We start from the raw sequence: 70,688 nt of genomic DNA on the forward strand, positions 1-70,688 counted from the left end.
TACTAAGATTGCTAGTGCCTTTGATGCCCAGATACCATGCTTGGAGGAAGTCTAAGCATTGCAAAAGGAGAGGAACTGAGCCCAGTTTCAAGGACGAGCTAGAGAACAGAGAGCAACCAGCTTTCTAGGAAAAAGAAAACTCTGATATGCAGTGTTTGTAAATCTCTCTGGTTCAAATCCTCCTAACTCTGAGTGGGATAAAAGTTGTCACACCTATCTTCTGTGTCATGAGCTGGCATGACCTGGCCTCGGTGCATCACAGGGTCTCATCCCTCAGCCTGTCAGAACTCCTACTGAGCCAGCCCAGCACCCCCTCTTCCTGTGCACAAGCATCTGGGCCATGAGGTTTTCAGATCCCAGTAGCACCTCTCCTCCGATGCCTGTGGAGGGAGCCATGTCCCAATCGCAAATGTGTGAATGAAGACCTGATCGTGCTGTTTTAATCCATTAACTTTTGTGTTGTCTTTCATACAGTCCTAGATGAACAGAGGGCATTTCCACAGTATTGGTGAGGAATTGCATATGTACATATTCTGTGTGTGTAAATCTCAACTTCTCTAATATATTGATGAAATAGGAGTGAATTTTCTAGATTTTTTCTCAAAGTGTCACAGAGCCCATTGTGGTGGGGGCGTGGAATTGTGAACTCTATGGAGTGACTGAGAAACCCTCCTCTCCCATTCTTAGATTGAATTTTTCCTGTGTGGAGCAGGGGTAGTGTGGGATCCACGTGGAGTCTCAACCTCTCCCCTCAGTGACAGACTCAGAGGAGGGCATGGGACTCGGGAGTTGGCTGAAACAATGGAGAGAGAAGTAGGGGTTTTCTCCCTGAGATCAGCAACGGAGGCCGTGGGGAGATAACCACAATTCACATGGCTGCCACCTGGGGAGAGAACCCAAGTTAAGATCAAGAGAGAAATGGGGGAATAACAGGAAAAGACAACAAGATCACTTACGCTTTGAGTCCTTCAATGAGAGACTTTATGAAGCCAGAATTCTTTCTTAATTTTCAGGTGTGGCAGTGAAAATGTTAACTCAGCTTGTTGTGGTTTCTTAAACTTGAATGCAAAACTCAACTAATATGCCTGAAAATGATATAGAAACGTTACCTAGCTCAGAGAATCTGAGTTAAAGACGGTACAGTGCATAAGAAGAGGAAATGAGGGCAGATGACAGGTGTCCCGGGTGCAGCCTGGGGAACAGACTCCTGGATGATTCCCATGCACATTTCTGTGGGAGAACAGCCTTACTGGTTCTGATCAGCAGGGACAGAGGACAGCTGTGGGAGAGGCTGGAAGGAGATCCGGTGACTCAGCGACTGGGACCTTCATACTTGAGATTGAGAGATGGAGGAATTCCAAGTAGTGGCAGGACCATGGGGTAGAGGGCTGGAACATAGGTGGGGGTCACTGTCAGCCAGGAGGATACAGCATTGAGAGGTTGGGAGGCTGACTGAGAGGAAATGTTAGAGTGAGCTCTTTCCCTTAGGTTCTTCACGAGTTGTTTGTTTCTTAGTGAAAAAGGAAAAAATTCAGATATTCCTAAAACAGAATGAGTACTTTTCAGATCTCTTTCCTTCTGCGTTTGCTTGTAGCCGAGTTTAGAAAATAAGAAAAGAAATAACAAAAGAAACCTATTTCATTTATTGTACAAAAAAAAATTCACCAAGACGTTTTAGAAATGTGAAGGAAGCGCTTATTGAAGATGGTGAAATAGGATTCAGACTGTTGCAGTAGGGAGAGCCATTGGCATCAACTTCCCTGAAGACAAAGGCAGGAAAGGTTAAACCCTGGGTGAGCTAGAGGAAATGCACTGGAGGTTGGCACCCACTCTGTCCTCCCTGAGTTCTGCATGGGCTTCCCCATCCATGCGGTGTCTCAGTGGGGTGCCAGGAACCCTGAGCTGCCTCAGCACCCTGCAGAAACAAGAAGGCTGCCGTGTTCCTGGTGAATCGCTTTCCCTCCCACATCCCTTATCTCCTCTGAAGCTGTGTTTTCCAGGCAGAATCAGGTTCTCAGAGGTGTTAAGGCAACACAAGAGCATGCGTGTTGCAAAGTGCAGTGGAGCATTTGTGCGTGTGCATTTTGTGGGTGTGAAGATGACTTTATGGGTTTGAAATCCAGGTCTTAGTAGACGTGACTGGAGGGTGCTCCTAATGAGGACATCCCGGTGTGGGCTGCTGCACTTTCTGTACCATTAATCCCACCTTTGCTAACAACCCATTTCCCTCTTAAAGTTGTTTCAGTGGATCTCCTTTAACCTTACATCTTAAAAGGCAAATGTGTGACTTGAACACGTTTGATTAAACTCCAATTCTTTAGCACACACCATGCTGGTTTCTCCTGAGGTGGAATGATTTTGTGACTGCATGAACTTTAAACTGACAATGATTGTTTGCCCAGCACACGGGAGCTCTTTGAGAGTGGATCCTGAGCCAATGAGGCAGAGTGAAAAGACAGAGCAGTGGATGGGAGATTGGTGGTGTGATTTGGGCCTTCATTTCCATTTGAGTCTGAAGCCCAAACTCCTGCTTGAAATTCCTAGAATTTGGAATTTTGTTTTGTTTAAAATCCTAGGATTCTGGTAAGTGCATCCCAAGTATCTTGAGTCACAAAGACACATCAAATGTGAAAGAGATGTAAAGACAGAAATCTTGCGAGAAGGTATTTATTTGGGATGAGAAAAGGAAATTTAGGGCAAGGTAGAGGAGTAACAAGAATTTCTTTTAACTCTCAAAGTAACTTCTGAGCTTGTTTTTCTTGATTCTGCAAGCTCAGCGGCAACAGATCCGATAGAGTCAACCACAAAAGTCGCAGGACCGCAAATGCCGTTATAACAGACGGCAAATTCCTAGTACGCAAATGCACCTCAAGCCTCTCTCTGACTCTGGGGACACAAAGAGAGCATCATAAATGGATCAGAAGGTCTGCAGTGGGTGGTAAAGGGAATTCTGGAGAAGTCACGTGCTAGCTGAGGAATGATGTTGGCTGCATTAGGGCCTCAGTCAATAGGAATAAATACACAGAGCAGTGCCGGCCATGCAGTGTCTGAGACTTATTCTCATTTGCTCTCATTTTTGTGCCTCTGCCCCATCACACACACACACCTGAACACACTCTTAGGCTTGGCTCTGCTTTTCAAAAAGTATTCTATAGATACAGTAAAATGTTCTCCTTATAGTGAAGTCTACTTGTATGATTCCAGAAAGAACTAGTCAGACTGTCTATTTATATCTTAAACCTACTGAATTTCCCAGACATATCTTCATTTCAAGTTTTATTATTTAATTTTATTGATTTTCTAAAGTGAAAGGATCATTAAGGAAGTAAAGGAATAAAAGGATTGTTACTCTCCAGGCAGAGCTGCCTCAAGTCTTTAAAGACAGAAAACCTGTTAGATTTCTTTGGCTCTCTATTCAATTTATAGATGAGAAAACCAAGGCCCAGAGATGCTAAATGAAGCCACCTAAGTGACATGGACCATTGAGTCTCGATTCCCGACTCTGTCTCCCATCCATCCCTCTAGACCCTGCAGCTCTGCGTGCCGGCCTGTCTCACCTGAAAGCGGAAGAGCGGCGTTTTCAGGCCATGTAAAGGAATGAGCCATTCCCTGATCATCTGCTCCAGGCTGCTGCTGGGCGGCAGCTTCATCAGCTCTTGCCTGACGTGCCTCTGCCTGAGCATGCAGGGCCACCAGGAGAAGCATGGCGGTGAGGAGGGCGAAGGTCCTCATGGCTGGAGTGACCTGGAGGAGGAAGAGCAGGAGCGGACAAGTCGGGAGAGAGGAGTTAGCCTGGATTTCTATGTCTGCAGAGAGAAGGCTCAGAGACAGGAAATCTTGAACCTTCTCAGAGAGAGGAGGTGTGCATTTCACTGGAGATTGTGTGGGATCCCATTGGTCTCAATGTCCATGTTTTCTTCCTTTGCTCTCCCAGCTTTCACTCTAGTTTGAATCTCTATGTTTAGTGTCTGTGCTGATGGAGAGGATGGTGAAGATGAGGAACCTGGCATCTTTTTCCTGTTTCTCACTTCATTACATATTTACTTTTTACTGTTCTACCAAAGGATAACAGCAGTGCTTTGTTCAGTAAGTTCAGGCTACAAATGTCTCCTTTCCTTCAGATGGCCCCACTACTCTCTATAGGTCTACACTCTGGCAGCAGGCATGAATTCCTATCAAGTGAAGGGTCATTTATTGCAGGCATCAAGGGCATGACCAGTCTCATGAAGGCATGGGGTGAGTAGCCTCCTGTAGGGGCCAGTGTGAAGAGGACAATGACCCTACCATACGATAGGTGAAATGAACACAGTGATATCGAGGTAAAAAGTTCGTCTACACCCAAAAATTTATTTTTCCAGCTCCATTGAGATATGAATAAAAATTGAAAATGATTTATATCTACTGTATACCACCTTAGGATTTGACATTTGTATACGTGTGGTCCTTTATTGTATACTATATACACAAATCAACTCAAAATAGATCGAAGACCCAAACATAGACCTGAAACCATAAAATAATGAGAGGAACATATGAAGATAACACTTTGACATTGATATTGGTAATGATATCTTTGCTATGACATCAAAGACACAGGCAATAAAAGGGAAAATAGTCAAGTGGAGTTGTGTTGACCGCTAAAGCATCTGCACGTCAAAAAACAAAACAACAAACAACTGAATGAAAAAGCAACCCAGAAAATGAAAGACAATGACTGCAAACCCTAAATGCTAGAAAGGGTAAATATCCAAATACATAAGGAAGTCAAAGAACTCAATAGCAAATAACAAATAACCTGATTGAAAAATAGGCTGAGGAGCAGGATGGGCTTTTCTCCACATCAAAGAATGTTTTAAGGAGCTACTGTTGCTCTATTGGACATGTCAAGTAGGACATGTGTATTTAGACAGAAATTCCTTGAGTTTCTCTATTAACTGAGCTGGTAGCCAATGCTCCCAGCAGCCACCAGAGGTTCAGACAGAAAAGCACAGCAGGGAATTCACCCACTAGGTCCCTCTGGGGTGGCCCAGGAGTCACAGGTCAGACTGGGGACACAGCTTCCATGTTGAAACCTCAATGGGAAAGTTTAAGGTTTCTGTTACTTACAGATCCTTGTGCTACGCAGAGTGACCAGAGAGGGCAGACAGCAGTCCTCTGTCCCAGTTCTCCTGTAGCAAGGGCAGTTGTGCACAAACAGGAGAGGACTTCCCTATTTAAGTGTCATTTGGGATCAGGTGTCCTAATATCCTGGGTTACTTTCCGTTGGGTACATTAAATAACTCTTTTGGCAAGGACAGTTGAGAAATTTGGTGGGAAGCCTGGGTTCACACAGGAGTCCAGGGAGGCTCCCCTTATCTTCCTTGGTCAGTTCAGCCCTGGCCAGGCCCAGGCAGCAACCAACGATGGATTCCCCATGACTCCTAAGACAATGGACCCCGAGATGCCTGTGCTGGTGGCTGAGGCTGAGCTCGCTGCATCAAGGGAATATTTAAAGCCCCCAAGAGAGCCTGGCCTGCATCTCACAGGATACGCTCTGTTAGCGAGACAAGGACCTGACCTAATTGACACCCATGCACAGGAAAGGATTAGGAATCTTGCCTGAACCAGCCTCCCCAGTACCTGTGCTCTCACCATAACAAAACATCAAAGCCGATGGCTGGGCTGGGATGTTGCAGACCACCTGGTTGAGACTGAATATCACCTCGGCTTGTGTTTCCAGGCAGGGCAGGTTCTGTTGGGTTCGTTAAGGATGTGCACACAGCATGTGGTTCCCTGGAGCGGACAGTTGCCTCATTGCTTGGGCAATGGACAGTTTAAGGCTAAACGAGTGTCTAGGACCATCGGGTCCAAGGACTCCTGAGTTTGCTGCTTGAGACCTAATGTCTCTTGGAAATCTCTCAGGGAGGCGGCCAAGGTGGCAGCGAGATGGGTGTTAGCTTGCATCACCTGGTGCTGTGTGCTCAAATACCTTGTTCCGTAGCCAATTCTGGGCAGGCTTATGAGTCTCCATACACACAGCATGAGTGGGACGATCACTGAGTGCTTGAGATATGCGGGCTTCAGCTCCTCTGGTCCCTCCTGTGTTGTTTGAGAAGTCCTAGGGAGACTCGTTTACGTTTTAAATATACCACTCATTACCCTCAGTCTCTTTCTCATAGTGAGGTAGGTGGAATAAGGTTTCTGAAAATGAGAAAAGAATCAGTCACTCCTGAGGGAATAAATACCTAAGGTGAGGTTGCTGAACCCAGTGTGCAGGCCGGGAAGCCCCTGTCACCATGGGAGGGTTGTGTACAGCGCCGGTCCAGCAGGCTGGGCACTCATGGCCTCCCCTGAAGCTCTGTGTGAAGGAAGCAGGTATTGGGCTGTGGTGGACTGGGGGCAGTGGAGTGACAGCTGAAGCATCTCCCTCAATCTTAATGAAGGAAGAGGTGTCTCAAGCCTTGTGGGGGTGGTCGCTGTGGCAGAGCAGTGGGGTTGGCTGTCTCTTGAGGAAGCAGTGAGCTCCTGATGTGTGACAGCCCCAGGAACTTCAGCATTGGAGGAAGTCAGCAACAGTCTCATCCCAGCAGAAAAAGAAAGTCGGGCTGTTTGGGGAAACTGAGGCCCAGGTGAAGGTTTTAGGTTCTAGGGCATTAGCAGGTGCCTGTAGGGGCCTAGTGACAAGGTTATAGGGCAAAATATGAAGTGGTGTATATGCACATGAGGAAGATCTCTGAGTTCTGGTAATGCCTTCATGTCCTTTAGAAGTGAAACCTGGACTTGCTTCCTCTACACAGAACACACTCCAGTCCATAGGCATTTCCCCAGCACTGCATGAGGGTTATCACTGAAGAGTTGGTTAGATTTGGGCATGGGGTTGTTACACACAGGTCCCCCAAGTTCATAGTTTTTGCATAGCTTCTAGGGCAGCCTTAAAATTTGACTGAGACTCTATAAGTTCCTTGCACCATAAAGTAATGGGATTACACTGAAGGCAAATGGTGATCTCAGCAAAATTCCACTCAATGATGTCAACCTTGGGGTACCCAGCAAAGCACAAGGTAAAGGAAGCTGAAAGGCAAGGGTTTGGTTACTGGACATGAGTCAGTGGCGTGTCTTGGGGATAGCGAGATCCGTACCTGCAGCAGTAAGGAGAGGCTGTTTGGTGGTGACTTCATGGTCGAAGTGATTTTCCTCTACAAGGGACTTAAAGAGATAAGTAAGCAAAAAAGAAATAACCCCTTTAAAATGTATGCCTGGGCATGAACAGATATGTCTCAAAAAAAGACTACAAAAGGCCAAAAAAAAAAAAAAAAAAAGGAAAATATGCTTTACATTACTGATCATTAGAGAAATGCAATTTAAAATCTCAAAGAGATACTAACTCACACTAGTCAGAATGGCTGTAATTAAAATTCAAATAAATAACAGATATTGGCAGGACTGCATAGAGAAGAGAAGGCTTATACACTATTGGGGGAGTGATAAGGATTTCAGGCACAGTGGCAAGCAGTTTAGAAATTTGCCAAATAACTTAACAGAGAACTCTCATTCCACTGAACAATCCCACTGCTGGGTATATATCCAAAGGAAAACAAATCATTCTGCCTAAAAGACACACGCACCCGTATGTTCATGCGAGCATCATTCATGATAACAAAGGCATGGAATCAACCTACATGCCCATCCGTGGTGGATTGGATGAAGAAAATGTGGCACATATACATCATGGAATGCTACAGTCATAAGAGAGAATGAAATTGTGTTGTTTGCAGAAAGATGGATGCAGCTGGAAGCCATTATCCTTAGTGAATTAACGCAGGAGCAGGAAACCAGATATAGCATGATCTCACTTATAAGTGGGAGCAACACAGCGGGTACTCATGGACTCATACACATAAACGTGGGAAGAATAGGCAGCAGGGACTGGGAGAGGGAACAGGGATGGAGGAGGGCAAATGTTGCAGGCCTGTCTATTGTGTAGTATGCTTTCTATCTGGGTGATTGGATAAATTGTACCCAAACCCTCAACATTGCCCTATAGATCCACCCTGCATATAGCAAACCTGAACATGGACCCAGGAATCTAAAATGTAAGTTGAAAAATAACAAGATTCATTGACGTGTCTGGTTCCAGTGAAGCTGATATCTCCCTGGATGGTCTCTTGGGCAGGGGCACTGTTGTCTGAGGTAGTGGCCATGCTGGTGTTGGTGGCCTTCCCAAGTGGTCACACAAGAAGTGATGTGGGTTCTGGGAGTTCCGTTTACTGCTGCTGTTGCACAACCTGACAGCTCTTGTGTGTCTGGTTCAGCAGCAGCCGTACCAGCAGCACCCAGAGTGATTTCAGGAGTTCAGGGAGCACAGAATGTGCTGCAAGTGGCTCTGAGTCAGTGGTGGCTCCAAGTCAGTGGTGGCTCCTGGTTCTGCCTTCTTCACCCCTAACCTGGTGTCCTGATGTCCTTCCCTCCCAGGCTTGGCTGCAGTGGTGAGCACTCCCAGCTAGTGCGTGGTACTCCTTTCCCAGCCTGTGTTGAGGTTGCACCTGTTCCTTGTCCAGTGGCTTTCAAACTTTCATCCTGAATAACACAGAGATTCTTCTCATGCAGTCCCTTTCACATTTCCTTTTGGAGTGCCCCAGAACCTTCGCAGAACTCTAGAGTTTAAGCAAGCAGGAGTTTTGCCTAAAGTCTTTGCAACACTTTTTCTTCCATGTTTATCCTCAGTCCCCACCCCCAGTCCAATTTTCCTATTCTCTCTACCAGTGTCAACACCCAGTGACAGTAGACATGGCTTAAGCTCTTCTTTCATACACATACAAGAAACATTGAAGTGAGTCTGAACTCTCCATAAGAGCCTTGACATCACTGGATTGGAGGAAATATTCTGGGGAAGCTGTGGGTGAGGGTGCAGGTGCAGACCTGAGAGGAGAGAGGCCTCCGGAGCAGCAAGGATATTCCCACACACGCTGAGGCTGTCTGGTGGCCCCAGCAGATAGTGTGTGTGGACCTTGGGCAGGCCCCTGAGACCTGGTTGTGACCCGGTAGAGAAGGGCAGTCATGGAACACAGCATGTATGTTAGCATGAGGCAGAGCGTTTGCATGGGGATGAGCTCTGAGGAGGACTGGCCACATTGCAGCTCCTCAGAGAGCACCGTCCTGTCCCTCCCCGCATCCGTTTGTCCAGTCTCCTGCAGGGAGGATCATGGTGCAGCCTGTGCCACACAGAGACTCCCGGGCCTGCAGATCCAGCTGAGACAGGCAGGAAATCCAAGCTCCCTGCAATTTATCTGCTTTTTCTAGCTGCCTCTCTCAGGTTTTCTATGTGTCAGGTGTCGTTGTCTGCAGCAATTTTACAATAAACCATGAAGGAATAACTTCCTTGAACTGTTTTAAAAGGTGGCCCTAAATCCCTGACTCTTTTCACATAAGAATGGAGGTGAAATTCTCTCCTGTTGAATCTAGGTCGGGTGACATGTTGACCAGTTGAACACACCTGACTTAGCACCATGCCATTTGTTGGGCTAAAGTCACGAGAAGTTTTTATCTTTCGCTTCCTCTGTATTGGATGGTGCTGCAGCCTGAATGTTTTTGTCCCTCTGAAATTCGTATGTTGAAATCCCTCCCCTGGTGATAGCATGAAAAGGTGGGGCTTTCTGGGGGATGATGAGGTCGGGAGGGTGGAGTCCTCATGAATAGGATCGGTACCCCCGATGAAGAGGTCTCAGAGAGCTCCTTCATTCCTTCCCTCAGGTGAGGAAGTAGTGAGAAGATGCCCTCTATGAACCTAGAAGCTGGTCTTTACCAGACACCAAATCTGTTGGCACCTTGATTTGGACTTCTCACTCTCGAGAACACTGAGAAATGTATTTCTGTTGTTTATAAGTCACTTGGTGTATGATTTTTTTTTTCAACACCCCACATATGCTAAGAATGCTGGTGCCTTTGAAGCCCAGATACAATGCTTGGAGGAAGTCTAAGCACTGCGAAAAAAGAGGAGCTGAACCCAACTGCAAGGATGAGCTAGAGAACACAGAGCAACCAGCTTTGTAGGAAAAACAAACTCTGATATGCAGTGTTTATAAATCTCTGGTTGAAATCCTCCTAGCTCTGAGTGGGATATAAAGTGTCACACCTATCTTTTCTCTCATGAGCTGGCATGACCTGGCCTCGGTGCATCACAGGGTCTCATCGCTCAGCCTGTCAGAACTCCCCCTGAGCCAGTCCAGCACTCCCTCTACCTATGCGCAAGCATCTTGACCCTGAGGTTTTCAGATCCCAGCAGCAACTCTCCTATGATGGCCGAGGAGGGAGCCACGTCACAACAGCAAATGTGTGAATGAAGACCTGATCGTGCTGTTTTAATCCACTACGTTTTCTGGTGTCTTTTCACACAGCCCTAGATGAACAGAGGGCATTTTCACAGTACTGGTGAGGAAGTGGATTTGTACATATTTTGTGTGTTTAAATCTCAGCTTCTCTAAAATCTTGAGGAAATAGGAACAAATTTTCTCAACTTATTCCCAAAGTGTCACAAAGAGTCCATCGTGGTGGGGGCGTGGAATTGTGGACTCTGTGGAGTGACTGAAGAACCCTCCTCTCCCATTCTTAGTGTGAATTTTTACTGTGTGGAGCAGGGGTAGTGTGGGATCCAGGTGGAGTCTCAACCTCTCCCCTCAGTGACAGACTCAGAGGAGGGCATGGGACTTGGGAGTTGGCTGAAACAATGGAGAGAGAAGTAGGGATTTTCTCCCTGAGATCAGCAACGGAGGCCATGGGGAGATAACCACAATTCACATGGCTGTCACCTGGGAGAGTCCAAGTTAAGATCAAAGGGAAAATGGGGGGAATAACAGGTAAAGACAACAAGGTCACTTATGCTTTGAGGCCTTCAATGAGGGACTTCATGAAGCCAGAATTCTTTCTTAATTTTCAGGTGTGGCAGTGAAAATGTTAACTCAGCTTATTGTGGTTTCTTAAACTCGAATGCAAAACTCAACTAATATGCCTGAAAAGGATATAAAAACATTACCTAGCTCAGAGAATCTGAGTTAAAGACAGTACAGTGCATAAGAAGAGGAAATGAGGTCAGATGACAGGTGTCCCGGGTGCAGCCTGGGGAACAGACTCCCGGGTGATTCCCATGCACATTTCTGTGGGAGAACAGCCTTACTGGTTCTGATCAGCAGGGACGGAGGACAGCTATGGGAGAGGCTGGAAGGAGAGCTGGTGAGTCAGCGACTGGGACCTTCATACTTGAGATTGAGAGATGGAGGAATTCCAGGTGGTGGCAGGGCCATGGGGTGGAGGGCTGAAAGAAAGGTGGGGGTCACTGTCAGCCAGGAGGATACAGCATTGAGAGGTTGGGAGGGTGACTGAGAGGAAATGTTAGAGTGAGCTCTTTCCCTTAGGTTCGTCATGAGTTGTTTGTTTCTTAGTGAAAAAGGAAAAAATTCAGGTATTCCTAAAATAGAATGAGTCCTTTTCAGATCTCTTTCCTTCTGGGTTTGCTTGTAAGCCGAGTTTAGAAAATCAGAAAGAAATTACAAAAGAAACCTATTTCATTTGTTGTACAAAAAAAATTCACCAAGACGTTTTAAAATGCGAAGGAGGCGCTTATTGAAGATGGTGAAATAGGATTCAGACTGTTGCAGTAGGGAGAGCCATTGGCATCAACTTCCCTGAAGACAAAGGCAGGAAAGGTTAAACCCTGGGTGAGCTAGAGGAAATGCACTGGAGGTTGGCACCCACTCTGTTCTCCCTGAGTTCTGCATGGGCTTCCCCATCCATGCGGTGTCTCAGTGGGGTGCCAGGAACCCTGAGCTGCCCAGCACCCTGAAGAAACAAGAAGGCTGCCGTGTTCCTGGTGAATCACTTTCCCTCCCTCATCCCTTATCTCCTCTGAAGCTGTGTTTTCCAGGCAGAATCAGGTTCTCAGGTGTTAAGGCAACACAAGAGCATGCGTGTTGCAAAGTGCAGTGGAGCATTTGTGCGTGTGCATTTTGTGAGTGTGAAGATGACTTTATGGGAGTGAAATCCAGGTCTTAGTAGACATGACTGGAGGGTGCTCTTAATCTGGACTTCCTGGTGTGGGCTGCTGCGCTTTCTGTACCATAATCCCACCTTTGCTAACAACCCATTTCCCTCTTAAAGTTGTTTCAGTGGATCTCCTGTAGCCCTATGTCTTAAAAGGTAAATGTGTGACTGGGACGCGTTCGATAAAACTCCAATTGTTCAGTACAGAGCATGTTGGTTTCTCCTGTGGAGGAATGATTTTGTGACTGCATGAACTTTAAACTGACAATGATTGTATGCCCAGCACACGGGAGCTCTTTGAGAGTGGATCCAGAGCCAATGAGGCAGAGTGAAAATACAAAGCAGTGGATGGGGAGATTGATGGTGTGATTTGGGCCTTCATTTCCATTTGAGTCTGAAGCCCAAACTCCTGCTTGAAATTCCTAGAATGTGGAATGTTGTTTTGTTTTAAACCTTAGGATTCTGGAAGGTGCATCCCAAGTATCTTGAGACACAAAGACACATCAAAGGGGTAAGAGATGTAAAGACAGAAATCTTGCGATAAGGTATTTATTTGGGATGAGAAAAGGAAACTGAGGAGAAGGTACAGCAGTAGCAAGAATTTCTTTTAACTCTCAAAGTAACTTCTGAGCATATTTTTCTTGATTCTGGAAGCTCAGCGGCAGCAGATCCGGTGGAGTCAACCACGAAAAGCGCAGGACCCAAGGTGACATTATAACAAACGGCAGAATCCTCGTGTGCAAATGCACCTCAAGCCTTTCGCTGACTCTGGGAACACAGAGAGAGCATCGTAAATGGATCAGAAGGTCAGCAGTGGGTGGCAAAGGGAATCCTGGAGAAGTCATGTGCTAGCTAATGAGTGATGTCGGCTGCATTAGGGCCGGTAGCATGAACAACTTCAGTCATTAAGAATAAATACACAGAGCAGTGCTGGTCACACAGGATTTGAGACTTATTCTCATTTGCTTTCATTGTTGTGCTTCTGCCCCATCAGACACACACCTGAACGCACTCTTAGGCTTGGCTCTACTCTTAGAAACGGTTGTATAGATACAGTCAAATATTATCCATGTAATGAAGATGACTTGTTTGAATCCAGAAAGAACTAGTCAGACTGTTTCTTCATATCTTAAACCTACTGAATTTCACAGACATATGTTGATTTCAAGTCTTATTTTTTAATTTTATTGATTTTCTAAAGTGAAAGGATCGTTAAGGAAGTAAAGGAATAAAAGAATGGTTACTCTCCAGGCAGAGCTGCCTCAAGTCTTTATAGACAGAAACCTGCTAGATTTATTTGGTTCTGTATTCAATTTATAGATGAGAAAACCAAGGCCCAGAGATGCTAAATGAAGCCATCTAGGTGACAAGGACCACTGAGACTCGATTCCCGACTCTGTCTCCCATCCATCCCTCTAGACCCTGCAGCTCTGCATGCCGGCCTGTCTCACCTGAAAGTGGAAGAGCGGCGTTTTCAGGCCATGTAAAGGAATGAGCCATTCCCTGATCATCTGCTCCAGGCTGCTGCTGGGCGGCAGCTTCATCAGCTCTTGCCTGACGTGCCTCTGCCTGAGCGTGCAGGGCCACCAGGAGAAGCATGGCGGTGAGGAGGGCAAAGGTCCTCATGGCTGGAGTGACCTGGAAGAGGCAGAGCAGGAGCGGACAAGTCGGGAGAGAGGAGTTAGCCTGGATTTCTATGTCTGCAGAGAGAAGGCTCAGAGACAGGAAACCTTGAACCTTCTCAGAGAGAGGAGCTGTGCATTTCGTTGGAGATTGTGTGGGATCCCATTGGTCTCAATGTCCATGTTTTCTTCTTTTGGTCTCCCAGCTTTCACTCTAGTTTGAATCTCTATGTTTAGTGTCTGTGCTGGTTTGGAGAGGATGATGATGAGGATTCCTGTTTCTCACTTTACGAAATATTTACTTTTAACTCTTCTAGCAAAGGATAACAGCAGTGATTTTATTCAATGAGGTCAGGCGACAAATGTCTCTTCCTGCAGATGGCCCTACTACTCTCTGTAGGTCTACACTCTGGCAGCAGGTATGATTTCCTATCAAGTAAAGAGTCATTTATTGGAGGCATCAAGGGCTTGACCACACTCCTGAAGGCATGGGGTGAGTAGCCTCCTGTAGGGGCCAGTGTGAAGAGAACAATGACCCTATCATATGATAGGTGAAATGAACACTGACATATCGAGGTAAAAAGTTCATCTACAGCCAAAAATTTGTTTCCAGCTCTATAGAGATGTGAATAAGAATTAAAAATGGTATATATCTACTGTACTGCACCTTAGGATTTGATGTTTGTATACATGTGGTCCTTTATCATATACTATATACACAAATCAACTCAAAATGGATTGAAGACCCAAACATAGACCTGAAACCATAAAACGACGAGAGGAATATATGAAGATGACGCTTTGACATTGATGTTGGTAATGATATCTTTGCTATGACACCAAAGACACAGGCAATAAATGGGAAAAGAGGCAAGTGGGGCTGCACTGACCTCTAAAGCATCTGCACGTCAAAAAACCAACAAACAAATAATCAACTGAGTGAAAAAGCAACCCAGAAAATGAAAGACGATAGTTGCAAATCCTAAGTGGTAGAAGGGGTAAATATCTAAATACATAAGGCAGTCAAACAACTCAATAGTAAATAACAAATAACCTGATTGAAAAACAGGCCGAGGATCTGGATTGGCTTCTCTCCAAACAAAAGGGTGTTTTAAGGAGCTATTGTTGTCTCTGTTGGATGTGTCAAGTAGGACACATGTAATTAGAAGGAAATTCCTTGAGTTTCTCTATTAATTGAGCTGGTAGCCAATGCTCCCAGCAGCCCCCAGAGGTTCAGACAGAAATGCACAGCAGGGGATTCACCCACTAGGTCTCTCTGGGGTGGCCCAGGAGTCACAGGTCAGATTAGGGGCACAGCTTCAATGTTCAAACCTCGACAGGAAAGTTTAAGTTTTGTGTTACTTACAGATCCTCAAGTTAGGCAGAGTGAAGAGAGAGTGCAGACAGCAGTCCTCTGTCCTGGGTCTCCTGTAGCAACAGCAGCCGTGCACAAACAGCAGAGGACTTCCCTATTTAAGAGTTATTTGGGATCAGGTGTCCTAATATCCTGGGTTACTTTCCGTTGGGTATATTAAATAACTCTGGTGAAAAGGGCAGTTGAGAAATTTGGTGGGAAGCTGGGGTTCAGACAGGAGTCCAGGGAGGGTTCCCTCATCTACCTTGGTCAGCCCTGGCCAGGTCCAGGCAGCAACCAATGATGGATTCTCCATGACTCCTAAGACAATGGACCCCGAGGTGCCTGTGCTGGTGGCTGAGACTGAGCTCGCTGCAGCAGGGGATTACTTAAAGCCCCCAGGAAAGCCTGGCCTGCATCTCACAGGATACGCTCTGTTGGGGAGACAAGGATGTGATCGCCATGCACAGAAGAGGATGAGGAATCTTCCCTGAACCAGCCTCCCCAGTACCTGTGCTCTCACCATAACAACACATCAAAGCCGATGGCTGGGCTGGGATGTTGCAGACCACCTGGTTGAGACTGAATACCACCTCGGCTTGTGTTTCCAGGCAGGGCAGGTTCTGTTGGGTTCGTTAAGGATGTGCACACAGTATGTGGTTCCCTGGAGCAGACAGTTGCCTCATTGCTTGGGCAATGGACAGTTTAAGGCTAAACGAATGTCTAGGACCATTGTAGCCGGGGACTCCTGAGTTTGCTGCTTGAGACCTATTGTCTCTTGGAAGTCTCTCAGGCGGCCAAGGTGGCAGTGAGACTGGTGTTAGCTTGGATCACCTGGTGCTGTGTGCTCAAATACCTTGTTCCGTAGCCAATTATGGGCAGGCTTAAGAGCCTCCATACAAACAGTGTGAGTGGGATGATCACTGGTCGCTTGAGATATGCAGGATCGAGCTCCTGTGGTTCTTCCTGTGTTATTTGAGGAGAATTCCTGGGAAGACTAGAGCACATTTTACGATGTACCAGTATCCACTCTCCTCCTCCTTCTCCTAGTGAGGTAGATGGGATAAGGTTTCTGAAAATGAGAAAAGAATGCAGTCACTCCTGAGGCAACAAATACCTATGGTGAGGTTGCTGAACCCAGTGTGCTGGCAGGGCAGCCTCTGCTCCCATGGGAAGGTCGTGCACAGAGCTGGTCCCACAGGCTGGGTGCTCAGGGCCTCCCCTGCAGCTCTGTGTGAAGGCAGCAGGCACTGGGCTGTGGAGGACTGGGGGCAGTGGAGTGAGAGCTGAAGCGTCTCCCTCAACCTTAAGTAAGGAGGAGGCGTCTCAAGCCTTGCTGGGGTGGTCGCTGTGGCAGAGCAGTGGGGTCAGCTGTACCTCTGAGGAACAGTGAGTTCCTGATGAGTGGAGGCCCAGGAACTTCAGCATTGGAGGAAGTGAGCACCAGTCTTATCCCAGCATAAGAAGAAATTTGGGCTATTTGGGGAAACTTAAGGCTTGGTGATGGTTTTAGGTTCCAGGGCATTAGTAGGTGCCTGTAGGGTCACAATGATGAGGTTATGGGGACAAAATATGAAGGGGTGTGTATGAGCGAGAGGAAGATCTCCGGGTTCTGGATATGCCCAGTGTCCTGTGGAAGTGAAACCTGGACCTGCTTCCTGCACACAGAACACACTCCAGTCCATAGGCATTTCCCCAGCACTGCGTGAATGTTATCACTGGAGAGCTGTTAGATTCGGGCATGGGATTCTTACACACAGACCTCCCAAGTCTACAGTTTTTGCCTAGTTTGTAGGGCAACCTTCCAATCTGACTGAGGCTCTATGGGTTCCTTGCACCATAAAGTAATGGGATTGTACTGAAAGCAAATGGTGATCTCAGCAAAATTCCACTGTAATGAGGTCATTTTTGGGGTAATCAGCAAAGCTTGAGTTCAGAGAAACAGCAAGGCAAGGGTTAGGATAATGGACATGAGCCAGCACCGTGTCCTGGATATGGCGAGGTCCATACCTGTAGCAGGAAGGAGAGGCTAGTTGGTGGTGGTCTCCTGGTCAAAGTGATTTTCCTCTATAAGCGACTTAAACAAATAAGTAAGCAAAAGAGAAATGACCCCTTTAAAACATATGGCAGCGAATGAACAGATACTTCTCAAAAAAAGACATACAACAGGCCTAGAAACATGAAAAAATACTCCACCTTAGTGATCATTAGAGAAATGCCAATTAAAACCTCAAAGAGATACCACCTCACCCTAGTCAGAATGGCTGTTATTGAAAAGTTTAAAAATACTCACAATGGCAAGACTGCAGAGAAATAGAATGCTTATACACTATCGTAGGGAATGGTAATGAGTTCAATCATAGTGGAAAGCAGTTGAGAGATTTCTCAAATAACTTAAAATAGAACCACCACTCACCCAAGCAATCCCACTCCTGGGTATATATCCGAAGGAAGCAAATTGTTCTGCAAAAAGACACACGCACTCCTATGTTCATGGCAGCATCATTCATGATAGCAAAAACATGGAGTCAACCTAGATGCTCATCACTGTTGGACTGGATGAAGAAAATGTGGTTCATATACATGATGGGATACCACATTCATAGAAGAGAATGGAGTTATGTCATTTGCAGCAAGATGGATTCAGTGAGAAGGTGCCATCTATGAATCACAAAACGGGTCCTCGCCAGACACCAAATCTGTTGGCACCTTGAGTTGGACTTCTCAGCCTCGAGAACACCAGGAAATACATTTCTGTTGTTTCTAAGTCCCTTGGTATATGGTATATTTTTCCAGCAGTCCACATATGCTAAGATTGCTGGTGCCTCTGAAGCCCGGATCCCATGCTTGGAGGAAGTCTAAGTGTTGCAAATCCTGCTAGGTATGAGTGGGATAAAAAGTGTCACACAAATCTCCTCCTTCATGAACGGGCATGATCTGACCTCAGTGCCTCACGGGGTCTCATCCCTGAGCCCTGTCAGAGCTCCTGCTGAGCCAGCACCCCCTGCCACCTGTGCACAAGTGTCTTGAGCCTGAGGTTTTCAGATCCCAGGAGCACCTCTCGTCTGATGCCTGTGGAGGGAGCCACCCCCTAATTTCAAATGTGTGAGTGAAGACCTGATCATGTTGTTTTAATCCACTAAGTGTTGTGGTGTCTTTTCACACTGCCCTAGATGAACAGAGTGCAGTTTTCACAATATCGGTGAGAAATTGGACGTGTACATTTTTTGGGTGTGTGTAAATCTCAGCTTCTCTAAAACATTGATGAAATAGTACAGAACTTTTTCAATTTATTCCCAAAGTGTCACAAAGAGCCCATTGTGGTGGGGGCATGCAATTGTGGACTCTTTGGAGTGACTGAGGAACCCTGTCTCACCCATTCTTAGTTTGAATTTTTCCTGTGGGGAGCAGGGGTAGGGTGGGGTCCAGGTGGAGTCTCAAGCTCTCCCCTCAGTGACAGACTCAGAGGAGGGCGTGGGACTCCAGAATTGGCTGAAACAACGGAGAGAGAAGTAGGAGTTTTCTCCTGGAGATCAGCTATGAAGACCAGGGGAAAATGACCACAATTCACATTGCTGTCATCTGGGGAGAGACTTCAAGTTAAGATCAAGGGAAAAACATGGGAAAAAAAGGTAAAGACAACAGGGTGACTCATGATTAGAGTCCTTGGATCAGGCATTTTATGAAGCCAGAATTCTTTCTTTTCTTTTCTTTTCCTCTTTCTTTTTTCTTTTGAAACAGAGTCTCACTCTGTCACTCAGGCTGGAGTGCAGCGGCACGATCTCGGCTCACAGAAACCTGCACCTCCCAGGTTCAAGCGATTCTCTTGCTTCAGCCTCCTGAGTAGCTGAGATTACAGGCATGCGCCACCACACCCAGCTAATTTTTCTGTTTTCAGTAGAGACGATTTTCACCACGTTGCACAGTCTGGTCTTGAACTCCTGACCTCATGATCCACCCTCCTTGGCCTCCCAAAGTGTTGGGATTACAGATGTGAGCCACTGTGCCTGGACCAGAATTCTTTCTTAATTTTCAGGTGTGGCAGTCAAAATGTTAACTCAGCTTGCTGTGGTTTCTTAAATTTGAGTGCAAAACTCTGCTAATATGCCTGAAAAAGATTGAAAAAAATTATCCAGATAAGAGAACCTGAGGCAAAATGGTACAGTGCATAAGAACAGAAAATGAGAGCAGACGACAGGTGTCCTGGGTGCAGCCTGGGGAAGAGACTCCTGGGTGATTCCCATACACAGCCTTTGGGGAGAACAGCCTTGCTGATGTTGATCAGCAGGGAAGGAGGGACGGCTACGTGAGAAGCTGGAGGACAGTGGGTGTGTCAGGGTCGGGAACTTCATAGTTGATGTTCAGAGATGGAGGAATTCCAGGTAGTGGCAGGAGTTAGGGAGTGGCCATGGGGTGGAGGGCTGGTACGAGGTGGCAGTCCCTGTCATCCAGGAGGACACAGCTTTGAGATGTTGGGAGGCTGGCTTCCGTGAAAAGTTAGAGTGAGCTCTTTCCCTTAGTCTCTTCATGAGTTATTTGTTTTTTAGTGAAAATGGAAAAAATACAGATATTTGTAAAATGGAGTGAGTACTTTTCAGATCTCTTTCCTTCTGGTTTTGCTTGTAAGCCGAGTTTAGAAAATCAGAAAAGAAACAGCAAAATAAACCTGTTTCATTTGTTGTACAAGAAAAAATTCACCAACTCTTTTCAGAAATGTTAAGGAAGCGCTTATTGATGACTTGAAATGGGAGCCAGAACGCTGCAATAGCAAGAGACGTTGGCCCAAACTTTTCTGAAGCCAGCGCAGGAAGGTTAAGCCCTGGGAGAGCTAGCAGAAATGCATTGGAGGTTGGTATTGGGAGTCTTGCAGTGTGATTGGGCCATCGGAGTTTGCTAGTTTGTGCTTACTGGAGTTAGGCTCCTACCTGCCTACAGAGACAGGGCTGCTGTCCCCTTGAGTAATTACATTTAAAGGCATGAGGCATCTATCTTATTCCTTATTTCTTTGTCCTGCTGCATGAGTGGCTCATTTCAGGTAGAAAAGGTCTTGTATGTCATTAGTAATCCTAGAGTGTACGTGCATCACAGTAAACAGTGTTGTGCCTCGTCTGAGGCCGAGCAAGTGGCCCTGGTTGTTTGGAGACCCTCACACCTCTCCCTGAATTCTCTGTCCTAGAGTTTACAGCTATCATCGCCCACCCTAGACTGCAGGAGCAGAAGCCACATGTGGTGCTTCCAGTGTGCCTTTATCCACACAGAGGAGCAGGGAGGCTCCGTCCTCATCTGGCCCCTTTCCCTTGGATTGATGGATGCTTCTCAGCACATCAGTCTGAATTCTCCTCCAACCTTCTGTCTGGCAACATCCATTCCTCTAAATTCAGTGGAGGTTGACCCTCATCCTGCATAGCTCTTGCTCTGATACCATTGGGTCCACCAAACATTTTACTCTGCTTCTTCTTTTAATCTCTCCATGTTTTGAAAGTATTCATGTTGTACTTGAAGATTCACATGAAATCTTTCTGCCACCTCTAGCCAGAATGGCCTCTTTCTTCTAAAGTCCTAAAGCTTCATGACGCCAAATCGTACCCATGATGATTTTTCATCTTTCAGCCTTGAATGTTTTTATTTATTTTGTTTTTTAAAGGTGTATTGTCATAGGGTCTAGAGACATGGGCTGCTGTACCTCTGTTGAATTTAGCTTTTTCTTATGGAATTTAGTAGTAACAATTCATAAATGATTTTATGTTGTGATGTGCTATTAGATGTAATTAGTTAATATAATCAGAATTAATTTATTAACCCCCTACTTTATGTTGCAGTCATCCATGCACTCTGGTACAACAATAAGCAAAACATGCAGCTTCCCTTCTAGATAAGGAGGCAAATGTTACAGATAGTACGTGAAGTGTACAGGGGGTGAGATGGTTGCAATTCTATAGTTAGCAATGAGGAAAATCCTGGGAATGGAGGTGACTGGGGGAACTTGTTGCAATTTAAAATGGAGAGATCAGAAAAGACCTCAGTGACCAAGTGAAGTTTTAGCTGAGACCTCAGATGCTTGGGAGGAAGCCAGGTGGACCTCTGGCAGGTGCCCCAATATACAGTCATCTTGACCCAGTTCATAGTTCAGAATAATATGTAAAGTTAATTCAGGGACCACATGATTCCAGGTCTGTGGCAGTCACCAGAGCCCAGAGAAGGCTCCTGGGCTTCACAACCTGCTTCCCTATTTGTGTCCTTCATTGTCTAAACAACAAGTCTGGGATCATTACCCACTCTGTCCTCCCTGGGGTCTGCGTGGACTTCCCCATCCATGCAGTGTCTTAGTGGGTACCTGGACCCCTGAGCTGCCTCAGCACACTGCAGCAACAAGAAGGCTTCCATGTTCCTGGTGTAATGCTTTCCCTCCCTCATCCCTTCTCCCCTCTGAAGCTGTATTTTCCAGGCAGAATCAGGTTCTCAGCAGCTTTAGGGCAACACAAGGGAGGGCACATTGCAAAGTGCAGTGGAGCATTTGTGCGTGTACATTTTCTGGGTGTGAAGAACACTTTATGGGTGTGAAATTCTGGTGTTAGTAGACCTGGCTGGACGATGCTCTTAATGAGGACATCCTGGTGTGGGCTGCTGTGCTTTCTGTTCCATGCATTCTGCCTTTGCTAACAACCCACTTCTCTTCTAATGAAAGTTGTTTCAGTGGATCTCCTGTAGCCCAATGTCTTAAAATGCAAATGTGTGACCTGGACACATTCAATAGAACTCTAGTTCTTTAGCACAGAGGATGCTGGTTTCTTCAGAGGAGTGATTTTGTGACTCCATGAACTTTAAGCCCAGCACATGGGAGTTCTTTGAGAGTGGATCCAGAGAAAATGAGGCAGAGTGAAAGGTAGAGCAGTGGATGGGGAGATTGATGGTGTGATTTGGGCCTTCATTTCCGTTTGAGTCTGAAGCCCCGACTCCTGCTTGAAATTCCTAGAATTTGGAATTTTGTTTTGTTTAAAACTTATGATTCTGGTAGATGCATCCCAAGTGTCTTGAGATGCAAAGACACATCAAAGATGAAAGAGATGTAAAGACAGAAATCTTGCGAGAAGGTATTTATTTGGGATGAGAAAAGGAAATTGAGGACAAGGTACAGGAGTAACAGGAATTTCTTTCAACTCTCAAAGTAACTTCTGAGCGTATTTTTCTTGATTCTGGAAGCTCAGCGGCAGCAGATCCGGCAGAGTCAACCACGAAAAGCGCAGGACCCCAAACGCCTTTATAACAGTTGGCAAACTCCTCGTCTGCAAAGGCACCTCAAGCCTCTCGCTGACTCTGGAGACACAGAGAAAGCATCATAAATGGATCAGAAGGTCTGCAGTGAGTGACAAAGGGAATCCTGGAGAAGTCATGTGCTAGCTAATGAGGGATGTCAGCTGCATTCGGGCCGGTAGCATGAACAACCTCAGTCAGTAGGAATAAATACACAGAGCAGTGCTGGTCACACAGGATTTGAGACTTATTCTCATTTGCTCTCATTTTTGTGCCTGTGCCCCATCAAACACAAACACCTGAATGCACTCTTAGGCTTGTCTCTACTCTTAGAAACGGTTGTATAGATACAGTCAAATATTCTCCGTGTAATGAAGATGACTTGTTTGAATCCAGAAAGAACTAGTCAGACTGTCTCTTCATGTCTTAAACCTACTGAATTTCACAGACATATCTTGATTTCAAGTTTTATTTTTTAATTTTATTGATTCTCTAAAGTGAAAGGATCATTAAGGAAGTAAGGGAATAAAAGAATGGTTACTCTCCAGGCAGAGCTGCCTCAAATCTTTATAGACAGAAAACCTGTTAGACTTCTTTGGCTCTCTATTCAATTTATAGATGAGAAAACCAAGGCCCAGAGATGCTAAATGAAGCCATCTAGGTGACATGGACCACTGAGACTCGATTCCCGACTCTGTCTCCCATCCATCCCTCTAGACCCTGCAGCTCTGCATGCCGGCCTGTCTCACCTGAAAGCGGAAGAGCGGCGTTTTCAGGCCGTGTAAAGGAATGAGCCATTCCCTGATCATCTGCTCCAGGCTGCTGCTGGGCGGCAGCTTCATCAGCTCTTGCCTGACGTGCCTCTGCCTGAGCGTGCAGGGCCACCAGGAGAAGCATGGCGGTGAGGAAGGCGAAGGTCCTCATGGCTGGAGTGACCTGGAGGAGGAAGAGCAGGAGCAGACAAGTCGGGAGAGAGGAGTTAGCCTGGATTTCTATGTCTGCAGAGAGAAGGCTCAGAGACAGGAAACCTTGAACCTTCTCAGAGAGAGGAGGTGTGCATTTCATTGGAGATTATATGGGATCCCATTGGTCTCAATGTCCATGTTTTCTTCTTTTGCTCTCCCAGCTTTCACTCTAGTTTGAATCTCTATGTTTAGTGTCTGTGCTGATGGAGAGGATGGTGAAGATGAGGAACCTGGCATCTTTCTCCTGTTTCTTACTTCATTACATATTTACTTTTTACTGTTCTACCAAAGGATAACAGCAGTGCTTTGTTCAGTAAGTTCAGGATACAAATGTCTCCTTTCCTTCAGATGGCCCCACGACTCTCTATGGGTCTACACTCTGGCAGCAGGCATGAATTTCCTGTCAAGTGAAGAGTGATTTGTTGCAGGCATCATAGGCATGATCACTCTCATGAAGGCATGAGGTGTGTAGCCTCCTGTAGGGCCAATGTGAAGAGGACAATGACCCTATCATGTGATAGGTGAAATGAACACAGTGATATCAAGGTCAAAATTTCATCTACACTGAAAAATTCATTTCCAGCTCTATAGAGATATGAATAAGAATGAAAAATGGTATATATCTACTGTACTCCACCTTAGGATTTGATGTTTGTATACATGTGGTCTTTTATCATATACTATATACACAAACCAACTCAAAATGGATTGAAGACTCAAACATAGTCCTGAAACCGTAAAACGACGAGAGGAACATATGAAGATAATGCTTTGACATTGATGTTGGTAATGATATCTTTGCTATGACACCAAAGACACAGGCAATAAACGGGAAAAGAGACAAGTGGGGCTGCACTGACCTCTAAAGCAAATGCACGTCAAAAAACCAAACCAACAAATAAATAATCAACTGAGTGAAAAAGCAACTCAGAAAAAGAAAGACAATAGTTGCAAACCCTAAGTGGTAGAAAGGGTGAACATGTAAATGCATAAGGCAATCAAACAACTCAGTAGCAAATAAGAAATAACCTGATTGAAAAATAGGCCGAGGAGCAGGATCGGCTTCTCTCCAAATAAAAGGGTGTTTTAAGGAGCTATTGTTGTCTCTGTTGGACGTGTCAAGTAGGACACGTGTAATTAGAAGGAAATTTCTTGAGTTTCTCTATTAATTGAGCTGGTAGCCAATGCTCCCAGCAGCCCCCAGAGGTTCAGACAGAAATGCACAGCAGGGGATTCACCCACTAGGTCCCTCTGGGGTGGCCCAGGAGTCACAGGTCAGATTGGGTGCACAGCTTCAATGTTCAAACCTCGACAGGAAAGTTTAAGTTTTGTGTTACTTACAGATCCTCAAGTTAGGCAGAGTGAAGAGAGAGGGCAGACAGCAGTCCTCTGTTCCGGGTCTCCTGTAGCAAGAGCAGCCGTGCACAAACAGCAGAGGACTTCCCTATTTAAGAGTTATTTGGGATCAGGTGTCCTAATATCCTGGGTTACTTTCCGTTGGGTATATTAAATAACTCTTTTGGTAAGGGCAGTTGAGAAATTTGGTGGGAAGCTGGGGTTCGGACAGGAGTCTAGGGAGGGTCCCCTCATCTTCCTTGGTCAGCCCTGGCCAGGCCCAGGCAGCAACCAATGATGGATTCTCCATGACTCCTAGGATAATGAACCCCGAGGTGCCTGTGCTGGTGGCTGAGGCTGAGCCCGCTGCAGCAGGGGAATATTTAAAGTCCCCAGCAGAGCCTGACCGGCATCTCACAGGATTCACTTTGTTAGAGAGACAAGAACACAATCACTATTCACAGGAGAGGATGAGGAATCTTGCCCCGAACCAGCCTCCCCAGTACCTGAGTTCTCACCATTACAACACATCAAAGCCGATGGCTGGGCTGGGATGTTGCAGACCACCTGGGGGAGACTGAATCCCACCTTGGCTTTTGTTTCCAGGCAGGGCAGGTTCTGTTGGGTTCGTTAAGGATGTGCACACAGCATGTGGTTCCCTGGAGCAGACAGTTGCCTCATTGCTTAGGCAATGGACAGTTTAAGGCTAAACGAATGTCTTGGACCACTGTAGCCGGGGACTCCTGAGTTTGCTGCTTGAGACCTATTGTCTCTTGGAAGTCTCTCAGTGAGGTGGTCAAGGTGGCAGCGAGATAGGTGTTAGCTTGGATCACCTGGTGCTGTGTGCTCAAATACCTTATTCCATAGCCGATTCTGGGCAGGCTTAAGAGTCTCCATACACACAGTGTGAGTGGGATGATCACTGGTCGCTTGAGACATGCAGGATCGAGCTCCTGTGGTTCTTCCTGTGTTATTTGAGGAGAATTCCTGGGAAGACTAGAGCACATTTTAAAATGTACCATGATCCACCCTTCTCGTCCTTCTCCTAGTGAGGTAGATGGGATAATAAGAAAAGAATGCAGTCACTCCTGAAGCAATAAATACCTACGGTGAGGCTGCTGAACCCAGTGTGCAGGCCGGGCAGCCCCTGCCACCATGGGAAGGTCGTGCACAGCGCTGGTCCCACAGGCTGGGTGCTCAGGGCCTCCCCTGCAGCTCTGTGTGAAGGCAGCAGGCACTGGGCTGTGGAGGACTGGGGGCAGTGGAGTGAGAGCTGAAGCGTCTCCCTCAACCTTAAGTAAGGAGGAGGCGTCTCAAGCCTTGCTGGGGTGGTCGCTGTGGCAGAGCAGTGGGGTCAGCTGTCCCTCTGAGGAACAGTGAGTTCCTGATGAGTGGAGGCCCAGGAATTTCAGCATTGGAGGAAGTCAGCACCAGTCTTATCGCAGCATAAGAAGAAATTTGGGCTATTTGGGGAAACTTAAGGCTTGGTGATGGTTTTAGGTTCCAGGGCATTAGTAGGTGCCTGTAGGGTCACAATGATGAGGTTATGGGGACAAAATATGAAAGGGTGTGTATGAGCGAGAGGAAGATCTCCAGGTTCTGGATATGCCCCGTATCCTACGGAAGTGAAACCTGGACCTGCTTCCTGCACACAGAACACACTCCAGTCCATAGGCATTTCCCCAGCACTGCATGAGTGTTATCACTGGAGAGCTGTTAGATTCGGGCATGGGATTCTGACACACAGGTCTCCCAAGTGTGTAGTTTTTGCAAAGCTTGTAGGGCAGCCTTCCAATCTGACTGAGGCTCTATGGGTTCCTTGCACCATAAGGTAATGGGATTATACTGAAAGCAAATGATGATCTCAGCAAAGTTCTACTGTAATGAGGTCATTTTTGGGGTAATCAGCAAAGCTGGAGTTCAGGGAAACAGCAAGGCAAGGATTAGGGTAATGGACATGAGCCAGCGCCGTGTCCTGGAGATGGCGAGGTCCATACCTGTAGCAGTAAGGAGAGGCTGGTTGGTGGTGATCTCGTGGTCAAAGTGATTTTCCTCTACAAGGGACTTAAACAAATAAGTAAGTAACAAAGAAATGACCCTTTTAAAATGTGTTCCAGGGCCTGAACAGATACTTCTCAAAAATAGACATACAGGAGGCCAAGAAACATGCTATTCATAAATGGAATGAGTACTTTTCAGCTCTTTCCTTCTAGTTTTGCTTGTAAGCCGAGTTTAGAAAATCAGCACAGTAACAGCAAAGGATACCTATTTCATTTATTATACACGTAAAAATTCACCAAGATTTTTGAAAATGTGAAGGAAGCGCTTACTGAAGACTGTTGAAATGTGAGTCAGAACGTTGTAATAGGGAGAGCCGTTGGCCTCAAGTTCCCTGAAGACAAAGCCAGGGAAGGTTGAGCCCTGGGAGAGCTAGCGGAAATGCACTGGAGGTTGGTATTGGGAGTCTTGCAGTGTGATTGGGCCATCTGCATTTGCTAGATTGTGCTTACTGGAGTTAGGCTCCTACCTGCCTACAGAGACAGGGCTGCTGTCCCCTTGAGTAATTGCATTTAAAGGGATGAGGTATCTGTCTTATTCCTTATTTCCTTGTCCTGCCACATGAATGGCTCATTTCAGGTAGAAAAGATCATGTATGTCATTACTAATCCTAGAGTGTACATGCATCGCAGTAAACAGTGTTATGTCTCATCTGAGGCAGAGCAAGTGGCCCTGGTTGTTTGGAGACCCTCACTCCTCTCCCTGAATTCTCTGTCCTAGATTTTGCAGCAGTCATCGTCCACCCTAGACTGCAGGAGCAGAAGGCACATGTGGTGCTCCCAGTGTGCCTTTATCCACACAGAAGAACAGGGAGGCTCCATCCTTGTCTGGCCCTTTCCCTTGGATTGACGGAGGCTTCTCAGCGCATCAGCCTGAATTCTCCTCCAACCTTCTGTCTGGCAACATCCATTCCTCTAAATTCAGTGGAGGTTGACCCTCATCCTGTGTAGCTCTTGCCCTGATACCATTCTGTCCACCAAATATTTTACTCTACCTCTTCTTTTAACCTCTCCACGTTTTAAAAGTATTCATGTTGTACTTGAAGATTCACATGAAATCTTTCTGCCACCTCTAGCCGGAATGGCCTCTTTCTTCTAAAGTCCTAAAGCTTCATGACGCCAAATCGTACCCATGATGATTTTTCATCTTTCAGCCTTGAATATTTTTATTTATTTTGTTTATAAAGGTGTGCTGTCATAGGGTCTAGAAACATGGACTGCTCTACCTGTGTTGAATTTAGTTTTTTCCTACAGAATTTAGTAATAACAATTAATTAATAATTTTGTATTGTGATATGCTATTAGATGCAATTAGTTAATGTAATCAGAATTAATTTATTAACCCCTTACTTTATGTTGCAGTCATCCATGCACTCTGGTAGAGCAATAAGCAAAACGTGCAGCTTCCCTTCTAGATAAGGAGGCAAATGTTACAGATAGTACGTGAAGTGTACAGGGGGTGAGATGGTTGCAATTCTATAGTTAGCAATGAGGAAAATCCTGGGAATGGAGGTGACTGGGGGAACTTGTTGCAATTTAAAATGGAGACATCAGAAAAGACCTCAGTGACCAAATGACGTTTTAGCTGAGACCTCAGATGCTTGGGAGGAAGCCAGGTGAACCTCTGGCAGATGCCCCAAGATGCAGCCATCTTGACCCAGTTCATCGTTCAAAATCATATGGAAAGTTAATTCAAGGATCACATGATTCTAGGTCTGTGGCAGTCATAGGAACCCGAAGAAGTCTCCTGGGGTTCACATCCTGGTTCCCTATTTGTGTCCTTCACCGTCTAAACAAGAAGTCTGGGATCATTACCCACTCTGTCCTCCCTGGCTTCTATGTGGGCTTCCCCATCCATGCAGTGTCTCAGTAGGTACCTGGACCCCTGAGCTTCCTCAGCACCGGGCAGCATCAGGAAGACTACCATGCTCCTGGTGAAATGCTTTCCCTCCCTCCACCCTTACCCCTCTGAAGCTGCATTTTCCAGGCAGAATCAGGTTCTCAGCAGCTTTAGGGCAACACAAGGGAGTGGGTGTTGCAAAGTGCAGTGGTGCATTAGTGCGTGTGTGTTTTCTTTTTCTTTTTTTTTTTTTTTTTTGGAGACAATCTCGCTCTGTCGCCCAGGCTGGAGTGCAGTGGCCAGATCTCAGCTCACTGCAAGCTCTGCCTCCCGGGTTTACACCATTCTCCTGCCTCAGCCTCCCGAGTAGCTGGGACTACAGGCGCCCGCCACCTCGCCCGGCTAGTTTTTTGTATTTTTTAGTAGAGACAGGGTTTCACCGTGTCAGCCAGAATAGTCTCGATCTCCTGACCTCGTGATCCGCCTGTCTCGGCCTCCCAAAGTGCTGGGATTACAGACTTGAGCCACCGCGCCCGGCCAGTGCGTGTGTGTTTTCTAGGTGTGAAGACAATTTTATGAGTGTGAAATCCAGGTCTTAGTAGATGTGGCTGGAGGTTGCTCTTAATGAGGACGTTCCAGTGTGGTCTGCTGTGTTTTCTGTTCCATGCATCACGCCTTTGCCCACAACCCATTTCCCTCTTAATTAAAGTTGTTTCAGTGGATCTCATGTAACCCTATGTCTTAAAAGGAAAATGTACAATCTGACATTGTTCAATGAAACTCCAATTCTTTAGCACAGAGGATGGTAGTTTTCCCAGAGAAGTATGATTTTGTGACTGCTTGAACTTTAAGCTGACACTGATTGTTTGTGCAGCACATGGGAGCTCTTTGAGAGTGGATCCAGAGAAAATGAGGCAGAGTGAAAAGGCAGAGCAGTGGATGGGGAAATCGTTGGTGTCATATGGGCAGAGTGAAAAGGCAGAGCAGTGGATGGGGAAATCGTTGGTGTCATATGGGCCTTCTTTTCAATTTGGATCTGAATCCTAAATTCTTGTTTAAAATTCCTAGAATTTGGAATTTTATATTGTTCAAACATTTGATTTTGCTTTTTGGTACATGTACCCCAAGTATCTTGACGCAGACACATATCACACATTAAAGAGATGTAAACACAGAAATCTTGTTACAAGGCATTTATTTTGGATGAGGAAAGGAAATTGAGCAGAAGGTACAGGAGTTGATAGCAATTCCCTATACCTCTCGAAGCAAATTTTGAGCTCATTTTTCTTTTTTTTTTTTCTGCAAGCTCAGCAGCAGAATGCCCAGACTCTTCCCATGTAGAAGCAGGTTCCATAGCGACGTTCTCCTGCTAAGCACGCTGGTATTCTGCAATAGCAGGCCATGTTTTTCCTTAAGCCTGGGACTGGGAGAGCATGAGAAATTGAATACGGGGTCAGCAGTGGGTAAGAAAGAGAATCTTGGGGAAGTCACATGCTAGCTAATGGGTGATGCTGGCTGCATTGCTGCCATATAGCACGTACAACCTCAGTCAATAGGAATAAATACACAGAGCAGTGCTGGTCACACAGAATTTGAGACTCATTCTCCTTTGCTCTCATTTTTGCATTCCTGCCCCATGACACACACACCTAAACATACCCTCAGGCTTGGCTCCAGTTCTTAAAAGCTCTTCTATAAATAGAGTAAAATGTTCTCTTTATAAATAAGTCTACTTGTTTAGATCCAGAGATAACTAGTCTGTCTCTTCATATCTTAAACCTAGTGAATTTCACAGATATTTCTTGGAATCAAGTCTTCGGAGAAATAAAACTTCTCAGATTTATTTGGCTCTCTGTTCAATTTATAGATGAGAAAATCAAGGCTCAGAGATGCTAAGTGAAGCCACCTCAGTGACATAGACTGCTGAGACCCAACTCTGGAACCTGTCTCCTGTCTTTCCCTCTAGACTCAGCAGCTCTACATGCTGGTCTCTCTCACCTGAATCCTTTGGAGCCAAGCTTTCATCCCAGGCAAGGGAAACAACCACTTCTGGGTTGTCTGTTGGAATCTGCTCCTGGGCTGCAGTAGCCTCGTCAGTTCTTGCCTGGAGTGGCTCAGCCTGGGCCTGCAGGGCCACCAGGAGAATGGCAGCAAGGATGACGAGGGTCCTCATGGCTGGGGTCACCTAGAGGAGGGAGAGCAGGAGCGGATGTGTGGGAGGGAGGAGCCAGCCTGGATTTATAACTCTGCTGGGAGAAGGCTCAGAGACACGAAACCTTCTCGATCTTCAGTAGGAAGAGGTGTGCATTTTGTAAGAGAGGTCCATTGGTCTCAAGGTCGCTCGAATGCTCCTGTTCTCCCAGCTTCATGCTAGTGTAAATCTGTACGTTTAATGTCTGTGCTAGGTTGGAGCTGATAATGACAAGAAAGACCCTGCTGTGTTACTCCTGGGTTCACCTGCTTAAATATTAGTATTTACTTTTCGACATTCCAAAAACAATAGAAATTGCACTTTCATTCAACAGGCTCAGGGAACAAATGCTTCTTATTTTCTGAAGATGTGTCCTGCTGCTCTCTGGAGGTCTAGATTCTGCTGTCCTATATGAGTTTCCAATGGACTAGAGAGTAATTCACTTCAGGATTCAAGTGACTTACCATCCTCATGAAGAGGTTTTTGAGGTTATGGGGTGAGTAGTCTCCTGTAGGAATCAGGGTGCAGAGGACAATGATTTTATCAGGCTAAAGGTGAAATAAGCTCAGTGACATAGAGTTGTTGAAGTAAAAAAAAAAAACTGTTTATTATTTCCAGCTCTATTTAGACTTGAGTGACAATTAACAATTGTATATTTATAGTGTACACTACCTCATGATTTTATATATGTTTGTATTTAAATCTTTATCTCACACTGTATAGAAACATCGATTCAGAATGAACTGAAGACCTAAATGCAACGCCCGAAACCATAAACTACTAGAAGTGCATATAAGGATAAAGCTTTTGACATTGATGTAGGTAATGATTTCTTGGCTATGACACCAAAAGCACAGGCAATAAAAGGGAAAATAGACAATTGTGACTGTATTGAACGCTAAAGCATCTGCACAGCAAAGGAAACAATCAGCTGCGTGAAAAGATAATCCAGAAAATGAGAGAAAATATTTGCAAAACCTACATGGTAGAAGGGGCAAATATCCGAATACATAAGGAAGTCAAACAACTCAATAGCAAAAATCAAACAACCTGATTGAAAAACAGACCAAGGACCTGAATATGCTTTTCTCAAAACAATGTTCCAAAGACCTGCGATTATCTCTACTGGACATGTCAACTAGGACACTTGTGTTTAGAAGGAAACTGCTTGAGTTTCTCTATTAACTTAGCTGAAAGCCATTGTCCCCAGGAGCCACCAGAGATCCAGACAGACGTTCCCAGCAGGGATTTACCTGCTGGGTCCCTCTGGGGTGGCCCCCCAGTCAGAGGTCAGATTGGAGGCATAGCTTCAATGATGAAAACTCAGTGTAAAAGTTTAAGTTTTGTGTTACTTACAGCTCTTCTAGCTAGGCAGGGCGACCAGAGAGGGCAGACAGCAGTCCTCTGTCCCAGGTCTTCTGTAGTAAGGAGCAGCTGTGCACAAGTGGACTTCCCCTATTTAAAGGTCTTTTGGGATGAGGTGTCCTAATTTCCGGGGTTACTTTCTGTTGGGTCCATTCAATAATTGTGGTGTCAAGGACAGTTGAGTAATTTGGTAGGAAGGTGAGGTTAAAGTTGAACTCTACAGAGGAACCCCTTGTCTACCTTGGTCAGCCCTGGCCAAGCCCGGGCAGGAACCAACTCTGGATTCTCCATGGCTCCTAACACAATTGACCCTGTGCTGCATTGGCTGTGGCTGAGGTGAACTACCTGCACCAAGGGAGTACTTAAAGCCTCCGGGACAGCCTGGCTGCGTATCATAGTATACGCCCTACAGAGAGACTAGGATAGGAATGCCACCCACACACAGAAGAGGATTTGGAATCTGTTTCTGAAGCAGTGTCCTGAGGACCTGGGGTCTAACCATAAAAACAAATCAAAGCCGTTTGGCTGAGCTGGGATGTTGGAGAACACCCCGGTGAGACTGAGTGCCACCTGGGCTTCTCTTGCTATGTGGAACAGACTTTTGTGAGTTCTCCTGAGTTATGGATGCACACGCAGCGTGTAGTTCCCCAGAGGGGACAATCACCTCCTTGCTTGGCCAATGAACAGTTTAACGTTAAACAGTTGTCTAAGATCGTCTAAGCCAAGAACTGGTCTGAAGCATTAGCCTTCGGGGTGGGGGTGGCCTTTCCAGATGGCCACCCAAGAAGAGAAGTGGGAGTCTGGGCGTTCATTTTACTGCTGGTGTTGTACAGCTTCTCAGCCCTTGTGGGTCTTCAGAGAAGCATTTAGTAAAGTTGAGTGGTGCTTCCTGGGAGGCATAGGAGGTTTCCATCTGTAACTCGTATACATTGGAGCACAGGTGTATCGCTGAGTCCATGATCATGTCTGGATGCTTTCTGTGAATGCAAGGCTCCAACCCTTCAGGCTGCAGTCTGGGTTTGTGCTGTGGCGTCGTTAGCCCATTTGGATTGAATCCTGTGCATCCAGAGAACCACCTCCTCATCCTTGAAACAGGGTGATCTGAGGTTGTGAGGGCTGCTGGTGTTTAAGCATTGGTGCCGTGGGACCCAATCAATATCTAAGAATTGAGTTGCCCACCTTGGACACAGGTCAGGTTGTATTTGGGGTGCAGCCCCTCTAACAGGACTTACAGGGAATTCCCCAGTTTTCCAGCCTCGGGTACAAATTCTGACTAGGGCTGTCCTGTTCCCAGCAACTCTCTAGGCTGCAAGGCCTGAGTGTAACAGCTACCCCACAAGCCATGTGTACATGAGATACCAAGCAAGGCCAATCATGGAGAACACTGACATCTTGTCACTCAGGGCTTTCTTCCCAGTGCTTCCATGGGTCAGCTCGCACCCACTTTTCCTTGGAGCCTTTCTCCCCCATGGCCACATTTGGTGATGGCACTTCCATATGGTCTTTGCCTGATGTAGTTGTTGTGTGTAGTTTGAAGGCTTCTTCTCCTCATTTGCTGCCTCTGACTGCACCCTCGGTGGGTTCTGGAGCAATAATCCCTACTTCCTCCCAGGAGGAGTAAGTGGGAAATATTAGCTAACCTTTAAAACCGGTAAAAACGGGAGCTTGTGCCAAAAGTTGCTTGTCAAATGGAGAGGTGTGGTCTAGCAAAAGCCTCATGGCCCTGCTGGGTGCCAGTGGGCCTGGGGCGTCAGTCCTCAGAAGATCATAGTTTACTATCCATCCACAATTGATTGTTCAATAAATGTTTGATGTTGAGATGGTGGATGTCCTGTGATGGTGTGGGGAGGTCTCATTATTGGAGAACATGTAAATTATGTTATCTCTAAGGAAAAAGAAGCTAACTCTTCTGTGATCACCAAGGTGGGCACCACAGTGGGTCTAGCCCAATTGTGATGAAGCGATAGTGGCCATGGGGTTGAGAATTAGAAAGGTGATGGCCCTTTGAAGGTCCTTGGTGCCTTGGGTGTCCGTAGCACATGCAGAGACATTAAAAACCATGACTTTAGGAGGCCACCGTGCTGCTTGAGGAAGTTGGTGACTTGGGGATGATGAACTAAATGAGACTCCCTTAACCCACCGCAGTGTTGTGATGCCCTGAGGTGGGAACCTCCATCTGAATCAATGGTAGGTGTGGTTCTAAAGGAGAAAGCGAAGAAATGCCATGAAAGGAGAACACCTGCTCCACCCAAGGCATAAGGAGTTACCTTCCCTGGAAGTCTACATGTGCAGAAGCCCATAGCCAGGACGAGTGTGCTTTGTCCAGAGGCTCTGATAGTTGTGATGGGCGGTAGGGAGGGCCTCCCCGTGAAACTCAGAACCTGGGACCCAGGCATGGGGTTATGGTTTTGACCCGGTAGGAAAGGGTAGTCATAGAACACAGCATGCGTGTTAGCGTGGGGCAGAGCGGGGGCTGCATGGAAGTGAGCTCTGAGGAGGACCCTCCACCTCCTAGCTCCTCAGAGTGCATCGCCCTGTCCCTCCCCTCAGCCATCTGTCCCCCATCCTGCAGGGAGTGTCCTGGTGCTGCCTGTGCCAACAGCCACTCCTGGACCTGCAGATCCAGCTGGGACAGGCAGAAGCTCCGAGTCCCCTGCCTTTTGTCTGCCTTTCCCAGCCGCCTCTCACTAGCTGTCTATGTGTCCAGTGTTGGCGTCTGCAGCAGATGTCTGCAGCAGGTTTATTTTACAATAAACCATAAGGAAATAGCTTCCTTGAGCTGTTTTCAAATATGACCCCTAAATCCTTTTACTCTTTTTTATAGAAAGGAAGGTTTCTGTTCTCTCCTGTCGGGTCTAGGACGGGTGACATTTTGACCGACAGACTACATGCAACTAGATGCCATGCTGTTTTCTGGGATTAGGCCCTAGTGAACTGGTGTCTTTCACTTTCTCTGTGTTGGATGGTGCTGTGGCCTGATACATTTTTCCTCTGAAATTCATATGTTGAAGTCTTAGACCCTAAGATGATAGCATTAAAAGAAGGGGCCTTTTTGGAAGTGGGCAGGTCAGCATGGTGGGGTCCTCATGAATGGAATGAGTGCCCTGTAGAAGAGGTCCCAGAGAGCTCCTTCATTCCTTCCACCAGATGAAGACACAGTGAGAAGATGTATATGAACCAAAAAGCTGGTCCTCACCAGACACTGATTCTATACCACCTTGATTTGGACTTCTCAGCCTACACAGGTGATTCTGAGTGGTGGCAGGAGTTAGGGTGTGGAGGGTTGGAACAAAGAAGATGAAGGGTCACTGTTGTCCAGCAGGACAGAGCGCTGAGAGGTAGTGAGGGTGACCTTCCAGGCAATATTAGAGTAACTTGGTTCATGGCGTTTAAATTATTTTTTTAGCAGACCACGTGTGCTAAGAGGGCTGCTGCCTTTGGAGCCCAGATACCATGCTTGGAGGAAGACTAAGCATTCCACAGGGAGAGGAACTGAGCCCACCTACAAGGATAGGCTACAGAACACAGAGCAACCAGTTTTCTAGGAAAAAAACAAAACTGTGATTTACAATGTTTGTAAATTTCTGTGGTTAAAATGCTCCCAGCTATGGACAGTTTAAGAATTATCACACAAAACTCCTCTCTGATGAGCTGGCCTGATCTGGCCCCAGCACATCACAGGGTCTCATCGTTCAGCTTTCTCAGAGTTCCCAGCTGAGCCAGCACCACCCGCCACCTGTGCATAGTGTCCTGGCCCTGAAATTTTCAGATCTCAGCAGAACCTCTCCTCTTATGCCTGTGGAAAGATCCAAACCCCAATTGCAAATGTGTGAGTGAAGACCTGATCATGATGTTTCAATCCACTACTTTCTTTGGTGTCTTTTCACACAGTCCCAGATGAACAGAAGGCACAGTCATGGTGAGAAGTTGAATGTGTGCATTGTTTTTGCGTGTAAATCTCAGCTTCTCTATAGTATTGATGAGGTAGGACAGAACTCTCTCACCTTATTCCCAAAGTGTCACAAAGAGCCCATCGTCATGGCAGCATGGAACTGTAGAGTCTTAGGAGTGACCAAAGAACACCCTCACTTATTCTTAGTTTAAATTCTTACTGCTGGGAGCAGAGGTGGTGTGGGAGCCAGGTGGACTCTCAACCTGTCCCTGCAGCGATGGACTCAGAGGAGGCCATGGGACCCGGGAAATGGCTGGAACAATAGGGAAAGAAGTAGAGATTTTCTCCTGGAGATTAGCAACAAAGGTCATGGAGAGATGACCACGATTCACATGGATGTCACCTGGGGAGACAGCCCAAAATAAGATCAAGAGAAACAAAGGGGAAAAAAATGGTAAAAACAACAATGTAACTCATGCTTTGAGTTCTTGGATCAAGCAATTCCTAAAGCCAGAATTCCTCCTCAATTCCAAGATATAGGAGCCAAAATATTAACTTAGCTTGTCTTTGGTTTCTGACATTTGAATTCAAGACCCCATTAAGAGATCCGAAAAACATCAAAAATACCGAACGCAGAGAACCTGAGGCAAAGATAGTGCAGTGCACAAGGACAGGAGATGAGAGCAGATGACAAGTGTCCCAGGGGCAGCTGGAGAGCAGATGACAGGTATACTGGGGGCAGCTCGGGCATCAGGCTCCCTGGTGATTCCCATGCACAGCCCTGGGGGAGAAGAACTTGTTGATGTCGATCAGCAGGGAAGGAGGGACGGAATGTGAGAGGCTGGAAGGACAGTGGGTGAGTCAGGGATAGGGAGCTTCACAGTTGATGTTCATAAATGGAGGAATTCCAGGTGGTGTCAGGAGCTGGTGGGTGGCCATGGGTAGAGGGCTGGTGCAAAGGGTGGGGGAGTCACTGTTATCCAGGATCTCAGAGCATTGAGAGGTAGTGAGAGTGACCTTCTGGGAAATATTAGAGTGAAAAATAACTTCTCATAATGTTAAGTTTCTTCGTGAGTTATGGGACTTTTAGCAGCAAAAGAAAAAATATGCCAAAGTTCAGAAAAGGGAACAAGTACTTTTCTCATCTCTTACATTCTTTTTTCATTGTAAACAGAGTTCAGAATATCATATAAACAAGCACAAAATATCAACAGCAACACTAACAAGCCAATATCCTTTGTTTAAAAGAAAAATTGCACCAGATAGTTTTTTGAAATGCCAAGAAATTGGTTATTGAGGAATGTCCCAATAGGTGTTAACTCTTTGCAATAGGGAGAGCAGTTGAACTCAACTCTCTTGAGGTGAAACACAGGAGAGTTTAAGCCCTAGAGTGAGCTGGTGGAAAAGTACTGGAGGTTGCTGGCGGGAAGGTTGAGCAGTGTGATTGGGCCATCTGTGTTTCCCAATTTGTATTTATGGAACTTAGGCTCCTATCCTCCCACAGAGAAAAGGGTACTTTCTTCTCGGAAAATGACATTTCAAAGGGTTAGCTTCATATTTGACTTATTCTTTATTTTCTCCTCCTACCGTATGAGTGGCTTATTTAAGGTAGAAGTATCTCATCAGCATTCCATAAATGTCCTGTGTGTGTGCATTCCATTAATAAGCTTTGGGTTTTATTCGAGGCTAAACAAGTTGCTCCCATTGTTTGGAGACCCTCACACCTCTCCCTGCATTCTCTGTCCTTAGTGTTTGCAGCTGTCATTGCTCACCCTAGACTGCAGTAGCAGAAGCTTCCTGTGGTTCTCCCAGTATGCCTTTATCCACCCCCTTTATCCACACAGAGGAGCAGGGATACTCTGTCCTCATCTGCCCCTTTCCCTTAAATTGATAGATGCCTCTGAGAATATCAGCTCGAATTACTAGTTCATCCTATTCTCTTGCAACATCAATTCCTCCAAATCCAGTAGACTTAGACCCTGACCTGGCATATCTCTGTCCCTGATACCATTCTCTCCAGCAAACAGTCTTCTCTAATCCTCTTTTTAATCTATTCAGTTGTAAACATGTTTATGTTCCAGTTTAAGATACACCATAAAACCTATCCTTGCCGCTCCAAGACAAAAATGATCTCTTCTTTCTAAAGTCCTAATGTTAATAAAGCCACATTTAACCCATGATATTCTCCTATATTTCATTCTTAAATGATTTTAGTTTGTGAAAGGTCTAGTATCACATGAACTGACACATGGAATTTTTTCCTCTGTAGGTTTCAGCTTTTTTTCTATGAAGTTGAGTAATACAAATGGAATTTTGTAGTATTATGTGATATTGGGGATAATTAATAATCAGAATAAATTTATTGATCCCCAGCTAGGTGTTAGGCAGTCATCTGGGCACTGTGGAACAACAATGAGCAAAACATGCAGTTTCCCTTCCAGCATAAAGACAACTGTTACCGAGAGTAAGTGAAATGTATAGGATGTGAAATGGTTTGAAATTCTACAGTTAGAAATAAAGAGAACAAGGAGGATGGAGGTATCCAGGGGAACTTGTTGCAATCTTAAATTGAGAAACCAAGAAAGGTTTCAGTGACCAAAAGATGTTTTAGCTGAGACCCCAGGAGCTGGAGAAATGAGCTGGGCGGACTTCTAGGTGAAGGGCAGGTGCCCCAAAATGAAGTGATCCTGGCCCATTGGACAGTTAGGAATAATTTGCAGAGTTAGTTCAAGGACCTCATGACTCCAACTCCAAGGCAGTTACAGGAACCCAGGAAGGCTGCTTGTTTTTCACCCACTGAATCCTAATATGTGTCCTTCCCTGTCTACACAAGGGGGAAGATTTGTGAGCATTTATTTTATCAGACATGAACCCACTGAGGTCTCCTTGAGGTCTGCAGTAGATCCCCCAGCTGTGCAGTGTCTCAGCGGGGTGCCTGGAACCCTGGGCTCCCTCTTTACACAGGCAGAGCCTCAGTCTGGGGCGGAGATCTGCTCGGGATCTGCATGGTTGGACGTGGACAGTACCTGCCTCCTTCTCCTGGGTGCTGGGCATTTGTGGTTGGTGTTGGTGGTCACAGTTGTGTCTGGACTCATTATATTGTTTTATTCAAGAATGATGAATAATCCACTTGAAACAGTCTTTCTTTCTTTGCAAACTGTGGTCTCTCTGTCACTGTAAGAGTTCTCGGGGTGTTTTACCAGTACCACCCAATAAGAGTAGCCAAGGCTGGAACAGACATATTTTTATTCAAAAAATGTATTGTGGAATCGCAAACTAGCACTACTAAGTTTAAAGTAAAATAAATACTCGGGGCTCACGCTGGAATCCTTTCTGGGGCTCTGGGGCTCACGCTGGAATCCTTTCTGGATTCCATAGGCTATTTGTAGGATATGTTGAACTCGTGTTCAAGGTTCAATGGGTGCCTAGAGAAGGAAAGAGAAGAGAGACAGGAAGGGTCACATCACACCTCAGCAAGATGTCAGCCTGGCCTCAGGGACACCCGGAGTGACCCTGTCCTCTTGGAGGAGAGGAGAAAGGCAGGCTCAGGAAGGTACAGACCCAAGGTGTGCTGGGCCTGGTGGGGAGGCTGCAGTTGGAGGCAGGACCACAGGGGGCGCTGTGGCCTTCCCGGCAAATGCTCTGAGCATCTCAGTGGGCGCTGAGCTCCTGGTTCATTCCCTTTCTCCAGACCTGGTTTCCTACTCACTTGCTGATGTGCAGGACGTTCTGGGTATCAGAACCTCAGTGCCCTGCAGCACCAGCAGGGACGCAGATTACTTGGATAGCTTTTCCCTCACTTCTGTTTTCCTGGTGCCCCTTTAAAACTGTATTTTCGGGTAGAATCAGGTCCTCAGCAGTTTGAAGGGAACCCAAGAGAGTGTTACCAGATGGAAGATCTTGACTGTGGGTTGTCCAGGTTGTTAGTGCATTGAACACATAATTCAACAAAACGTACAAACAAAGCAACAAAAGAAGGAAGCAACGAAAGACAAACCAAAGCAACATGAGAACGCAGTAACGAAAGTACAGATTTATTGACACTCCACAGAGTGGGAGCCGGTTCAAGCAAGTGGCTCAAAAGCCTCCCATTTAGGGTTTTTATTAAGCTAAAAGAATTTGGTGTTCTGCCTAATCTTGCCTGGAACTGGCTGCACCTGGTTTTCTTTTCCTTATCCCTTAACCCTTGATTACCCTACTTCCCTATTCTCCTGTCTCAAGGGTGCATTTTTCAGAATACAGTTGAGGAATCTGCATTTTGTTTGTGTGAAGACAACTTTATGAATATGAAAATCTTGATTTTCCCTGGCATGGGTGGAAAATATTAGTGATGAGTCTGTTGCAGTGAGGTGCTCCTATGCTTTTTGTTGTAGTCATTACAGGTTTTTTTTTTTTGTTGTTGTTGTTGTTTTTGATTGGGTTTCGCTCTTGTCACCCAGGCTGGAGTAAAATGACATGCTCTTGGCTCACAGCAACCTCCATTTCCCAGGTTCAAGTGATTCTCCTGCCTCAGCCTCCCAAGTAGCTGGGAGTACAGGCACGTGTCACCACTCTCGGCTAATTTTTGTGCTTTTAGTAAAGACGATGTTTCACCATGTTGGCCAGGCTGGTCTTGAACTCCTGACCTCAGGTGTCCACCCGCCTCGGCCTCCCAAAGTTCTGGGATTACAGGCATGAGCCACTGCTCCTGGTCTGAAACCATTTCTTTGATGCTGGGATGACAGGTATGAGCCACCACACCCATCCCGTTACAGCTTTCTTAGCTGTCCATTCCAATCTCAATTAAATGTTTTTCAATAGAGCTGTGACAACCCCAGGTCTTCAAAGCCAGAGGTGTAATCTGGGTCTGTTCAATGAAGCTCCAACACTTCAGGAAAGAACATGGTGTTTTTTTTTTTTTCCTAAGAAGTAGCGATGATATGATTTTGTAAACTGGAAGCTGGCAATGATTGTGTTTCCTAACACATGGGAGTTACCTTTGAGTGAATTCAATAGCAATGAGGCAGAGTGAAAAGACTGAGAAGTAGAAGGAGAAATCGGCCACATAATTTGTGCTTGTAAATCAATTTGTGTCTGAAGCCAATGTTTGTCCTTGATGTTCTTAGAATTTGGAGCTGTATTTTGCCTAAGAGCTGAATTTAGGATTCTGGTACTTGCATCCCAAAGAGTCTTGACTAAGAGGTCCATTAAATAGCAAGCAGGTACAAACACGGAGAACTTGCCACAAAGACTTTATTTGGAAAAAGAAAAGAAAATTGAAGACAAGGTAAAGGAGTAATAAATGTTCTCTAGATCTCAAAGCAAACGATGAACACATTTTCCTCTGTGCTCCATGTTCAGAGGCAGCAGAAAAGACAGCAGATCCCACTATTGGTGCAGTCCCATAGCGGTGTTTGGAAAACTGACAGCCTGATATTCTGCAATAGCAGACCAAGCCCCTTGTTGTGCCTGGAGACACAGAGAAAGCATCAGGCATCAGGACTGGGGTCAGAGGTGGTTGATAAGGAGAATCCCTGTGCGGGTAGCTACTGGACTGATTGCATTCACCACGGTGGCCACATCACAGCAGCAGCAAGATCGGCTCAATCAGTAGGAATCAACGTACACAGCAGTGCTGCTCACAGGTAGGATTAGAGGCTTATTCTCATTTGCTCACTATTCTGTGATGCTGCTTCTTCACACACACAGTTGAATACACCCTTAGGTCCGTTCCCATTTGTGAAACTCCTCTAACGAACAAACAGAAATATGTTTCTTTCCAAGTGGGTTCCCATCATTGATGCCAGAGAGACTCCCCAGTATGTTTCCACATAGCATAAGATTACTAAATTTCACTGACTTTTCACAGAATCAAATATCTTTGGAGGATCACTGTCCATTGAATGTCATCTGATTCTGTCTTTACAGTATACACACGAGGAAACTGAGGCCTGGGGAGGTGATCACCTAAGAAAAAGAGCCAGCTGTTGAGTCTGATTCTAGAGGTGCCTGGTTTTTCCTCTCTAGACTCCTAGCTCTGCAATGCTGGTGACTCTCACCTGAAGTTCTAAAACCTGAGCTTGTGTCCCCTGTGAAGTAGATGGCAAAGTCCTGGTCGTCTGTCCCAGGCTGCTCCTGGGCTGTAGTCTAGTCAGCTCTTGCCTGGAGTGGCTCAAGCCAGAGCCTGGAGGGGCACCAGGAGAATGGCAGTGAGGAGGGTGAGGGTCCTCATGGCTGGGGTGACCTGGAGGAGGGAGAGCAGGAGTGGATGTGTGGGGAGTGAGGAGCCAGCCTGGATTTATAGCTCTGCTGGGAGAAGGCCTGAGACAGATGCCGCAGTGAGAGGAGGTGGAGCATATGATTGGGGAAGGGAAGGGCTGCCTTTGCCATCAAGATCCCTTTGATGCCCCTCTGTTCTCCCAGCTTTCATCATACAAGTCTATTTACTGAGTGTCTGTTTGGGTCCAAGCCAAAAGGGATGATTAGGACCGTGATATAATTTCTTGTGTCTCATCTGCTGGAACATTTCCTTCTTAATGTCCAAAAAAGTAAAGAAACGGTGCTCTTATTCAGTAAGTTCAGGCAATAAATGCCTCTTATTTTCTGAACATGAGCCCTGCTATTCTCTGGTGGTCTAGACCCCGAGGCCGGACCTGGACTCCACTGGTGTAGAGAGTAATTTATTGCAGGATTCCGGGACATTTCCACCCTCGTGAAGGAGGTTTTTGAGGTTCTGGAAGGCATAGTCTCCTGCCGCTGCTAGTGTGGAGAGGACAATGTCCTCATCAGGGTGTCAGGGAAATAAGCTCAGTGGGATGCTAGCTAAAGAGTTGGTCTGAATAAGATTAAGAAAGTGTTCTTATTCCCAACTGTATTGAGAGGAGTGACAATTAGAAATTATATCTGTTGAAAGTACACAACCTGATAATTCGATGCATATCTACATTTGTACCCTTATCTCACACCATATGTAAAAATCAACTCTGAATGAATTGAATACCTAAATATAAGTCTTGAAATCATAAAACTTACTAGAAGAAAGCATAGGGATAAAGCTTCCTAACATTGAACTGGGAGATTATTTCTTGGATATTACATTAAAGGCAGAGGTAACAAAAGCAAAAATAAACAAGTTGGAGTTCATTTAACTGTCAAACATCAGCTTGGCAAAGGAAACAATTAACTGAGCAAAAACACAACCTAGCAAGAGAGAGAAAATATTTGTAAACCATACATGTAATAAAGGTAAATATCTAAGTATATAAATAACTTAATAGAAAAAAATAAATATTAATGATAAATGTGACTAAAGAACTAAAAGAAATCATTATTACATAATTAAAGGAAACTGATGACAATATCTTTTCAAAGACAGAATATAATAAAGGTAAGTTACAGAGAAACACATGAAATTCTGGAATTGAGGAGTAGAATAATAGAAATGTAAATGTTATTAACGACTGCTCAATAGTATACTTAAACTGGCAGAACCAAGAATTAGAAAATGTGTACACTGATAGATAAAAGATTACACAGTCCAGAGAACAGAGGAAAAAGATGAAGAAATAAGAATACAGTTAGGGAAATATGAGACACTGTTAGGCCTGAAAACACTCACTGAGGTTACAGGGGAACTCTCTCCATCTGTTAAGGCAGCAGTCCCCAACATTTTTGGCACCAGGGACATCTATGACAAACCTGCAATTAACATCATACTTGATGGTTAAAAAATAAATAAATAAATACATAAATAAAAAATTTTTAAAAAAAGCTTTCCTACTGAGCTCAGAACCCAGCCAAGGATACCTGAAGTCACCACTTCTACTCGACATTGTGCTGGAGGTTCTAGGGAAGTCAGGCAAGAAGAAAAAATTAAATGACATCCAGGGTAGAAAAGAAGAAGTAAAATAATCTCTGTTTGCAAAAACATGATCTTTTATATGTAGAAAATCAAAAACAATTTATTAAAAAACTATTAGAAGTAATAAGGAAGTTTAGCATGGTTGAAAAATAGACCAGTGTACAAAAATCAATTGTATTTTTTCTTTCATAATAAACTTTTCAAAAATGAAACTAAAAACTCCTTTTACAAATAGCATCAAAAGGAAAATAGCTAGTAGTTGAATTAACAAAAATGTGAAAGACTTATACTCCCAAAACCACAAAAAGTTGACAAGTTTTTAAGAATATCTCAATAACTGGAAAGAGATCTTATGCTCATGGATTGTAAGGCTTAATGTGAGATGTCAGTGCTCCCCAAACTGGTCTACAGATACAGCTCAATCTATTTCAGAATCGCTAATAACGTCTTTGTAGAAACTGACTAGGTGATTCTGTAATTTATATGGAATAGCAAGGATCCCAGAATAGCTAAATCGTCTTGAAAAAGAAGAAAAGTTTCCTGTTTTCAAAACATCCTACAAAGAAACAGTAATCATGACAGAGTGGTCCTGCTGTAAATATAGACGTAGATCAGTGGAATAGAATTGAGAGTTCAGAAATAAAAATGTGTCTATGGTTGTTAACTGATTTTCTGCAATGGTGCCCAGACCATTCAATGGAGTAAAGAAAATTCTTTTCAACAAATGGTGGGTAAACTAGATGGCCACATTCATCAGAATGATTGGACCCTACCTCACACTGCATTTAAAAACTAATTCAAAATGGGTTAGAAATCTAAATGTAAAATCTAAAAGCATTAAACTTTTACAAGGCAACGTAGCGACAAGCCTTCATTACCTCTGTTTGGCAATGGATTCTTAGATAGAATATCAAAAGCATGAGCAACCAAAGGAAAACCAGGTAATTGGATATTATCAAAATTAAAATCTTTTGTGTTTCCAGTGACACTATCAAGAAAGTGAAAAGGCAACTCACAGAATGAGAGAAAATACAAATCACGTATCTCGTGGAAGACATGTATCCAGAATATACTCACACCTCTTATGACTAAACACATAAAGCTAAATAAACAATTTTAAAAAGGGGGAAAGGATCCCTTTAGACATTTCCCTAGAGAAGATATATAGATGGTCAATAAGCACATGAAAAAATTCTTGGCATCATTATTAATTAGGGAAATTCAAATCAAAACCACAATGAAATACCACTTCTTATCCACCAGGGTTTTCTAGAATCAAAAAGGCAGATAATAGACAAAAGTTCTCCAGGATGTGGAGAAATTTACTGCTGTTGGGGGTGTAAAATGGGGCAGTCTGTGGGGGAAACAGTTTTAGGGATTCCTTAATAAGTTAAACATAGAATTACCCTGTGAACTAGGAATTCCACTCCTAGGTATGTACCCAAAAGCTATGAAAGCATATGTCCACACAAACGCTCATGGGGAAGTGGAAGAAGCCAGACTCAAAAGACCATGCCTTACATGATTCTGTTTATACGAAATATCCAGAATAGGCAGATCTGTGGGGATAGAAAACAGCTTAGTGGTTGCTCAGAGGTACAGGGATGGGAATAGAGGAAGGGAGGAATGGAAAGCCCTTGGGTTCTTTGTGAAGTGATGAACATTAATTTGACTGTGGTTATTGATGTACATATCTGTGAATACACTAAACACCACTGAATTCTGCACTTTAAATATGTGAATTGTACGACATGTGAATTTTATCTCAATAAAGTAGCTTTAAAAAACAAAATAACACAAAAAATGGTAAAACCAATTTTTTTAAAGTTACCAAATGCTTTTTCTTTTTCTATATTTGGTGCACTAGTACTTTGGTGCCAAATATAAAATTAAATATGCGTGAGATGATGGAAATTGTGTTATATTGCTACACTAAGTGTGGTTTATTATGTGACCTGGATTAGTGTAATCTGAGAGGTATTCGCCCTTAACTTTTTCCAAGCAAACCTTGTTTACTCAAACGTGGAGGCAATTATTACGCTTTTCTTCACTCTCAGCTTTTTTGTAAGATCGTTTGTTCAAAAAGCTCTTTTGGGACAACTAAAATGTTAAATATTTTATGCTATATGATACTATTACTTTTGTTTGTTTCTTCATTGTGTGTCAGAGTTTGCACGGCTGCCAGGCTGGAGTGCCATGGCGTGACCTCCGCTCACGGCAACCTCTGCCTCCCTGCTTCAAGCAATTATCCTGCCTCAGCCTCCCCAAGTAGCTGGGATTACCAGCGTGCATCACCACGCCCTGCTAATTTTTGTATTTTTAGTAGAGATGGAATCTCACCAAGTTGGCCAGGCTGGTCTTGAACTCCTGACCTCAGGTGATCCACCACCCTCCTCAGCCTCCCAAAGTGCTGGGATTCCAAGTGTGAGCCACCGCGTCTGGCCTATCATTTATTTTTATTGTGTATGTTGTTGCAGTTCAACATAATCATCAATTATAAAATGCCTCTCCCATTTCACATTTCATAAGAGTGAAAAGGTTTTTTAAAAAGAGCTTTTCTAGAATAGATGCTGTGACATAATTTTGTTCTCTTTTGAGATTGGAAAAGTAAGGATTTTTAGAAGATTTCTAGGCAGGGCAGAGAACTCAGTTGTGTTTTAATTGGATTTCCGTGGTTGGGACTTTCTCTCAGCATCAAGGTGAAGGTGAGAACAATATAATATTGATGTGGGCTTAGTATTTGGCATTTGCCCAGAGAGATCAGAGAGTAGCGGGAAAGATGAGAGAGTAGGGTCCTCATTCAATAGTGATTAAGTGATGGAACATAGACCAGGGCTGGATGTGAAAGAATTAAAAGAGTTTGGACAACTGATTGGGAAATAGTGGTGTTCCTAGAGAGTGGAGGTGTTGACGACATTGAGTGACAACGTGGGAGTGGCTGAGTCAGAAAGATTGGGGGTTGGGGACGAGGCAGGGTAGGACGCTGGAATCTGCATTTTTAAGATGAGAGTATCTCCAAGTGATAAGAAGATTGATGTTATGGCTGTGGAGAGGGTGAATAAAACAGGGTATGAGGAAGGTTTCTGAAACCAACAGGTCAAGGATCTCTGAGATGTGATGTTGGGAGCCATGGGAGAACAATGCTGTTTCCCACACCACAGCAGGTGTTCTCAAAGCCAGAGCTCTAAACCAGAAGCACCTGCGTCACCTGGGAACATGGTAGCAATAGCAACTCCTGGATCCCACCCCAGACCTGCTGAATCAGGCACTCTGTGGAGTGGGTCCTAGCAATAGTGTTTTACTGAGACCACTGTGGACCTCGGGGAGGTTTACTGCTCATAGACCATCATCGCTCAGGACAGAGACTCTTTCTCCCAGGTCCTTCGAAAAACAATGGACATAAACGCTTTCTGTTAAATCCCATTGCTGAGGTCTGTGCGGAGTGAAAGAATTCTGAAACTTTTCAGCCATTTCCAGAGATGTGCATTGTGTGTGTAATTGCATTTGTTTTGTATTTACTTGACCTTGGCAATCATTTATCCAGTGTGAGGTGGCCTTTTAACCAAGGCCCAGGATTCCAATTAAACCTGCCTCCTTCACCCCAATATTTTTTTTTGAGACAGAGTCTTGCTCTGTCTCTCAGGCTGGAGTGCAGTAGCATGATCTCAGCTCACTGCAACCTCTACCTCCTGGGTTCAAGCGATTCTCCTGCCTCAGCCTCCCAAGTAGCCGGGATTACAGGTGCACGCCACCACACTCGGCTTATTTTTGTATGTTCAGTAGAGACAAAGTTTCACCGTGTTGGCCAGGCTGGTCTCAAATTCCTGACCTCAACTGATCCACCCGCCTCGGCCTCCCAAACTGCTGGGTTTAAAGGTATGAGCCACTGTGCCCAGCAAATTGTGCTTGTTCATTGTGAATTAAAGCTGTCCATACCACTTTCCCCACTTGTTCAAGGGGAAGACAGCAATTCCCCTATCACCTGGCAATCCTACCCAGGAGCTATTACTCAGCCACTCTGATCTATCTAAGAGGATAAGATTCTTCTAAGGATAAGTGGTCTTGATTTCCTGGTGTTGACTTAAAGGGGAATTCTGGAATTGTCTGATCTACCTTTGGGAAATAAGAAGTGGCCCCAGCTTACTCCAGATGGAATAGGAGATATCACAGGTTAGATCACATGGTGGTTGGTAAACATACAGACAGACGGGAAGCAGGGAATCTTCTCAGGATCTGTATCACGACTCCTGAAGTCATCAGAGGCATCAAGCAAATAGATGGCAGACCTGGAATAAAAAGAACATCAGAGGGCTTTGGAGACAATAAGGGAACTTCAGATGGTTTGCTTTCCTCTCTCCCCTCTCCTCCCAGCCCCCGTACTCACATACATACAAACGACCAAGCCCTATTCGGCAAAGCCCATTACTCTTGGGTCCAGCAATCAGTGAACAAATGCAAACACAGGATGGGTATGATTCCCCCTCATTAGCCATCAGGATCCTGCAGCCTCGTGAGAAGTAAGCACCGTCCCCTGTGATGACCGGTGGTCATGAGGACCTTATCTCTGCTCAGCGCCCTTCTCTCGTTCACCCCACCCCACATCGAAGCCAGAGCATTTTCACTGAAGTGCAATCTGTTTGTGCCAAGGGCTGATTCTCCTTTTTCTCCTCAGTAGCTTCAGTATGTTTCCACCTTGAGATGTCCTCAGTCATCAGAGGGCGACCTAGCAGTGCCCACACTGTATTCCCAGGCAAGGAGAACCTGCCCTTACAGAAAGATGGGCCTGTAGCGCTACAGTAGCACGTTAAGGACAGTAGGCGGCGCTCCTGCCCCTTATAAACTTATCCCGAGAGACCTGCATAGGTACACTACTGAATAGCGGTATCCAGCAAATGTTTTTTTTTTTTTTTTTTTTTTTTTTTTTTCATCGTGGTTCTTATTGAGACGGAATCCCGCTCTGTCCCCCAGGCTGGAGTGCAATGGCGCCATCTCGGTTCACTACAACCTCCGCCTCCCAGGTTCAAGCGGTTCTCTTGCCTCAGATTCCCGAGTACCTGGGATTACAGGCACACACCACCATGCTTGGCTATTTTTTTATTTTTAGCAGAGATGGGGTTTCACTATGTTGGCCAGGCTGGTCTTAAACTCCTGACCTCAGGTGATCCGCCCGCCTGGGCCTCCCAGTGTGCTGGGATTACAGGCATAAGCCACCATATCTTTGTTGGACACAGACCCACTCTGTCTTCCCTGGGATCTGTATTGGGTTCCCCAGTCGTGCAGTGTCTCAGTGGGTTGCCTGGACCCTCTGCCTGTCTGAAGCTGCCTCTTCAGACAGGCAGAGCCTCGGTCTGGGGCTGAGACCTGCTTAGAATCTGCATGGGGTGAGCGTGGAGAACACCAGCTCCCTTCTCCTGGGGTCTGGGCATTTGTTGTTGGTGTTGGTGGTCACAGCAGTATCTGGGCCCATTGAATTATTTTGGTCAAGAATTGTAAATAACCCACTTGAAATTCTGTCTCTTTGCAAACAGTGGTCTCTCTGTCACTCCAGGACTTCTTAAGGCATTCTACCAGAGCCCACCTGATAAGAGTAGCCTTGGCTCAAACAGACATATTCTTATTCCAAATATGTGTTTTGGAATCACAAACTGAAACTGCTATATTCCAAGTAAAATAAGGAGCTGGCACTCCCGCTGGATGCCTCCCCAGGGTATTGTGGTCAGGGATTGATAGGCCATTTGCAGGACATATTGGATAAGTGTTCAAGGGCCGGTTGGAATCTGGGAAAGGTAGCAGAGGGGCACAGGAGGAAGAGTCACATTATACCCCAACAAGATGTCAGCAGAGACACTAGGTTTAGGCAGTGACCATGTCCTCTTGGAAAGGAAGAAAAAGACAAACTCAAAAGGACACAGGCCCCAAGAGTGAGATATTAAGATGAGCAGCAGTTGGAGACAGCCTGGCGTGGGAGCCATGACCATCCCGGCACATACTCTGAGGAGCTAAGAGGGTGTTGCTGTTGCTGTTCCTCCTGGAAGATCCTGATAATGAGTCTATCAGAGTGTGATGCTCCTAGGCTCTTTGTTTGACTCATTACAGCTTTCTTAACAACGCATTCCACCTTTCAAAAAAAATTGTTGTTTTTGTTTTTGTTTTTGTTTTTTTGAGACAGGGTCTCAGTCTATTGCCCAGGCTGGAGTGTCTCACTCTGTTGCCCAGGCTGGATTGCAGTGGTGCAATGTCAGCTTGCTGCATCCTCAACATTCCAGGCACAAGCAATGCTTCCACCTCAGCCTCCCTGATAGCTTGGACCACGGGTGTGTACCACCATGCCCAGCTAACTTTTTGTATGTTTTTGTGTAGACGGGGTTTGACCATGTTGCCCAGTCTGGTCTCAAACTCTTGCAACCCATTCTAACCATAATTAAAGTTGTTTCAATAGCACTGATATAACCCTCAAACTTAAAAGGCAGATGTGTGATCCAGGTTGGTTGAATAAAACTCCAACATTTTTGGAAACAGCATGATGGTTTTTCCTTAGAAGGAATGATTTGTTGACTGCATAAACTTTAAGCTGACACTGATGTTTTGCCCAGCACACCGGAGTTCTTTGAGCGTGGATCCAGTGAAAACGAGGCAGAGTGAAAAGACAGAGCAGCGGATGGAGAGATCAGGGGCATCATTTGATCTTTCATACACATCTGTGTCTGAAACTTCCTTGAAGTTCCTAGAATTTGGATCTTTATTTTATTAGATTGGCCGAGCACGGTGGCTCATGCCTGTAATCTGAGCACTTTGGGAGGTTCAGGAGGTCAGGAGATCAAGACCATCCTGGCCAACATGGTGAAACACCATCTCTACTAAAAATACAAAAATTAGCCGGGCATAGTGGCAGGTGCCTGGAATCCCAGCTACTCAGGAGGCTGAGGCAAGAGAATTGCTTGAACCTGGGAGGCAGAGCTTGCAGTGCGCCGAGATCCCGCCATAGCACTCCAGCCTGGGCAACACAGCGAGACTCCAACTCAAAAACAAAACAAAACAAAACAGAACAAAACAAAACACCTGGATATCATGTTACTAAGTATTTATTTGGGATGAGGACAGGAAATTGATGACATGGTGTAGGAATAACAATTCCCTTTAATGCTGAAAGCAAATTAGGAACTTTTTTCTCTAGTCTGCAAGCTTAGTAGCAGCAGATTGGGGAGCGTTCACCATGGATGAAGCAGGTCCCACCAAGATGTTCTCCAAAAAGGCAGTAGAATACTCTGCAATGGGAGATCAAGCCCTTGGTTGAGCCTGGGGAACCAGAGAGAGCATCAGAAGTTGAGTATGGGGTCCGCAGTGGATGGTAAAGGGAATCTTGGAGAAGTCACATGTTGGCTGATGAGTGATGTTGGCTGTATTGCAGCCTGCAGCAGAAATAATCTCAGTCAATAGGAATAAATACACAGAGCAGTGCTGGTCACATCGGACTTGAGACTCATTCTCCTTGGCTTCACTTTTTTGCCCTCCTGCCCCATCACACACACACCTGAACACACTCTTAGGCGCCTCTCCAGGTTCTAAAACCTCCTATATAGACAGGGTGAAATATTTTCTATATACTTAGACTTATTTGTCTGGATCCAGAAGGAGCTAGGTAGCATCCCCCTTATATCTTAAACCTAGTGAATTTCACAGTCATATCTTGGAATCAAGTTTTTGGAGAAAGAAAAATCTCTTAGATTTATTTGGATCTCTATTCCATTTAGAAATGAGAACATCCAGGACCAGAGATGTTAAGTAAAGTCACCTAAGTGACATCTGCCACTGAGACCCAATTCCAGAGCCTGTCTCCCGTCCTTCCCTCTAGTCTGTAGCTCTGCATGCTGGTGTCTCTCACCTGGAACCTGAAGAGAGGAGCCCTCATCTCCTGAAAAGTAAACGAGCACATCCTGTTCGCCTGCTGGAGGCTGCTCCTGGGCTGGTATCTCATCAGCTGTTGCCTGGAGCGGCTCTGCCCAGGTCTGGAGGGCCACCAGGAGAATGGCAGAGAGGAGGGTGAGGGTCCTCATACCTGTGGTCACCTGGAGGAGAGGAGGGAGAGCAGGAGCAAATGTGTGGGGATGGAGGAGCCAGCCTGGATTCATAGCTCTGCTGCAAGAAGACTCAGAGATGGATGCTGCAGTGAGCGGAGGCGGGCATTTCATTGGAGAGCGTGCGGGTATCCATTGGCTTTCACGTCCTTCTGAGGCTCCTCTGCTCTCCCAGCTTTCATTCTAGCATGAATCTCTAGGTTTAGTGTCTGTGCTAGGTTGGAGCTCATGGTGCTGATAAGGACCCTACCATTTTTTCCGTTTTTACCTGCTTAGATATTTATTTTTAATATTGCAAAAAATAATAGAAACAGTGCTTTAATTCTGTAATTTCAGGGAATAAATGCCTCTTATTTTCTAAAAATGAGCCCTCTTCTCTTCAGAGATGCAGCCCTTCATAACAGACCTGACTTCCACTGGAGTAGAGAACTAATTCATTGCAGGATTCAAGGGCATTACCACCCTCATGAAGGGGAGTTTGAGGTTAGGGGATGAGCTGTCTCCTATAGGAGCTGGTAGAGAGGACAGCAACCTCATCAGGCTATAGGTGAAAAAGTTCAGTGAGATGGACATAGAATTGATTGAAAGACAAAAATATGTTTATTATTTTCAGCTCTATTTACATACATGGGTCAATTAAACATTGTATGCGTCTAATGTATACTACCTTAGAATTTGAGATATCTGTATACGTGGTCTTTTTTCCTAAACCACATACAAGAATCAACTTGGATTGAAGACCTAAACATAAAATCTAAAACCATAAACTACTAGAAGAACATATAGGGATAAAGCTTTTTGACATTAATCTGGGCAATTGTCTCTTGACTGTGACATCAAAGGCACAGGCAATAAAATGAAAATACACAAGTGGGGCTGCCTTGAACACTAAAGCACCTGCACAGCAAAGAAAACCATCAACTAAATGAAAAGGCAACCCAGATTATGAGAGAAAATATTTGCAAACCCAACGGGGTAGAAGGTGTAAATATCCAAATACACAAGGAGGTCAAACAACTCAACAGAAAAAACAATTAATCTGATTAATAAATGGGCCAATGAGCTGGCAGGATGCTCAAAAAGGCAATCTCAGTGCTTTCAAAGGCCAAAGCAGAAAGATAGCATCGAAGGAAACCATCAACTAAATGAAAAGGCAACCCAGATTATGAGAGAAAATATTTGCAAACCCTACATAGTAGAAGGGGTAAATATCCAAATACACATGGAGGTCAAACAATTCAATAGCAAAAAAAATTAATCTGATTAATAAACGGGCCAATGAGCTGGCAGGATGCTCACAAAGGCAATCTCAGTGCTTTCAAAGGCCAAAGCAGAAAGATAGGGGTGGCGAGGTCCCTACCCTGTAGCAGTAAGGAGAGGCTGGTTTAGTGGTGACCTCACCATCAAGGTGGGATTCCTTGGAGTCCCCTGGTTCTGCTGAGGCTGTGGTTTTTCTTGACAGCCCCTTGGGTTGGGGCACTATGTTCTGAGGTTGTGACCCTCCATGACCCCCACCCCAAGAGATTTTTCTACGAATTTCTACAAGTGTAGACTTCCAGTGTAGACATGGTTGGAACTGTTCTCTCATACACATGCATTTGAATTTCCAGAGAATATCGAAGTGAGCCTGCACTAGGTTGGAGCTGACTCTCCATAAGAGCGTTGACACCATCAGGCTGGAGTAAATATTCTGGGGAAGCTGTGGGTGGGGGTGCAGGTGTGGGTGTGAGAGGAGAGAGGCCTCTAGGAGCAGCAAGGATATTTTCACACAGCTGAGGCTATCTGGTGGCTCCAGCAGACACAGAGTGTGTGGACCTTGGGCAGGGCCCTGGAACATGGTTTTGACCTGGTAGGGAAGGGCAGTCATGGAACATAGCGTGTGTGTTATCATGGGACAGGGCGGAGGCTGCGTGGGGGTGAACTCTGAGGACCCTCCACTTCCCAGCTGCTCAGAGAGCACTGCCCTGTCCCTCCCCTCAGCCCTTTGTCCACCGTCCTGAAGGGAGGGTCCTGGTGCTGCCTGTGCCACACAGCGACTCCCAGGCCTGCAGATCCAGCTGGGACAGGCAGGAGCTCCGAGACCCTGCCCTTTGTCCACCTGTCCCAGTCACTTCTCACAAGCCGTCTATGTGTCTGCTGTTGGCGTCTGCAGCAAGTTTCCAAAAAACTGTGAGGGAATAACTCCCTTGTGCTGTTTAAAATGTGTCCCTAAATCATTGACTCTCCTCACACAGAAAAGGAGGTGACTTGTCTCCTGTCCAATCGAGACTGGGTAACATCTTGACCAACTGAATGCACCTGACTTAGTGCCATGCTCTTTTTCTGGGATCGGGCCTGATGAACTGGTATCTTTCACTTCCTCTCTAGTGGATGGTGCTATAACCTGAATGTTTTTGTCCTCCTGAAAATCATACATTAAAATCTTAAATCATTAGCTGATAGTGTAAGAGGTGGGAGCTTTTGGGAGGTAAGAAGGTCAGGAGGGCACAGGCTTTGTAAGTAGCACTAACGCCCTTACAGAAGATGCCCCAGAGAGCTCCCTCTCTAGTGAGAGGGTTCACTAGGTGAGAATACAGTGAGAAGGTGCCGTCTGTGAATCAGAAAGGCAGTTCTCATGACACCAAATCTCCTGGCACGTTGATTTGGACGTATCAGTCCGTGAGAAAAATGTTTCTGTTTTTATAAGCAGCTTGGTTTATGGCATTATTTTGCTAGCAGCCCAGACACACTAAGAGCGCTTGTGACTTTGGAGCCCAGGCATCATGCTTGGAGGAAGCCTGAACGTTGTACAGGGAGAGGAACTAAGCCCACCTACAAGGACTGGCTAGAGAATGCAAAACAACCTGTTTTCTTGGGGGAAAAACTCTGATTTGCAGTGTTTTAAAATCTCTGTTCTTAAAATTCTCCCAGCTATGGATGATTTAACAATTATTTCACAAAAACTCTTCTCTCATGAGCCAGCATGATCCGACCCCAGCACGTCACACAGTCCCTTCTCTCAGTCTTTCCGGAGCTCCCAGCTAAGCCAGCACTGCCTGCCCCTGTGCAGGAGTGTCTCAGCCCTGAGGTCTCCAGATCCCAGCAGAACCTCTTCTCTGATGCCCCTGGAGGGAGCCAGGCCCCAATTGCAAATGCCTGAGTGAAGACCTTATCATACTGTTTCAATCCTCTAAATTTTGTGGTGGCTTTTTACAAAGCAGCAGGTGAACAGGGAGAGAAGTTCTCCTTGTCATGGAGAGAAGTTGGACTGGAGCACTTTTTGCATGTCAACTTTTGCTTCTCTAAAATATTGATGGATCTTCTCAGTTTATTTTCAAAGTGTGACCGAGAGACCATCATGGTGGGGGAACGGGATTGTGGACTTTTTCCAGTGACTCACCGATCCCCTGTCAACTGTTCTTAGTTTAAATTCTTCCTTGGGGAGCAGGGGCAGTATGGGACCCAGGTGTGGTGCCAACCTCCAACCTCAGTGACAGAGTCAGAGTCGGCCATGGGACTTGGGCGTTGGCTGGAACAATGGGAAGGAAGTAGGGATTTTCTCCAGGAGATCAGCTACGAAGGTCACAGAGAGATGACCATGATTCACATGGCTGTCACCTGCGGAGAGAGCCCAAAGTAAGATCAAGAGAAATAAATGGGAAGACAACAATGTGACTCATGCTTTGAGTCCTTAAATCAAGTATTTCCTGAAGTCAGAATTCCCCCTCAATTCCAAGATATAGGAGTCAAAATGTTAACTCAGCTTGTCATGGTTTGACGTTTGAATTCAAGACCCCACTAAGATGTCTGAAAAACATCAAAAATACCAAACTCAGAGAACCTGAGAGGCAAAGACGGTGCTGTGTACAAGGACAGGAGATGAGAGCAGATGATAGCAGATGATAGCTGTCCCAGAGGCAGCTTGGGATTCCCATGCACAGCCCCGGGGGAGAAGAGCCTTGTTGATGTTGATCAGCAGGGAAGGAGAGAGGCTGGAAGGACAGCAGGTGAGTCAGGGATGGGGACCTTCATAGTTGATGTTCAGAAATGGAGGAATTCCAGGTGGCAGCAGGAGTCAGTGGGTGGCCATGGGTGGAGGGCTGGGGCAAAGAGGAAGGAGGATCACTCTCACTGTCATCCAGGAGGACAAAGCACTGAGAGGTTGGGAGGGTGATCTGCCAGGAAATATTAGAGGAACTCTGTCCCTTAGTTTTTATTTTTATGAGTTATTCAGCTTTTAGTGGCAAAGGAAGAAATACAGAACTTCAGAAAAGGAAACGAGTACTTTTCTCATCTCTTACCTTCTGGTTTTGTTTGTAAGCAGAGTTCAGAACAAACAGAGATACAGAAAAAACAACTCTATAGTTTTCTTGTAAAAGAAAAATTTCAGCAAGACTTCCAAGAAATGTCAAGGAAACGTTTATTGAAGACTGTTGCAATACGAGTCAAAATACTGTAATAGGAAGAGCCCTTGGACTCAACTTACCTCAAACCAAAGGCAGGAGAATTTAAGCCTTGGGGGGAGCTAGCAGGATGGTTCTGGAGGTCGTTAGGAGGGAAGTTGGCTAGTGTGATTGGACCATCAGTGTTTGCTCATTTGTGCTTGTTGGAGTAAGGCTCCCATCCTCCCACAGAGACAGGGCTGCTGCCCTCTTGGGTAATTACATTTATAGGGATGAGGCATCTGACTTATTCGTTATTGATTGTTCTGCCACACGAGTGGTTCAGGGTAGAAAATCTCTTGTATATCATCAGTGAACGTAGAGTGTTTGTGCGTCCCAGTGAACAGTTCTGGGTGTTACTTGAGGCCGAGCAAGTGGCCCTGGTTGTTTGGAGACTCTCACACCTCTCCCTGAATTCTCTGTCCCTAGAGTTTGCAGCTGTCATTGCTCACCCTAGACTGCAGTAGCAGAAGTCACATGTCGTGCTCCCAGTGTGCCTTCATCCACACAGAGTAGCAGGGATGCTCCATCCTCGTCTGACCCTTTCCCTTGGATTGATGGATGCTTCTCAGCACATTAGCCTCAATTCTACTCCATCCTTCTCTCTGGCAACATCCATTCCTCTAAATTCAGTGAAGGTCGACCTGACCTTGCATATTTCTTGCCCTGATATTATTCTCTCCGCCGAACATTGTACTCTACCCCTTCTTTTAATCTACTCACATTTTAAATACCTCTGTGTTTCACCATGAAGTCTTTTCCTGCACTCAAAACCAAAATAGTCTATTTCTTTCTTCTAAACTCCTATTGCTTCATGAAGCCACATTTTTCCAAGGATATTTTTTCTATATTTCAGCCTTCAATGTTTTTAACTGGCTTTTTCCCCCCCATGCTGTCAGAGGAATTTGATATGTGGACTGCATTGCTGCTGTAGTTTTCATTTTTCCTATGCAGTTTGGTAATAATCATCTAATTTTATGTCATTATGTGATATTGAATATAATTAATTTTATCATAATTAATTTATTGATCTCTTACTATGTGCTAGGCAGTCATCTGAACACTGTGCGCCAGTAATGAGCAAAACATGCAACTTCCGTTCTAGAGTAGGGAGGGAAATTTTACAGAGAGTAAGTGAATATACAGAATTTGAGACCGTTACAATTCTACGGTTAAAAATAAAGAGAACAAGTGGGATGGAGATTGCTCAGGAAAGTTGCTGCAATTTAAAATTGAGAAATCAGGAAAGATGTCAGTGACAAAGTGAAATTTTAGGAGAGACCCCAGGTCTGGGAAATGAGCCAGGTGTACTTCTGGGTGAAATGCAGATGCCCTCTGGGTGGAGTCAGCGTGACCCAGCCCACAATTTGGAACAATATGGAACGTTAGTTCAGGGACCTCAGGACTCTGAAGTAGGGGCGGTTACTAGAAACCAAGGGAGGCTCCTGGCCTTCACAATCTGAAGTTCTGTGTGTTTCCTTCACCATCTAAACAAGGGGAAGGGTGGGATCATTTGTCTGTCAGAATGCCTGTGTCCTCCCTGGAATCTGTGTTGGGTTCCCCAGCTGTGCAGTGTTTCAGTGAGGTGCCTGGACACCTGAACCGCCTCTTCAGACAGACAGAGCCTCATTCTGGGGCTGAGACCTCCTCAGAATCTCATGGGGTGGACGTGGGAAACACCTGCTCCCTTCTCCTGGGCTCTGGGCATTTGCGGTTGGTGTTGGTGGTCACAGCAGTGTCTGGCCCTTGAGATGTTTTGGTCAAGAATGGTGAAAACCCACTTGAAATTCTGTCCCTTTCTTTGAAGTCTGCAATGTCTCTGTCCCACTCAAACTCTTTGTGTCATTTTACTAGTGACCACCTAAGAGTAGGTATGGCTTGAATATAGATTTTGTTATGTTCTGTTTCTAATTTCATTTGTTTCAAGCAATCTTTAAATTTCCTTCTTACTTTTTTATTGACCCATTGGTCATTCAGGAACATGTTGTTTAATTCCATGTGTCTGTACAGTTACCAAAGTTCCTCTTATCATTGATTACAAATTGTATTCCACTGTGGTCAGAATACTTGATATAATTTTGATATACCTGATACAGTTTTGGCTCAAAAATTTGTTGAGAGTTGTTTTGTGGACTAACATATGATCTGTTCTGGAGAATGTTCCATGTGCTGATGAGAAGGATATAGTCTGCATCAGTTGGATGAAATATTCTGTCAATGTCAGTTAGGTCCATTTGGGCTAGAGTGTAGTTTAACTCTGATGTTTGGTTTTGTTAATTTTCTGTTGAAATGATCAGTTCTTTACTGAAAGTGAGTTGTTGGAGTTTTCTACTATTATTGTATTGCAGCTTATCTCTTTAGATCCATTAATATTTGCATTTGAAAGCTCTTTAAATTTTTATAACCTTTTGCTAAATTGACCACTATATCATTATGTAATGATCTTGTTTGCTTCTTTTTATAATTTTTGACTCGAATTCTATTTTGTCTGATAGAAATATGGCTACATTTGCTCTCTTTTGGTTTCCATTTGCATGGAGTATTTTTTTTCATTCCTTCACTTTCAATCTATCTGTGTCTTTATAGATGAAGTAATTTTCTTGTAGGGAGCATATAGTTGGATCTTGATTTTCAATCCATTCAGCCAATGTATGTCTATAAATTGAAGAATTTAGTTTATATTTAATGTTATTATTGATAAGTAAGAACTTACTATTGCCATTTTGTTACTTGTTTTCTGGTTGTTTTGTAACTCATCTCTTCCTTTTCTTTCTTCTTTTATAACTTTCTTCCTTAGCAGTTAAATGATTTTCTCTGGTAGTGCTTTACTTCTTTGCTTTTAAAAAAGTATATTCCATGCTGGGCGTGGTGGCTCACGCCTGTAATCACACCACATTGGGAGAACAAGGTTGGTGGATCACTAGTTCAGGAGATCAAGACTATGCTGGCTAACACGGTGATACCCCGTCTCTACTAAAAATACAAAAAATTAGCCGGGGGTGGTGGCAGATACCTGTAGTTCCAGTTGCTTGGGAGCCTGAGGCAGGAGAATGGCCAGAACGTGGGAGGTGGAGCTTGCAGTGAGCTGAGATCATGCCGCTGCACTCCCGCCTGCGTGACAGAGTGAGACTCTGTCTCAAAAAACAAAAAAGAAGTGTATGCATTATAGGCTTTTGCTCTGGGGTTACTATGGAGATTATTAAATGTGTATAAGAAGTTATTTTGGACAAATGACAATTTAACTTTGATCACAAGAAAGTAGAAGAAACTAACAAAGAGAGAAAAACCTAAAAAACTCTGTAATTTAACTCCCTCCACGTCAACATTTAGACTTTTTTTGGTCTCAATGTATGTCTTTTTATATTGCCTATCTCTTAACAAATTATTTCATTATTTTCGATAGATTTGCCTTTAAGTCTTCATACTAGAGATATGAGAGATCTACATACCACAATGATAGTATTACAGTATTCTAAAATTGTCTGTGTACTTACTTTTACCAATTAGTTTTATACCTTCAGATGTTTTCTTATGGCATGTTGGCATCCTTTTCTTAAAGACTAAAGAATTTCCTTTTCTAATTTTGTATTAAGACAGACAGGTCTGGTAATGAATTTCCTCAGTTTTTGTTTGTCAGGCACAATTTTATTTCTACTCAGTATATGAAAGATAGCTTTGCTGGGTACAGTATTCTTGGTGGGAAGTTTTTTCCTCAAGCTACCCCCCAGCACTTTGAGCATATCATCCCTCTCCTTGTTGGTCTGTAGGATTTCCACTGAGAAGTTTGTAGCCAGAAGAATTGAAGCCCCTTTACGTGTAATTTGCTTGTTTCTTCTTGCTGCTTTTAGAATCCTCTCTTTGTCCTTTGAGAGTTTAATGACTACATGCCTTATGATAGTCTTCTTTGTGTTGAATCTGTTTGATGATCTTTGACCTTCCTGTACCTAGATATTTATATCTTCCTCTACATTTGGAAAGTTTTCTTTCTTATTATTTCTTTAAGTTTTGTAGCCCTTGCCCTCTCTCAGCTCCCTTTGGAAGGTCAATGACTTTTAGATTTGCTCTTTGGAGGTACTTTCTATATTTAATTGATATTCTTCATTCTTTTTCCCTTTTTTTCTGCTCTTACTTTGTATTTCAAATAATCTGCATTGAGCTTACTGAATTTTTTTTACTTGATCAATTCTGTTATTGAGAGTCTGATAGTTTTCTGCCAGGGAGTTTATTTCTCAGTTCCAGGATTTCTGTTTGATTTTTAGAAAACTATATTGATATCCTTGCTAAATTTTTCTGATACATTTCTGAATTACTTTTCTGTGTCATCACAATGTTTGCTGAGTTTCCTAAAAACTGCTGTTTTGAATTATTGAACACTGCCATGTTCTTAGGATTGGTCACTGGCTCCTTTGTCCATTGGGGGAGGTCTTCATTTTCTGTTTACTATTGTTTCTTATGCAACATCAGGTGTACCGAAGATGAAAGGATGGGTTTCCATGTACCAGGCGTCCATTTCTTCACCTCTCAAATCTAGATAATTGTCTCTTTCCTACCTCATGTGTAGTAGGGAAAGGAATTGGTGTGATGCCTAACACAATGGCGGCAATGAATGGATATTAACCAATATTGCCATATTTCCTTGATTCTAAGATGGTAGCTGTCATTCATATATATATATATATATATATATAGTTTCCATCACTGAATACCTAAGACTGGGTAACTTATAAAGAAAATACACTTTTTTCTTACAACTCTGAAGGCTGGTAAGTCTGAGGTTTAGAGGCTGCATCTGGTGAGGGCCTTCTTGCTGATACGGAGTCTCTGCAGTCCTCAGTGGTACAGGGCATCACATGGTGAGTCTGGACACACTGAGAGGAACTGGCTTTTACAACAGACTCACAGCAGACTCACTCTTGTGACAATCTACTAACATGTTAGTTCATGAATAGGTTAATCCATTTGGGGGCATAGAGCCCTCAAGACCCCATCAGCTCTTAAAGACCCCACGTTTTAATAGTGTTATATTGAGGATTCATTTCAACATGAACTTTTGGAGGATATACTCAAATTATAGTAATACCAATTACATAATTATAGAAGTTTATCAAAATAAATACAAGCAAAACCACTATCAGATTACTTTTACACATAGATGTAAGATGGATCAAAAGCTTCAGAAGCAAGGCTGGGTGTGGGGGCTCAAACCTGTAATCCCAGCATTTGGGAGGCCAAGGTGAGTGCATCACCTGAGATTGGGAGTTTGATACCATCCTGGACAACATGGTGAAACCCTGTTACTGCTACAAGTATAAAAAATTAGCTGAGCATGGTTGCATATGCCTGTAGTATCAGCTACTTGGGAGGCCAAGGCATGAGAATCGCTTAAACCTGAGAGGCAGAGGTTGGAGTTGGCTGAGATCACAGCACTGTACTCCAGCCTGGGTAACAGAGTGAGAGTCTGTCTTGTTAAAAACAAAAAAACAAAAAAAGAGACAGTTTCAAGCATTTAATCTATGAAAAACATGATATAGAATATGATAGAACTAAGATATTGTTGAAGTCCTTCTAAAGAACTGGAACAAGACTGAAATACAGAGACTTAGAAGGTTGCTTAGTAAAACTGAAGGACCAGTGTGATGGTTAATTTTATGTGTCAAGTTGGTTGGTTTGCAGTGGACCAGATATTTGGTCATACATGATTCTGGGTATTTATGTAAGGGTGTCTTATTGGATGTGATTAAGATTTAAGTTGGTGGACTTTCCGTGAAGTAGATTGTCTTGTTTCATGTCAGTGGTCCTCATCCAATCCGCTGAAGGCTTGAAAAGGGAAAAGGTTGACCTTCCCTGGGCAAGAGTGAATTCTGCCAGCAGACAGGCTCCAGACTTGAACTGCAAGTTTGACTCTTCCCCGAGCCTCCAGTATGATGGCCCATCCTGGAGATTTTTGATTTGCTAGCTCCTTAGTCACATGAGGCATTTCCTTGAAAACAATCTCTCTATACATACACATTATTTTGGTTCTGTTTCTCTGGAGATCCCTGACCAAGACACACAGTTTAGGTAGACGCTTGTTTTATGTGGTCACCTGAATTTTCTGCAGCAGAGAACAGGAAGATCTGCAGTTAGACTGACTGGGGTTGGGACATGAGAATGAGGATGTGTGGGATGGAAACACGAGGAGATACATGCAGGACACAGTTGAAATGAGAGTGACGTGCCTTGTATCAGGCCTTTTTGTTTAGGTCCATGCTGAGCCAAGAATTTCCATTAACAGTTAGAAAAAGCCTCCCATTGCCTGAAGGAAGGGTGAAGAACATCTTCTGTTTATCTTGGTTTTTGCATAACCTGCTCTCCTCCTGACCAGAGACTTGATGCTCAATGTAATAGCTTTGGGCCCGAGGAAACATTTATTTTGTTTCTTACTGTAAGTTTTACTCAGAGCAGAGAGTAGGGTATTCTTCCCCATGACCTTGGAGTCCTACTCCTTGGAAGTTATTCATATCCCCGATCACTGTGCTAATATAAGACAAGAGTCTTAGCTTCAAGGCAAAATGGGACGTTGAAGAGATCTGCCTGGAAAACCTAGAGTTGTTTATACTGTAGCTGCTCTGAATGGAGCAGCAGAGCCTCTAACAAACCCCCACTTTGTAGCTGATGTTTACATAAAGGCTGATGAGGAACAGGAGATACTATTCAAGATTCTTATAAAAACAGAACCCATTGACCCAGCACAGTGGCTCATGCCTGTAATCCCAGCACTTTAGGAGGCCGAAGAAGGGACATCATTCAAGGTTAGGAGTTCGACACTAGCCTGGCCAATATGGTGATGAAAGGAGCTGGGCACATTCCTCAGCCCCGGGCTCAAAACTCCCTGAGCCTAGCACAAACACATCCCATCCTCCCATCCCACCACCATATATCTCTCAAACTCCCTGAGCCCAGTACAAACACCACCTGGAAAGTCTCCGATAAGGAGACAGCCGTTCAAGGTTACTGAAAGCGCAGGAGCCAAAAGAATTTCTTTGTTCCCCTGCAACTTTCGGGCTATAAAAAGCAAACGCTCGCATTGTTCGGGGCCCTCTTGTATACTGTGTAAAGGAGGGACCAGGTTCGAACTTGTAGTAAAGATCCTTGCCGCTTGGCTTTAACTCTGGACTCTGGTGGTCTTCTTTGGGGAACAAACAGTCTGGGCATAACAGTGAAACCCAATCTCTAATAAAAATATGAAAATGAACTGGGCGCATTGGCACTTGCCTGTAATCCTAGCTACTTGGGAGGGTATGGCAGAAGAATCACTTGAACCTGGGAAGTGGAGGTTGTGGTGAACCAAGATCGTGCCACTGCACTCCAGCCTGGGCAACAGAGGAAGATTGCATCTCAACCAAAACAAAACAAAACAAAACACCCAAAAAACAAAAAGCAGAACACATCAAAAAGAAAGGGCAGAGACCAAACAACCAGTCAGTTTTGGCTGTGAGTAAAGCAGTTAAATAGAGGAGCATCACGGTGACTTTTAGGCAACCAGGTGAGACCTGGAAAATCCTTCCCTTTCACCTATAGGCCAACCTGGCCTAAGTTCACAGACTTTGTAGAGTGACTTTATCTTCCCAAAAGATGTCCTTGTATTCAGCATCTGAGGTCTCTCCACTACCCGTCTGGTTCCTGCTGCCAGAAAGCCTCGCCTCCTGGGTGGTGCATGAGAAGGCTCTCCCTCCTCTACCGTGCTCTCTTGCTGGCCCTCCAGTTCCAGGACCAGGTGTGACAGCAAGAGTGGAAGAGAGTCCTGCTCAGAAGGGCTGCTGAGGCAGAGAACCAGCCCCGACCACCTATCTCCCAGTATAGTGGAGAGCTCTCACTAAGGACCATCAGATGAGGGAAGGCAGCACCAGCCTGGACTAGCTTGGTAAGTTCTTTAATATTGAAAGGGCTTTTGTGCACAGAGAAAAATCTCATCACTATTTACACTAAATTTATACCAGGTCTTGAGTATTAAATACTGATACAAAGGTGATTATTTCAATTCCCTTCATCTACATTGATGTCATACATTTAGTATGCCTGGTTGTTTTTAGACACATCTAACACCTTCAAGAATAGATAAACATATTCCTGAATGATGATCCTGTTATACCCAGACCGTTTGTTCCCCAAAGAAGACCACCAGAGTCCAGAGTCAAAGCCAAGCGGCAAGGATCTTTTACTGCAAATTCGAACTTCGTCCCTCCATTCTACAGCATACAAGAGTGCCCCAAACAATGCGAGTGCTTGCTTTTTATAGCCCGATGTAAATAAGATACGTAAAGTTACAGAGGAACATGGGAATTCTTTTGGTTACAGCATTACAATTGGTTTACATTTTAAGTTATACATTTAGCAGTTTTCTATTGGTTCCCGCGCTTTCAGTAAACCCACAAACGGCTGTGTCCTTATCGGGGACTTTTCCAGGTGGTGTTTATACTGGGCTCAGGAAATTGAGAGATATATGGTGGGATGTGTTTGTACTGGGCTCAGGAAATTGAGAGATATATGGTGGGATGTGTTTGTACTGGGCCTGTTTGTGTTAAGCCCCGAGCTGAGGAATGTGCTTTGTGTTGAGCCCGGGGCTGAGGAATGTGCTTTGTGTTGAGCCCGGGGCTGAGGAAAGTGCCTGATTTCTTTCAATCCCAAGCTTATTCATTCATTATACCAAAAGTGATATAGAAGGGCCCATATCATGGATTTGATATCTTTTCTTATTTGTTTTGTTATTATTCCTTCCTATGATTTTCGTGATCTTCTGAGACCCCAGATTACTAAATGAGGTTGCAAGTCTAGGGTCAAACAGCTGATCCTTGATCAGGAAACAGTGCTTTGTATGTGTCTAAGATGAATCAAAGTCAGGCTACTTGTTATTTATTATCAGGTTGAGACTTTTTGTTGTTGTTGTTGTAATAAAGATGTTTGTTTGTGTTTTGTTTTGTCATATCATGGCACTGTTCAGTCCCTGTCTTTTATATAAATTTTAATTCTAGAAACTTGCCTTTCTCACAAATATGTTGTTCTTAAGTTTTTGCACAGCCGTAAGTGTATGGCCAATTGTCTTATCATTAGGATTATTGACTTGGTTCATTGGCATCATTAAAAACATATTAACATATATTTTCTCACTAGCATTTTATTAAAATGAGTATAGCTTTATTATAATGAGTAGAATTCATATGCTTGAAGGGATGGAGAATTGAGACCAACTCCTTCATTAAACATTGGTCTAATTAAGCTTTTGGGGTGCAGTAAAGGACCATTTGTCTCGTTGGTTATTGGGCCTCATCCTCTATGGTCACCAGCTTCTGAGCTCTTCTTCCATCTGGTTATTAATTGAATCACTGATGCTCGTCAGTCTTTCCTGTTTTTGGCACAGTTTTAACTTTTTCCTTGTTAAACTTTATTTTATTCTGTCTTGTTGATACAGTTATATATCACTTACCAAAATAGAGTGAAATAAAGCTTAATGTATAGCATATGTATTTAACACATCTGCTTAGAATTTCAAAAATTATGTTTAGCAATGCTTTCCCACTTTTCAAAATTAAAGGACAAGTGAACATAGCACATCAGATCTATCTTTCCTTTGAGCCAACAACCACTTTTTGCCTCTCATTGTAAACTTCTATTGTTTGAGTATCATTAGGAATGCACTGAACCTTTAAGTTTCAAACTATTCCAATTAACACTTAAATCCTGTCAGGCATGGTGGCTCAGCATGAAATCCTAGCACTATGGGAGGCTGAGGAGGACAGATCACTTAAGCTCAGGAGTTCAAGACCAATCTGGGCAACATGGTGAAACCCTGTCTCTCCAAAAAGTACAAAACATTAGCAGGGTGTGGTGGCACATGCCTGTAGTCCCAGCTACTCAAGAGGCTGAGGTGGGAGGATCATTCGAGCACAGGAGGTTAAGGCTGCAGTGAGCAGAGATTGCACCATTGTATTCCAGCTCAGGTGGCTAAGTGAGACACTGTCTCAAACAAGAACAACAGCAACAAACCCAATTTTATTCATTTTTGCTATTTCATTATTGCTCTATGATGCTCGAATAGTACATTATTGGAATGCAAAGACCAGTTAACTTAATGTGGATCAGAATTGTCTATACAAAGGAACCGTACAATCCACCATATAAAAAAGCAAAAGGGAAAAAAAGAAAAAGAAAAGAAAATTTAAAAGGTCAAACACACTAAGTTGAATGCTTGAACTTTATTTTGGAGAGAAAAATTTAGAAAGACTCAAGGTACACAGAGTGAAGTGTTTTTTCTTTTTCAGGACCTTGGATTGAATCTTGCACTGTTTTGGTTTTATCTAGGAAGCTCGGCGACAGCAGATTTTGGCGAATTGGCCCATTTTAGTGCAACTTCCGAAGTGGGCCTCACGCCAGGAACAACGGCCGATTCGGCAAAGGCAGATCATTCTTGCCTGAGAACCTGTGGAAAGAAGAGAGAATCAGGCACAGCGAGGGAGGTGGGGAAAAGGACAGGCAGAGCCAGACTAACTGAGATAGTCTAAATAAGAGACACTGTATCAGTCATGTTAGGATGGAGAAAATTCATGTCTTTGTCATAAATGACAAGAAATCGTACTAGTTATGTGTTAGTCATGCAAGATCATAGTTCTTTCCCCATCTGAGTCTATTCAGGACATGTTTATTACCTGCTCCCTGGTAAAACAATATACCTCTCAACCCCCTGGTTACCTACTCTTTATTCTGCTTAATCCATACCCCTAATCTTGACCTCCATGTATGATCTGCATGTCCTAACAAGGCTCCCTTATGCACCTGCATCCGTTTCTGAGATGCTGCATTGTGCACGCTCATGTCATGGACCCAAATACTTTGGTGCTCAAGGAGTCTTTGAAGACCTCCCAAATTCAAATTCTTCATTCTCTCTCTCCCCCCCCCCTTTTTTTTTTTTAAAAACATTTTACTTATGTACTTATTTTAATTGACAAATAATAATTGTGTATATGTATGAGACACAATATGATGTTTGGATCTAAGTATGTATTGTAGAAAGATTTAATGAAGCCCATTAGCCTACATTGAAACACACCCATAGGTTCCTCTCTAGGTTCTAAAAGCTTTACCAATGGACAAAGTAAAATATTCTCTCCATAACCAAGTCTACCCATTCAGACCTGCAAATAACTAGTCAGTGTAGCTCTTTCTATCTTAAAAGTAACAAATTTCACAGAAATATCTTGAAACTAAAAGTCTTAGAAGAAAGAAAATCTTTTAGATGTGTTCGGTTCTCACTGATTAATTCAGAGATGAGAAAATCAAGGTCCAGGAAGATTAAGTAAAGTCACTCAAGTGAGGTAGACTTTTCCACACTTGATACCAGAGCCTGTCTCCAATCCTGTTGTTCTAGATTTTGCAGATCTGCAAGATTGATGTCTCCTACCTGAGGCTTTAAGAGTAGAGAGTCCATTTTCTTCAAAGGAGACAGCAAAGTCCTGGTTATCTTCCGCAGGCTGCTCCTGGGTTGCAGCCTCATCAGCTCTTTCCTGGAGTGACTCAGCCTGGGCCTGCAGGGCCACCAGGAGAATGGCAGCAAGGATGGTGAGGGTCCTCATGGCTGGGGTCACCTGGAGGAGGGAGAGCAGGTGTGGATGTGTGGAGAGTGAGGAGTGAGCCTGGATTTATAGCTCTGCTGGGAGAAGGCCTGAGACAGAAGCTGCAGTGAGAGGAGGTGGGCAAGTGGTTGGGAGGGGAAGGGCTGCCTTCGCCCTCAAGATCTCTTTGATGCTCCTCTTTCTCCTGCCTTTCATCACAGAGTGAGTCTGTATGCTTAATGCCTCTTCTTGATCCAAGCTGTTAATGATGATAAGGACACTAGTATCCTGTTTCCCTTCTGCTTGAGTATTTACTTTTATATATTCAGACAGGAAAAGCAACAGTGCTTTCATTCAATAAATGTGGGGATCAAATGCCTCTTGTTTTCTGAAGATGGTCCCTGGTACTCTCTGGATGACTCTCTGGGGTCAGACCTGGGTCCCAGTGGAGCAGAGAGTTAATCCATTTTTTCTTTCTTTGCAGAGAAACTAATAGAGTGTATCTCCCACTTATTCTACCTTATGAAAATGAGAGGATCTGAATCAGATCTGTAATATCTATAATATCAATTTGAATTCATGAATTAACAGGGAGACTGGGAGGGACTAATTTCCTGTATCGGTGATTCCAGCTTTCATGGCCCTTGTTATACCCTGGTGGCCATTTTGCACCAGGTTTTAAACCATCTGTATTTGTACTGCTGCTCTGTTTCTCACTGGACATTGCTGAGTTTGCAGATAGCATTCCATGATTGCTTCCCAGCCTACATCTCTCTGGCATTGTCTCTCTGAATCTCTAGAAATGACTGAAGAAACAATTTGGAACATTTTTATTCCGGTTCTAACCTTTCTCCGTGAGTTCTGTCATGTTTTTGATCACCCAGAGTCCTTATTAATTGGGAAAATTGGTATCTTCAGTGTCCCTTCATCCTTCTCTGACCCCGAAATTAATTGGGTGAGCAGAAAATCTGGAAAGAGAAATGGGTGGTTTAAAAACCACTGTCCAGGCCCTGTGGTATGCTCAGACAGCAGAGCTGAGCACTGGCCAAGCCAGAAGATGCCCAGTGGCCCATCTTCCCAGGACCAGGCCCCCGTCGGCAGCCCATTGCTCAGCCTTGGACACAACTCTGTTGCCAATCAAGTTTCTTATTATTTCTGGCAAAAGTATTTCTAGAGAACTCCCCTGGGCTGGGCACAGTGGCTCATGCCTGTAATCCCAACACTTTGAGAGGCCAAGGTAGGCAGATGATTTGAAGTTAGGAGGTTGAGAACAGCCTTGCCAACTTGATAAATCTCCGTCTCTACTAAAAATACAAAAATTAGCTGGATGTGGCAGCGGGTGCCTATAGTCCCAGCTACTCTGGAGGCTGAGACACGAGAATCACTTGAACCTGGAAGGCAGAGGTTGCAGTGAGCTGAGATTGCACCACAGCAGTCCAGCCTGGGCAACAGAGCAAGACTCTGTCAAAAAGAAAGGAAGGAAGGAAGGAAGGAAGGAAGGAAGGAAGGAAGGAAGGAGGGAGGGTGGGTGAGAAAGAAGGAAGGAAGGAAGGAAGGGAGAGAGAGAAAGAAAGAAAAGAAAAGAAAGAAAGAAAGAAAGAAAGAAAGAAAGAAAGAAAGAAAGAAAGAAAGAAAGAAAGAAAGAAAGAAAGAAAGGAAGATGAGAAAACTCCACTGACATTATGGAAAATATTTTTAGTTTCCTAATGTGTTTGTAAATAATTATTTAGATAAAATGCCTTTCCCATTCCTTCGTTTCTTTAACTGTAGCAAGGTGCCCATTATCTATTGTCCTCTTGACTTCAAACCTGCTGTCATTTAAAATAAAACCTGAAAAACTGTTTTTCTTGTCCTTTATTCTGAGTCTAATCTTGCCTCTCCTATACTTAGGGCTGGGATAAAAACAGGATTTGCATCCATAATATGGACATTCACTCTTAGAAGGCATGTACCCCCGATCGATGATTTAATTATTTAACATAAAAATTAATTTAACTGTGCTAAAAAGTAGAGGGCAAGGAAATTGGCCTGAAAGAAAATACTTCAGATAACAACAGAGTCTGGATTTATAATAGGGTTTTGTATTCTAGGATATTCTAGGGAACAAATAATGCTTAGAAGTGTGTTTATTACTGGTAACAGTCAAGCAGATGGGAGACAGGAGGAATGATAGGGGCCTTCATGAACATGAAGAGCAGGTGTTTCAGTGCAGCCGCTGGATTGGAGAACCGTCAAAGGTCTGAACTATCAACCCAAAGGATGCCGCTATCCCACAGCCACACGGGTTTGGGGTAGCTCATTGCCCTGGGATGCTGCTTCCTCCAGATAGCACAGAACTGGGGTCTTTTCACTGCCATTGGTCCTCAAAATCCTTCGGTCCCTTGAGAGATATTGACCTATAGGAGGCTCACAGCCCTGAGGACCCTTGTCCTTCTCTGGATCCTCTTGGAGAAAGTGCACCAGGTCCTAGCCCTGGAGCAACTTGGGAAAGAGGACCCAGATGTAGGTGTCCCCTTTGCAGGAATGAAAACTGCATTATGGGCTTCACATAAGACAGCAGGCCAATGTGCTGTCTGTTGGGAGCTGTGGTCTCAGTGGTGTTGTCAACTAACTGTGGGATCATTAGTGAATGACTTCACCTCTCATGGCCTCTATCTTTCAACTCTAAATTGGGGGCCATAGACTCTCTCCAAGAGGTTTTGGGTGCAAAAATTTGGTTTTACGGCCTGTGCATGTCAGTATGAGCAGCTTCAGGCTCAGAGACTAAACCACATCTATTAGAGTTTGGAGTCTGCACTTCAGGGTGTGTGTGCACCTGTGCGTATGCTTGTATGTTGATATGTATGTATGCCCGTGTGGTGAGGGGAGTGTGTTGGGAGGTGG

At 44.6% G+C, this 70,688-nt stretch overlaps 5 protein-coding genes across 7 annotated transcripts; all 5 read right to left on the bottom strand.

Annotated features, from left to right (window-relative positions):
• Positions 1–2,652: 2,652 nt before the first annotated feature.
• RTD1C (demidefensin 3) lies at positions 2,653–5,197 on the bottom strand. Of its 2 annotated transcripts, XM_015144690.3 has the most exons (3): positions 5,107–5,197; positions 3,558–3,744; positions 2,658–2,886 (listed from the first exon to the last, which is right to left on the bottom strand). In XM_015144690.3, the coding sequence occupies exons 2-3, from the start codon at positions 3,730–3,732 to the stop codon at positions 2,831–2,833; spliced, it is 231 nt and encodes a 76-aa protein (XP_015000176.1). In that variant the 5' UTR covers positions 3,733–3,744; positions 5,107–5,197; the 3' UTR covers positions 2,658–2,830.
• Positions 5,198–12,549: 7,352 nt separating this feature from the next.
• On the bottom strand, positions 12,550–15,081 carry RTD1A (demidefensin 2). The gene is given in 3 exon segments (NM_001032817.2): positions 12,550–12,780; positions 13,464–13,650; positions 15,001–15,081. Coding segments are annotated over 2 exon segments (231 nt in total). The 5' UTR covers positions 13,639–13,650; positions 15,001–15,081; the 3' UTR covers positions 12,550–12,724.
• A 6,987-nt stretch (positions 15,082–22,068) lies between these two features.
• RTD1B (demidefensin 1) lies at positions 22,069–24,584 on the bottom strand. The gene is given in 3 exon segments (NM_001032818.1): positions 22,069–22,302; positions 22,989–23,175; positions 24,546–24,584. Coding segments are annotated over 2 exon segments (231 nt in total). The 5' UTR covers positions 23,164–23,175; positions 24,546–24,584; the 3' UTR covers positions 22,069–22,246.
• A 5,030-nt stretch (positions 24,585–29,614) lies between these two features.
• On the bottom strand, positions 29,615–32,062 carry DEFA1 (defensin alpha 1). 2 transcript variants are annotated; one of them, XM_015144691.3, is made up of 3 exons: positions 31,984–32,062; positions 30,435–30,621; positions 29,615–29,859 (listed from the first exon to the last, which is right to left on the bottom strand). In XM_015144691.3, the coding sequence occupies exons 2-3, from the start codon at positions 30,607–30,609 to the stop codon at positions 29,744–29,746; spliced, it is 291 nt and encodes a 96-aa protein (XP_015000177.2). In that variant the 5' UTR covers positions 30,610–30,621; positions 31,984–32,062; the 3' UTR covers positions 29,615–29,743.
• Positions 32,063–66,437: 34,375 nt separating this feature from the next.
• LOC574382 (alpha-defensin 5 precursor) lies at positions 66,438–67,868 on the bottom strand. Its single transcript, NM_001032957.2, is given in 2 exon segments — positions 66,438–66,676; positions 67,655–67,868. Coding segments are annotated over 2 exon segments (294 nt in total). The 5' UTR covers positions 67,827–67,868; the 3' UTR covers positions 66,438–66,554.
• Positions 67,869–70,688: the final 2,820 nt, after the last annotated feature.

The sequence above is a fragment of the Macaca mulatta genome, chromosome 8 (assembly GCF_049350105.2).
Source record: "Macaca mulatta isolate MMU2019108-1 chromosome 8, T2T-MMU8v2.0, whole genome shotgun sequence".
Taxonomy (NCBI): Eukaryota; Metazoa; Chordata; class Mammalia; order Primates; family Cercopithecidae; genus Macaca; species Macaca mulatta.

What these genes read in the sequence shown, in the direction of transcription:
- RTD1C (XM_015144690.3), bottom strand. Translation starts at nt 3,732, where the DNA reads ATGAGGACCTTCGCCCTCCTCACCGCCATGCTTCTCCTGGTGGCCCTG. An exon ending in CGCCGCTCTTCCGCTTTCAG is followed by an intron (nt 2,887 to 3,557) that starts GTGAGACAGGCC and finishes TTGTGTCCCCAG; the next exon opens with AGTCAGAGAGAGGCTTGAGG.
- DEFA1 (XM_015144691.3), bottom strand. Translation starts at nt 30,609, where the DNA reads ATGAGGACCCTCGTCATCCTTGCTGCCATTCTCCTGGTGGCCCTGCAG. An exon ending in CTTGGCTCCAAAGGATTCAG is followed by an intron (nt 29,860 to 30,434) that starts GTGAGAGAGACC and finishes ATGCTCTCCCAG; the next exon opens with TCCCAGGCTTAAGGAAAAAC.